The 72,089-nt window shown below is 36.4% G+C and overlaps 5 protein-coding genes and 2 pseudogenes across 5 annotated transcripts; 1 reads left to right on the top strand and 6 right to left on the bottom strand.

Moving 5' to 3' along the window:
* The first annotated feature begins 8,887 nt into the window (after nt 1–8,887).
* On the top strand, nt 8,888–9,830 carry LOC118990482 (olfactory receptor 5AS1-like; annotated as a pseudogene).
* A 9,976-nt stretch (nt 9,831–19,806) lies between these two features.
* Nucleotides 19,807–20,766, bottom strand: LOC118990483 (olfactory receptor 5L1-like). The gene has a single exon (XM_037051091.1). It carries the CDS (start codon nt 20,764–20,766, stop codon nt 19,807–19,809), a length of 960 nt encoding a protein of 319 aa, XP_036906986.1.
* Nucleotides 20,767–31,767: 11,001 nt separating this feature from the next.
* On the bottom strand, nt 31,768–32,712 carry LOC118990487 (olfactory receptor 5L1-like). The gene has a single exon (XM_037051095.1). The coding sequence runs from the start codon at nt 32,710–32,712 to the stop codon at nt 31,768–31,770; it is 945 nt and encodes a 314-aa protein (XP_036906990.1).
* A 7,911-nt stretch (nt 32,713–40,623) lies between these two features.
* On the bottom strand, nt 40,624–43,862 carry LOC118990484 (olfactory receptor 5L1-like; annotated as a pseudogene).
* A 1,526-nt stretch (nt 43,863–45,388) lies between these two features.
* Nucleotides 45,389–46,330, bottom strand: OR5D18 (olfactory receptor family 5 subfamily D member 18). Its single transcript, XM_037051092.1, has 2 exons — nt 46,203–46,330; nt 45,389–46,103 (listed from the first exon to the last, which is right to left on the bottom strand). Exons 1-2 carry the CDS (start codon nt 46,328–46,330, stop codon nt 45,389–45,391), a joined length of 843 nt encoding a protein of 280 aa, XP_036906987.1.
* Nucleotides 46,331–54,795: 8,465 nt separating this feature from the next.
* On the bottom strand, nt 54,796–55,734 carry LOC118990488 (olfactory receptor 5D14). The gene has a single exon (XM_037051096.1). The coding sequence runs from the start codon at nt 55,732–55,734 to the stop codon at nt 54,796–54,798; it is 939 nt and encodes a 312-aa protein (XP_036906991.1).
* Nucleotides 55,735–63,405: 7,671 nt separating this feature from the next.
* Nucleotides 63,406–64,602, bottom strand: LOC118990489 (olfactory receptor 1009-like). Its single transcript, XM_037051097.1, has one exon. It carries the CDS (start codon nt 64,535–64,537, stop codon nt 63,596–63,598), a length of 942 nt encoding a protein of 313 aa, XP_036906992.1. The 5' UTR covers nt 64,538–64,602; the 3' UTR covers nt 63,406–63,595.
* Nucleotides 64,603–72,089: the final 7,487 nt, after the last annotated feature.

The raw sequence follows: 72,089 nt of genomic DNA on the forward strand, positions 1-72,089 counted from the left end.
TTAACTAACTTTCTGCTCTGTTCATGCAGGTGTCCCAGAGAGATCATGGGAAGAACTACCTTTCCTCCAGTTCATTCAATTTACTGTTTTTAAAGTTCCAGTTTTAAAAAATAAAATAAAAGGTTTAAGAAACTCACTCAGACAGAAGGTAGTGTTAGTGGCTTAAATTAGATTTGTTTTTATATTTCCTATGCACTAGTATATTCCTATAAATGTTCCACCATAACACTTAGAAGTATGTCAGTAGTAATTAATAATAAATAAGGCAAGAAGGGGCTGGAAAGAAGTATTCCAAGTCATGAAATCCAAAGACCTACAGCCAAGATTGCTTTATCCAGCAAAACTTTCATTTAGAATGGAAGGACAGATAAAGTGCTTCTCAGATAAGGTCAAGTTCAAGGAGTTCATCATCACCAAGCCCTTATTATATGAAATGCTAAAGGGACTTATATAAGAAAAAGAAGATGAAAAATATTAACAGTGAAAGGATAGCAAACACACCGTTATTAACAACCACACCTAAAACAAAAGCAAACCAAGAGGACGGCTAGATCAGGAGTGGAACCATAGAAATGAAGAACACATGGAGGGTTAGAAACAGGGGGGTGGGAGGGGGAGAAGGGGGGAGAAGGCACAGAAAATAGCATAGATGGTAGGTAGAAAATAGATAGGGGGAGGGTGAGAATAGTGGGGGAAATATAGACTCTAAAGAGCTTGAGACACGTGGGTATAAACTAAGGGGGGAGCATGGTGGGGGAGGGAGGGTGCGGGTGGAGGGGAATGAAGGGGGGAATAGAACAACTGTAATGGTATAATCAATAAAATATATTTTAAAAAAAACAAAACAACAACAACAACAATAAAAGAATAATTGAAAGTCCCCTGCCCTGACTCAAAGTTCCATAAATGTAAGGTCATTTGTTCACAACTATTTTACTTTGTTACTTACCATAATTTGCTACAAGATGCCCAAGACAAATATTTTTTGAATAAATAAATAGAGTTTTCCTGAAAAATTCAATCATCATTATTCTTTCCTTTCATAGTCTTTCCTCATCACATCCTTCTCACACATTCAACAATGACCAATGAAAAGTATCATTGTCCAAATACAATATGACCAATGGTGGTGTATGATCAGTTAATGTTATAATCAAGTGTTGTATCCTGACTTCTTCCTTCATCCTGCTACCGAAATCCTTAAACTTAATTATGACACAACAAGAGTAGATTAGGGTATATGTGAATCACAGCAAACAGACACATAACGGCCACTGGCTGTGTTACTACATTTGTCTGAAATAGAGCAGTAATAATGTTTCATAACCCAGTAAGTAAGATATCCTGTGTTAAATCCATAGGTGGAAACTTTTGACTTTCTTGAACATCTCTTTCTAGAAACATGCTATAAACCAGGTGACACTGTCACTTTAAACCGTTAGAGTATTTAACAAGTCATATTTCTTTCCTATACTCATGTTATAGGGACTTTTCCTAAATTATCTCTAGGGTCCTCTAGCTAATACATTATGTCACAATGAAATGTGATTCTATTTCTGTGTAAACTCATTTCCTGTATAGTATTAGAAAGGTTTGAAAATTTTACATATATCAAAATATATGTAAATATTAAATATATGTAAATATATGTGATATTAAATATATGTAAATATTAAAATATATTATTTTGTATATATAACATATATTGTACTATATAATATACATAATATATGCATATATAATATTTTATGCATATATTATATGTCTGTATTTATATATTTATATATGATTATTTGTATATTCACTGTATATTTCTTGTATATATCTCATTTATATATTCACTATGTATTCACTATACATATAATTTTATTACATTATATGTAATATCATTACACCTTCATATAAAAAGAAAATATATTACACATCTATGCTGTTTAACCTGAGATATTGGTGACAATAAGTCTATATAGATAGTGTGAGTTTCAGAAAGCCAGATGCCTGTAAATATAACCTTTTTGAGTGACCTGCTATTCAAATTCAGAATTTCATAGCCACTGCATAGAAGTGACTATCTAATTTTATTGGCATTTAGGGAAATACAAATAATTGCTTAAATATAGTATTACAACTCAACTACAGATTGGTTAAAATGAAAACCATTAAAAGAGCAAATATTGGTGAGTTGTTCACAGAACACCTGTGACTTTTATCTCATAGTCAACAGGCAAAAACTAGAAGTGTCTCTCTTAAGATTAGGAAAAAGACAGGGATGTTTGCTTTCATCACTCTTAATACTGATACAGGCTCGGACCACTGGTGTCTGCAGTGTTGTGGATGTGACAAGTTCACAGGGACTGCAGAAGTCCTGTGGAGAAAAAGGGATGGCATGGCCACTCTCTGAGTGAGAGAGCACCCCTACCCTTGCCTGGACAGGCTTTTATTGCTTTTCTGGGAGCACTACCTCAAGGAAGGTCTTCATTCATCATTGTCGGACAACAATGATCAAATAATAGATAATATTCAAAGAACTATGAGGGCTTATTCTGAGTCATGGCCAGTTAGCTAAAGGGCCATAAAACTTTGGGAAACAAACTCATTTTATGCTTGGACACTTATCAGAAAATTTAGGACATTCAGGGGAAATAGGGGAGGGATTTAGAGGAATAAATATAAAGGATACAAGGACAACAACTAAGAAGGGTGGAAAGGGGAGGAAGGGGAGCACAGGGGGATGGGATGGAATGGGAGTAATGGACAGAAAACTGTACTTGAAAAATAATTAAATATTTTTTTTAAAAAAAGAAAAAAATTAGGACATTCTTAGCAAAGCAGGTTTCACAGGATTTTATGCATTCTTTCTTAGGCCTAATGGCCCCAGGGAACTGCCCATTCCTGCCCAGTCCTGCATCACCCTCTGGCATTGTTTCAGGCTTAAGTCAGGTAGGGGAAGTAAGGCAGCCAAGAGATTAGGAGACTTCTTGCAGACACAATGAGGAATCAGAGTATGTCAAAGCCAAGGGGCAAAGGCCCACCACCCCATTTTTCTATAGCCTCCCAAGTTCTTCTCTGGGGCCTCTACAAGACCATGCCTGTCTTAGGTCATCCCTCCCTTGAAGAATCTTACTGTCATTGGCTAACCAATTATCCACTCAGGGCCAAGCGGGGTGAAGTAAAAAGGGGCAAAGGCATCACCCCCACCAGGAAGATAAGTTTTGTCTCCTTAGTGGCTTATGGTCCCAAGGTCTCTTTACTCAGCCTTACCCATGGGGTGTTACAGCTTCTGAAACCAGGCAGGGTGGTTCCCAACAAATACGATACTGAAAACTAGTTACAGCAATCAGACAAGATGAAGAAATTAAAAGAATCCAATAGAAAGGAGGAAGTAAAATTGTCATTATTTGCAGATGACATGACATTACATATAGAAAACCCCAAGGACTCCATAAAAAACTACTAGATCTAACCAATGAACTTGACAAAGTAGCAGAATACAAAATTAATATTCATAAATATGTGATATTTCCCCACACTAAAAATAAAGTACTAGAAAGAAAAATTAAGAAAATAGTCTCATTACTATTGCAACAAAAAAATTTAAGGAACCTAGGAATATATTTAACCAAAAAAGTAAAAGATTTGTACTCAGAACATTATAAGATATTGAAGAAGGAAATTGGGAAAGGTTTAAATAAATGGAAGAATTAACATCATTAAAATGTCCATACTACCCAAAATAATCTACAGATTCAACACAATTTCTATTAAAATACCAGTGGCATATCTCACAGATATAAAACAAGTATTTCAAAAATTATGTGTAACCAAAAAAGACCCCAAATAACCTCAGCAATCCTGAGAAAGAAAAACAAAGTAAGAGATATTACACTACCTGATATCAAAACGACATGGTACTGGCACAAGAATAGGCATATAGATCAGTGGAACAGAATAGCAGGAACAGGAATAACCCCACACTTTTACAGTCAGTCACTATTTAACAAAGAAGGCAATAACACACTATGGGATAAAGACAGTCTCTTCAGCCCTGGCTGGCATAGCTCAGTGGATTGAGTGTGGGCCTGTGAACCACATGATCGTGGTTCAATTCCCAGTCAGGGCACATGCCTGGGTTGCAGGACAGTTCCCAGCAGGGTACTCATGACAGGCAACCATATATTGATATTTCTCTCCTTCTCTCCTTTCCTTCCCCTCTAAAGATAAATAAATAAAATATTTTTAAAAAAGAGACAGTCTCTTCAATAAATGGTGTTGAAAAAATTGGATACATGCAAAAAAAAAACTAGACCACCAACTTACACCAGGCACAAGAATAAACTCAAAATGAAATAAAAACTTATATGTAACTAATGAAACCATACAAATTCTTAAGATAACAAGGACAGAAAAATCTCAGAAATTTCTCATAATAATATTTTTGCCAATATATCTCCTAGGGCAAGGGAAACAAGGGAATATAAACAAATAGGACTACATCAAATTTAAAATCTTTTCCCCAGCTAAATAAACCATCAACAAAATGAAGAGACAGCCCACTGAATAGAACATATTTTCCAATGACATATCTGATATTGGGTTAATTTCCAAAATATATAAAGAACTTATAAAACTCAACACCAAGAAGACAAACAACTCAATTAAAAAATGGGCAAAACACCTGAATAGACATTTCTCTAAAGAGGACACAGAATTGGCCAATAGACATATGAAAAGATGCTCAATGTCACTAATTATTAGATATATACCTCTTAAAACTACAATGAGATATTGCCTTTTGCCTGTCAGACTGGTTATCATCAATAAATCAACAAACAACAAGCGCAGTCAAAGATGTAGAGAAAAGGGGACCCTAGAGCATTTCATTGTTGGTGAGAATGCAGGTTGGTACTGCCACTGTACAAAATAGTATGAAGTTTTCTCAAAAAAAATAAAAATGAATTGCTTTTTGACACAACATTCCCACTTCTAGAAATAAATCTTAGGAAATCTAATTTAAAAGAATATATGTACCTCTTTGTTCATTGCAGCAATATTTCCAATAGCCAAGACCAGGAAACAACCCAACTGCTGATCACTAGATTAGTGGATAAAACCACCGTGATACATTTATAAAACTGGATAATATGCAACAGTTAAAAAGAAGGAAATCTTAAAATTGTGACAGTGTGGGTGGACCTAGGGATTATTAAGTAAATGAAATAAACCAGCCAGAGAAAGACAAATACCATACTTTCTCATTTATATGCAGAATCTAATGCACAAAATAATTTAACAAACAAAATATAAATAGAAGCATAGATATATAGAGCAGACTGACAGCTGTCAGAGGGGAGAGGGCTTGAGACTGGATGAAAAAAGGTGAAGGCACTAAGCAAATAAAGTATGTATGTGTGTGTGTTATATGTTATTTTATATATATATATATATATATATATATATATAAAACACAGACACAGACAACAGCATAGTGATAGCCAGAGGAGAAGGGGGAAGAGATAGGTAAATATGGGCAAAATGGGGATAAAAGGTAACTGAAAGAGAATTTACTTTGGACAATGAGAACATGATGCAATGATCTTTTGATGTGATGATGTGATGATCTTTTATGAGATGTATACTTGAAACCTCTCTGGTTTTATGAACCAAAACCATCACAATAAATTCAATGATAAATAAATAAACTTTTGCACATTTGAAAACAAAGAAAAAAGAATAGAGTAGCGTTCATATTAGTATTCAATTTGCAATGATTTATATTCACTGTCTTATCGCCAGATACAGGGAATTTAGAGTTGAGAAAGATGTATAAACAAAACTTGTACTTTTTCACTATCCCAACCCCAAATTCCTTTGTCTTGCCAATTCCTTACACATTTATTGTTTCCTTGCTTAAATTGTGTATAAACTGACTCCTTTGGTCATTTCTTTGAGTCTTGTATTTGGTATAGGGCTCCTGTACACACAAATTTAAATTTGTTTTTCTCCTTTATCAGTTTAATTATTGGGCCAGAGAAAACAGAAGAGGAAAGGGAGAAAGTTTCCCACCCCTACCCAGTCAAAAAATCATTGCAAGGAGGGTGGATGACACATATTTGCAAGAAAGGAATACAGACAATGACCAATAAAAAAGCAATATGTGAGATTACCATATTTCTAAATGAGAAGTGGAAGAGATGTTACAAAATTGGAAGAAACAAGGTAAAATGAGGGAAAAGGGATAAAAATTGTTAAGTAGAGGGTCCATTTGGATTTCATCACACATCTGGTTTTACTGGAGGACAGTGTAGATTCATGGTAGCCATGAAACATAGCATTAAAATAAATTCTGGTAAGTTTCTGACACTGATCAATTTTATAAAAACAGTGAAGAATCAAAGTTCAGCCTTTGCTAAAGTTGTTGAAGCATTCACCGAGGAAACACAGAACCAGAATCTAACTAATCATTTTATCATAATGCAGAAAAGTGGAGGCAAAGTCTTTAGACATTTAAGTCCCAACAGTCAGTAGGTAGAAATAAAATGCAGTCTGCCTACTGTTGATGTAGCAGAGATAAGGACAGAAAGACTTGCACATTTCAGGTAGGTTTCTAAATGGCTTAATTGAAAGAATGTAGAAGGAAAAAAAACTTACTTTTGGAAAAATGAACAATCGAGAATTGAGAATGTTATTAATAAAGCATTGTACAGCTGCTTTCTCAGTTAAACGAACTTTTCAATCCAATGGTAAAACAATGCTATTTCTTTTTAGACCTGTGTGAATTTGTCTTACCTCATTTGTTATAAGAATGAGGAAATTAAACATTTCTTTATATTTTGATCAAAGTTGATAATTATTATTTTATAACTGTACAAGAAATATTATTATACATGTAAATTTAAGGTTTGCTCTTGTCCTTTTCAAATAAGAATAGAGATAGCACATTAAATAATATCAATAAATGTTAATCCATACCATAGCTTTTGACTCCAGAAAAATTAAAAATTAGACCACTGTCTGCATTCAAATTTTCATGTATGAGCAAACGAATATGAAAACAATTCACAGACCTAGAAACAATACAGAACCCTATGTATCCCAGGAACATTTATTTCTTCTGTCTGTATTCATTTAAATGGAAAGACAGCTTAAAATAAAGGTAAATTTACACCTAATATTTTGCTTTCACTTCTTTTTATCGCATCTCTTTGACCTGAAAAGGGATTTGTCCTTTGGCAAAGGTTAATCCTACAAATGGGTTGCAAACGCTGCCACTAACCAGTGAAATGAGTGATATGATCATTTTGTAAAGTGTGTTTCAGGTTTCAGTAAACACTAAAAGAGCACCATAACATTTTTCACTAACTGCCCTGGCTGGTGTAGCTCAGTGGATTGAGTACAGGCCTGCAAACCAGAGGATTTCGGTTTGATTCCCAGTCAGGACACCTGCCTGGATTGCAGGCCAGTTCCCAGCAGGGGATGCACGAGAAGCAACCATACATTGATATTTCTCTCCCTCTCTCCTTCCCTTCCCTTCTAAAGATAAATAAATAAATAATTTAAATTTTTTTTCACTAACGGACTTACATGCAGTAGTATTGTCAGTGATAAAATCAAATTATGTTTTTAAGTGAAAACATATAAAACTATCATAATGGACATATACTAGTATTGAAGTTCAAAGATAGCCTCTGAAATGATTCTGTTCTTTTTGCTGTTGCTGTTCAGGCAGGGTTTAGGGCAAAGATGCTTACATACTGAAAATTCACTTGTTGTTTTTTAAAAATGTTAAAAAAGAAGTGCATGGCTTCAAAAGATATATATAACTTCAAAATATCTTATGGAAAAGAGAGTTATTTACTCTCGGATTGTAGGCAACTGCATGACTTTATTATTAATTGTTAAATCTTTAGAAGTTTATTTTATATAATATATATTCAAGATGTGGTTGTGAAACTAGTGGAGCATACAGCATCCATAGAATATTTAGTTAAATGGCAATCCTTTATTCTGTCAAAATACTGCCTTGCTTGCAGAACAGGTACCTTTAGCAATCCCAGTCTTTTCATTTCACGTTACATGAAACAGGGAGCCTTAACTAAACCTGGTTTCCCTTGATAGCATTGTCATGTCCTTACATGACCATGGCCCATGTCTCCAAATCAGACAACCGTTTTCTGGAAGAAAAAGTTTATAAGAAAACAATTGTTCATCAGTATTATAATTAGGGGCACCAGTGATATCAGGAAGTCATGTAGATACAGATATTTTGTGTTTATTTAATTAAAATAAATATACATAAATAGGAAGAAATATAATAAAGTGGAATAATAGATTGGGGAGGTAGTAGAAACTGTTTTAAAATTATTGAAAATAATTTAAATAATTTAATTTTAAAATATTTTAAAATTATATCCTGCACTTTTGTGTATTTTATAAAATATATTCATTTTTACATGGAAAACATTTTTGATGGTGCATGTAGAAGAGTTTAAGTCAAGGGTTTGGGATCCTGCACATCAATCAATAGATCATTATTTATATATTGTCTTCTTGTCTTTCATGTGCCCTCAACTCCACTTTCTTTATATTCCTACAGAACCAAGGTGGTCACACATGATATCATATACAACACAATTGATTTGGTACAATATAGCAGTGGGACATAGAGTTTCATTTGCCTTCCAAAGACCACCATCATTTCATCAATTTATACTAAGTTGGATATATTTCAAGGAGAGTCTTTTTACCTAAAGCAGATTTAGATACACTTATCTCTTTTTCTAGTTACTGAAAAATTGAGAGAATCCGCTGTTAATGTTAAAATACTATCATGATGTCAAGCCCATACCCATTTTCTTCCTCCACAATCAGAAATCTCCAGACATGATTCATGGCCATTGAGAACTGCATCGTGTTTACAGACTTCATACTTTTAGGATTCTCTGAAAGGTGGGATGTGCATTCAGTTGTTGAAGCATTGTGCTCTTCCTGCTGGTTTATGGCATCACTGTGATGGTGAACCTAGGGATATCCTGCTGATCAAAATGGACCCCCGGCTCCAAACACCCATGTATTATTTCCTGAGCAATCAGTCTTTCTGTGAGATCTGTTACTCCTCTACTATCTTTCCAAAGATGCTGGCTGATTTCTTATCTGAGCTAAAAAGGATTCCATATAGTTTATGTGCCATCCAGTTGTATTATTTTGGTGCCTTTGCTGATTTTGAATGTCTCATGCTGTCTGTAATGGCATATGACCATTACATAGCTATTTGTAATCTATTTCTCTATACAACAGCCATGTCCAAGAGAATCTGTACCCAGTTCATGGCTATTGCCTACATCGCAGGCTTGGTGGAGTCAGCAATCCATACCTGCTGTACACTTCAATTGTCATTCTGCACTTCCAATATTATTAATCACTTTTTCTGTGACACCCCACCCTTTCTTGCCCTCTCCACCTCAGACATAACCATCAATGAGATAGCGATGTTCACTTTCATCGGCTGTGTTGTGGAGTCGAACATCATCACTGTCCTTCTCTCCTACAGCTAATTCATGACTACCATTCTTCGAATGAAGTCAGCCAAGGGCAGATGCAAAGCCTTCCCTACCTGTGCCTCTCATTTAGCCACTGTGGCTATATTTTATGGGGCACTCCTGTTCATGTATTTCTGACCCAACTCAAGTTACTCCATGGACATAGACAAAACAGCCTCTGTTTTCTACACAGTTGTCATCCCCATGTTTAACCCACTGATCTCCAGCTTAAGGAATAAGAATGTGAAAGGTGCCCTGAAAAAGGCAACTGGCACTAAATTATGTTCTGGGTGAAAGCATGCCCAACCAAAAATGTTTATTGAAAGATTTCTGAGCGCTAAAGTTCAAGCTCTGTGATATAAATTCTTATAGTCTCACCAGTAGAAATTTATGGACATTTCCCCTTTCCTACCTTTGGGCTTAAATTGAGTGTAAGGAGCACTATTGATCTTAGGGGTTTTTTTTCCTGACTAAGATAAAGTAATAATAGGCCCATTTTGCTATTTTTCAAAGACGAACCTTTCATACCTTCTTTCTCTGTTCATGAGGGTGTCCCACTGAGATATCATGCAAATAGCAACCACACCCCTCATGTGAATTTAACAGACCCTCCTTAAGATTTCTTTTAAATATGGAGTAAACAAACTTGCTCAGTAAGAAGGGAGGTTAGTGGATTGAATTAGGTTTGTTTTTCTCTTTCTTATATAGTAGCATCACCCTATAAATATTCTTGACTAACACATAAAAGGATATAAGTAGTAAATACATAAATAAAAATAAATAGGAATATCCTGCCCCATACTGAGAATTTCATGAAGCCACAACCCTTGCTTACCTTATTTCCCATTGTTTCTCCTTTGCTATTAACAATATTCAGCTCTAGGACAGCATTCAAAATATTTGTTGAATACATTAATGAATGTGGGCTGAAATAAGATGCAAAGGGGAATTCTTTTGTTTAATTCTACTCTGGTATCTTTAACTTGAGTGAAACCTATCTGCGCTGCTTGTCTTTTGGTGTTGGCTCTGGTAAGAATAAGGGGAAAGAATTATGTGTTGTAAAAATCTTCTTGGATTCTCTATATCTCTAGACTTATTTTACACCTTACAATCTTCCCATCAGCCTGCGGATTTTCCCTCTCACCCTCACTCTGGATAACAGACCTCACACTATTGACAGCTGTAAAGCAGCCACATAAATGGGAGTTGGGGGATGAAGGACCTGGGCCTCTTCCAAAAGCCACTGGAAAAGAAGACTTCATTTTCCTTTCTGTGTTCATAACAGCATACTAGTTAAAATAAACTTAAAAAGCTAAAATGTCCAGTTCAGACACTTTAAATTAAACATTTATTAACTTAGAGTTTTAATAGAGTAAAAATAAATAACAAGATAATATTTCTATTAGTATTCCATTTGTAATTATTTATATTTACTCACTGTGTATCTGTGAAATAAACTGGAACTGTATTTTTTATTGTTGTTCAAAAACAGTTGTCTCCACTTCCCCCCACCACCTTCCCCTGTCCCACCCACCCCCACCTCCCAACCTCAATCCTACATAACTTCGGCTTTGTCCATGGGTCCTTTATACATGTTCCTTGATAAACCTTCCCCTTCTTTCCTCATTTATCCCCAGCTCCTTTCTAGTTACCATCAGCGTGGTCTTTATTTCAATGTCTCTGGTATTGTTTTGCTTGCTTATTTGTTTTGTTGATTAGGTACCACCTATAGATGAGATCATATGGTATCTGTCCTTCACCACCTGGCTTATTTTACTTCACATAATACCACAGATACATGAAAGAAAGCCCCTTAGACATAATAACAATATAAAGCAGTGGGCTACAGATTGCTTTGTGTATCAATCACAAGTTGTGGCAGTAAACAGGAAAGATTCTGTTTCAACCAGAGAGCAAGGAAAAATATAACTGTGCAGCACAGTCATTGTAAAAAAAATGGTCTTCTTATTGGACACCAAGTCCACAAGTAATTTGGAGGCAATGAAAGACAGTAGCACACATTTATGAAGTAAAACATGCAGAGGAGAAAGTACATAGGGGTGTACAAGTGGGAACTTGTCTCAATAAACAAAATCATCCTAAAGTTTCCCATCAGAATAACAGAGTAGATGGATAAAGCACCAAAAAGAACATTCTGGCATTTGGAATAGTCACTAAATCCCTAGAGAAAAAAAACTCAGTCATCACCATACCATTCTCTAACTCCATTCTCTGCAGAGCTTTGGACTTCAGAGGCTGTGACAGAATAATGATAGTGATATTAATAATAACCTCAACATTATTAAAAAATAAATAAGAAAATGGTCAAAATCAATAGATGGGTCATTCTAAATCTACTTGGGCATGCCGATTAATTCTAGGCATATCTACAGTTAGTATAGTATGACGCACAGACTTTTAATGTTTTAAAGTGATAGAGTATTACTTCTATTCTTTTCATTACATTTATTGGTGTGCCATTGGTTAATAAAATTAAAGCTACTATTTTCCACATTAAATGGCACCACCATCAAACCAGTTGTTGAACTCTAAACCCAAGCTTCACTCTTTACTTTTTTGACTCTTTCATCTTTCACCAATAATAGTAACTAACCATTACTACTTAGCAAATTCTGAATAGATAGCTTATACTCCTATTTGTATTCTCTTATTTCCACAGCAGGTAAAGCATTGTTGTTCAAGGAGAAACTTTGTGTAGGTAGAGGAAAAGTAGTTCTGTATTTCTCACCTTGAGATCTGGCTTCACCTCTGAGGAACAAAGGAACTCCTTAGAGTTGTTGGAAACCCACTGGTAAATTAGAAGATTCTGAGTTAGTTATAGAACTTCTGCCAAGATGGAGGCATAGGTGGAAATACTGTGCCTCCTCTCACAACCAAGTTTAAAGTCAACAAAGTTTCAGTAACAAAAATGCAGCCAAAACACAGAAAATTGAACTATACGGAAGTCTGACAACAAGGAACCATTCAGCCAGACAGGTAAGAGGGGCAGAGCCAGCAGCAGATCAGGGTCAGGCGGGAAAGATCTCCCGACTCAGGTGCACAGGCAGCTGTGGGCAGATTCCTGGTGTGGGGTAGCAACAGGCAGACCCAGTGAGGGTGCAAGATGGCAGGCTGAGCGTGGTCACACATTCGGGCATACAGATAAACCAGCAAAGGAGCTAGCAGTGAGACAGACCTTGCAGGCCCCAGCATCGAGAAGCAGCAGAGGGGACCACCATTACCCCTCATGGACCCCACCCCCACATACAGCGTCACAACACAGCGACTGAGTTGCTCTGCCCTGGTGAACACCTAGGGCTCCACTCCTCACATGTAACAGGTACAAACAGACCAAAACATGGTTCAACTCAAAGCCCCAGAGCTGATAATTCTAAGCAACCAAGAAATAGCCAACTTATAAGATGCACAGTTCAAAATACTGGTGATCAGGATGCTCACAGAACTGGTTGATTTTAGTCACAAATTAGAGGAACAAATGAAGGCTAACCTAATTGACATGAAGGGAAATGCACAGGAAACCAATAGTGATGAAATGGAAACTGGGACTCAGATCAAGGGAGTGGACCAGAAGGAAGAAAAAAATAACCAAACAGAAAAATATGAAGAAACAAGAATTCAAAAAAGTGAGGAGAGGCTTAGGAACCTCCAGGACACCTTTAAACATTCCAACATCCGAATTATAGGGGTACCAGAAGGGGAAGAGGAACAGCCACGAGTGGAAAACTTATTTGAACAAATAATAAAGGATAACTTCCCCAGTCTGGCAAAGGAAATAGACCTCCAGGAAATCCAGGAAGCTCAGAGAGTCCCAAAGAAATTGGACCCAAGAAGGAACACACCAAGGCACATCATAATTACATTAGCCAAGATTAAAATGAAAGATAGAATCCTAGAAGCAGCAAGAGATAAGGGGACAGTCACCTACAAAGGAGTTCCCATCAGACTGTCAGCTTATTTCTCAAAAGAGACCTCACAGGCAAGAAGGGGCTGGAAAGAAGTATTCCAAGTCATGAAACCCAAAGACTTATATCCAAGATTTCTCTATCCAGCAAAGCTTTCATTTAAAATGGAAGGACAGATAAAGTGCTTCTCAGATAAGGTCAGATTCAAGGAGTTCATCATCACCAAGCCCATTATATGATGTTAAAGGAACTTTGTTAAAGGGACTTATCTAAGAAAAAGAAAATAAAAAACATGTATAGTAAAATGACAGAAAACTCACAATTATTAACAACCACACCTAAAAAAAAGAAAAACAAACTAAGGAAACAACTAGAACAGGAACATAACCACAGAAATGGAGATCACATGGAGGGTTAGCAACAGGGGAGTGGGAGGAGGAGAAGGTACAGAAAATAAATAGCATAGACAGTAGGTAGAAAATAGACAGGGGGGAGGGCAAGAATAGTAGGGGAAGTATAGAATCTAAAGAACTTGAGACGAGTGGACATAAACTAAAGAAAGAGGTGGGGAATGGTGAGGGAGGGGTGTGCAGGCTGAAGGGGAATGAAAGGTGGGAATTAGAACAACTGTAATGGCATAATCAATAAAAAATATTTTTTAAAAAAGAAGATTCTAAGTTAGTTATAAAAGTGACTGATTCCTAACTCAGTCACTTAGTGGTTGTGAGACCTTGGGCAGGTCAATTAACCACTAATGAGTTTTAGTTTCATCAACTACATTAAAAGAACAGTTGTACCTTTCTCAAAAAATTATGTTAATTTTTTCCAGCCTCCATAACCTCAGCATATTGTGACTTCTCTGCTCTAAAGACATCACCTCACACCTGTCAGAATGAACATCATTAATAAATGAACAAACAGGCTCAGGAGAGGTTGTGGAGAAAAGGGAACCCTAGTGCACTGTTGGCGGGAATGCAGACTGGTGCAGTCACTGTGGAAAACACTATGGAATTTCCTCAAAAACTTGTAAATTGAACATCCTTTTGATCCAGTAATTCTACTTCTGTGAAAGTATCCTAAGAATACTGAAAAACCAATTCAAAAGGATGTATGTCCCCCTATATTCATAGCAGCATTATCTACAATAGCCAGGTACTGGAAACAACCTAAGTGTCCATCAGTTAATGAGTGGATTAAAAAGTTGTGGCATATTTACAAAATGGAATTACTACAGGGGAGTTAAAAAAGTAGGGATTCTTACCTTTTACAACAGCATAGATGGAACTGGAGACTTTCAACACTAAGTAAATCAGCCACTCAGAGAAAGACAAATACTATGACTTCCCTTATATGTGGAGTCTAATGAACAAAATAAACTAATGAGCAAAGTAAAATCAGAGGCATAGAAACATGGAAAGACAGACAGCTGTAAGAGGGGAGGAGGAAGGTGGGTACTAGATCAAAGAAGATGAAGGGATTAACCGAAGAACATATATACATGACCTGTGGACATGGATGATGGTGTGGGTATTGCCTGAAGGAGTGGGGCGGGTGTGTGTGGAAGGAGACAAAGGAGGAAAAATTCAGACAAGTGTAATAGATTAAACAGTAAAACTAAGTAGCAAAAATAATAATGAAAAATAAACTTGGCAGCATAGCAATTCTGAGTCAATCCAGATACTTATTTTATCTGGAATCCAAGCTATGGGATACAGCTAGAGAAATCCCATGCTTACCAATCTATAAGATTCAATCCAGACAATATGATAATGATATCCAGAAATGTGTCCGTGCCCCCTGAAGTGAAAAATTGAAAAAGGTGTTGAAAAATCTCTCCTATCTACCTCTCAGAGTCATCTCTGCCTTTCCTGTTTTTGCTCTAATTTACAGATCTATAAACTGTAGATAACTGATAACAATTCAGGTGATACTTGACTATAAACACATACATTTTGTCCAGTGTAGACAACTGATTTCCCTCTCCCCCTGTGGAAAAAAAGACAATTTGTATCTATTTGTATATTGATATATGAATTCCTGACCTACAATTCTTTGAATTACCTTTTATACCAATAACAGCTTAATTAATGAATCAATTAAGTATAAAATCTGTGATACATGTTTATTTTCCACTTGCATAAAATTCACAATATTAAGATACATATATGTCTATATTATTTATGTTATATATTTTTATATATTGTTCTTTAACATTTCATATTATATACAGCTATTTCCCTCATTTAATAGCTATTGCAAACCCTAACATTTATTTTTAGGTCTCATTTTACTACTTTCTGCTCATTGCCAGAAAATAATTTCTAATCTGTGCAGAAAAATATAGAACAGCAGATACAAACACCCTCTACTTTCTCATCTTGTCATTGTGTAAGCATTTGAATTCATCAGTGATTCCCTCTCTCCCTCCTTTCCTTTCTGAAGAAAATGTGCCCCTCCTCTCTGAAGTTAATATCTTCAACTGTGCACCAGTGAATTCTATTTGCATCAATTAAGATGTTATTATTGCTATCCATCTTTGCTCTTACTATTGTTAATCATCTTTCTTTCATAAACTGTCAGTACATATCAACATTCAAGTGAATTTCATCCTCAAAAACGTCCCCCTGTGCCTACTTTCATTTATTTTCCTTCATTTTATTGGAAGTTTCCTTATAGGCACCAGTACTGTTTTCCAGCTTCTCGCTTCAGTTTACTGAGAGAAATAGGATTTTTGTCCTGACAGTGTCAAATTCTTTTTTTCTCCACATCCCAAACTACATCCTAGATGTTCAATCTATGATTTTTTCTATGTGTAATGAACTTTATTTCTCCATTTCATTTGATAGTTTGATGTAGATTTCTCCATTTCTCTTAAGATCTCCTTCAATAATGCTGAGGATTGTTTTAAGATTATCACATGCTAAACATATAATTTTTTTTGTTCTTCTGGGTTTTTTATTGTTGTTGTTGTTGTAAATACCTTAAGCATTTAAAACTTGTGTTATTCTAAGCATTTTTCCTCAAAACATCTGTTTCTTATGCATGAAATAAGTGACTATAAGAAGATAAGCACTTAAAATCCTATCAAACTCTAATGAACTGGGATTAAGGTAAGGGCCTTTACCAGATCATTATCTTTTTCACTCACCTTACTACACTGTTGTATCAGTTCACTTTTTACTGAAAAAAAAATGATTTTGAGACTTAAAGATTAAAACATTGACCATTGCCAAATGTTTATAATCTACTTGGGTAGGCCTATGGCTGTAGAAGAAAGCTGTACCTTCCTTAGGAAGTCTGTGGTTCACTAGCACATTGCAAGTCCTCTTATATTTTGTTGTGGGGCCTTGAGATTAGTTTGCGGATCTTACATCATATCTCAGGAACACAGACTCTGATATCCAAAACCCATGGGAAAATGTATGTGAGCAAATGGGTTTGACCTGTGCCCCACATGCTACATGCAGCCCAGAATGGCTGTGAATGTGGCCCAACACAAAAATATAAATCTACTTAAAGCCTTTTCTATGTTCATCAGTTTTCATTAGTGTTTGTGTATTTATTGTGTGGTCCAAGACAAGTCTTCTTCTTCCTGTGAGGCCTAGAGACAACAAAAAGTTGGATACCCTTATCTACTGAGTTGATTAAACAAAAATGAAATGATCCAATGTGTTTTTATACATCTTAAGAATGTCTCTCGCTCTCTCTTGTGCTCTCTCTCTATATATATATACACACACACACACACACACATATATAGGCTCTCAAATAGTAAATTATTATATCAAAATTTGGATTGCAATAATCACCATCTAATTTCATTTAGCAAGTATAAAGCAATTTATGAAACAACAGACTATATGATAGGTTGGTAAAATAAATGGGAAAGAAGCAAAAATATATCTATCAGGTTGTTGAGATTTATAGATCTTGGAAGTCAACCTATAGATTGAAAACCAATTATAAACAAAGTCAATGACTCTGATATGTGTTATATGTGCTGAAATGGAATTCTGGCCATCCAAGGGCCATATCCGAGATTGTACTTAAACAACAATAACAAAAGATAAATAAATACATATATACATATGCACATTTACTCTGTGAATATGTTGTGCCAACGTATTCTACAGAGAAAAGGAGGATAATTTCAACCAAACATTAGAATTTTGACAAGTACCCAATAGTGAGAAAAAGGCATTAGAAGCAACATAAGCAATTACATGGAGATTGAAAAATTCATTTTAGACTGGAGAGTTGAAAATGAAATTTAGAGAGAATGTGTTGCCTAATGAAGGGAGACAAAAGAAAACTAGGGAGAAAATAGAAAAATATATACATATTATATATGGAAAGGGATATGAGCAGTTTTGAGCTTCTATCTATCCAGAAGATTAATCTCAGCAGAAACAAACTCTTTTTCCTCCAATAATTCCACCAAAATCCCTAGTTCACTAGTCACCACTAGCTCACTAGTCACCACTCAGACACCCATCACTGGATCTTTGGTGACTGGGCATGAACATTTCATTAAATCCCACTGGTGCAAAAACAAAAACTCACCAAGGACAGGAGAGGCTGAGTGCCTACCAAGAATTTTTTTAATATAATTTTTTAATTTAATTGTTGTTCAAGTACAGTTTTCTGTTTTTTCCTCCCACCCCAGCCCACCCCTGAGTGCTCCCCACCTCCCTCCCATTTCCACCCCCCTTAGTTGTTGTTCATGTATCCTTTATACTAGTTCCAGTAAATCCTCCCTTTTTTATCCCTAAAATTTTCTTCCTTCTTCCCTCTGGTCACTGTCCCCTTTTTCTGCATTTCAGTGTCTTTGGTCATATTTTACTCACTTGTTTGTTCTGTTTTTTAGCTTCCTGTTAAAGGTGAGATCATATGGTATTTGTCTTTCAACGCCTGGCTTATTTTACCCAGCATAATGTTTTCCATTTCCATCCATGCTGTTGCAAAGGGTAGGAGCTCCTTCTTTCTTTTGCATAGAATTCTGTTGCATAGAATTCCACTGTGTATATGTACCATAATTTTTTGACAGAGTAAATAAAAAATTAACAAGGAAATCAAAACTTAGAAAAAGGGTATGGTATCAGATGCATAACCTACTTGTTTAATCCAGAATCAAAGTAAAATAGAGAACACAAAGTAAAGTAAACCTAACCACAGTAGATGATTTATTAATTACTTATACAATATATCATGCTAAGAACTTAAGATACAGATTTAATTTTTATGATATTTTTATTATAAAATTAGAGTATTATTATATATTTTACAGAAGAGGTATTTTTAACTTCATTTTCATTGTTGACACTATTACAGATGTACCCATTTCCCCCAGACCCCTTTGCCCACTCTCACTCAACCCCTCCCTCTGGTCATCAGCACACTGTCCTCTGTGTCTCTGTGTCAGGTGTGCATGTTCTTTGACTAACCCCTTCACCTTCTTTAATTCAGTCAACCCTTTCCCCACTCCCTCTCCCCTCTGACAGCTGTCAGTCTGGGAAGTTATAAAATTACAACCTTGCAATAGAAAGGGTAGTAAAAAGGAGAACAACTACTAATGACTAAAAAGTATTTTCCCCAATACACAGAAACATGTAGGAAATTCACTCCAAATTTTGTGAAAAAAAAACACACCAAAGAATATGAGACAAATGTACACTCAGGCCATGTGAAAACATGAAGTCAGTTTCATAGAAATAGTTGCATTCATTAAAAATAATGAAGGCTTCTGTCTATGTGCATGCTTTGTTACAAATATATTGGTAATATCTCAGAACAAAAATTGAGTCTAAAAATAACACTCCAAAAACCCAGTCACAGCAGTTAGGTGTTGGAGAACAACAGCAAAGGTAGCAGATGCCTCTGAACAAGTCAATAAAAAGGATAAGATATGGCTTTACACTAAAAGCAACAAATGAACAAACAAGAAAAACAAATGAAAATTCATCAACACAGACCACAGTATGGCAGTAACCAAAGGAGATGGGGATAAGAGTGGTAGTAAAGGGAGGAGGGGGTCAAATATATGGTGACAGGAGAAGGTAGTTTTGGGGTGACTTGCACAAACGCATATGATGTATCATAGAATTGTACATTAAAACATATAATCCTGTTAACTAATGTCACTCCAAAATATATAAGTAAACAGATATAGATAAATAAATAAATAAAGGCACAATTTTTTTTAAATGATGTGGCTTAAATAAAGACAGAAACATGAAGGGGGGAAGCATGCGTAGACTTCCAGCATGTAAATCCTTCCTTATTTTACTTTTTTTAACATTACCTCCAACAAGCCTCTTTCCAGATTTCCCATAAAACCCTAAATCTGGTTAACAAAATAGCTTCTCAAAAAGTAATTTGGATCCCAACAGTTTCTTGAGAGCTTCCTTCACATCCTTGTTCCTCAAGCTGTAGATCAGGGGGTTCAGCATGGGAATCACTACAGTGTAAAACACCGAGGCCACCTTGTCGGCATCCACACTGTTGCCAGAACTGGGCCGGCAATAAGTGAAAAGGATTGTTCCCTGTAAGATGGCAATGGCTGTGAGGTGGGAGGCACAGGTGGAAAAGGCTTTGCGCCTTCCCTCTGCAGAGCGCATCCTCAGGATGGTGATGAGAATGAACAAGTAGGAGGTGAGGATGATCACAGTGGTAATAATCTCATTGAAAGTGGGTACAATATATGCCAACAGTTCATTGACACTGACATCAGAGCAAGCAAGAGATAAGAGAGGGGGCAGATCACAAAAGAAGTGGTTAATCACATTTGATCTATAGGATGGGATCTCAAGAGCAAAACACAAGTGGATCAGAGAACACACAGTCCCACAGAGGTAGCAGCTAGAAACCAGCACCATTTGGATTTTCTTGGACATGGTGACCATGTACAGCAGTGGGCTACAGATGGCCACAAAGCGGTCATAGGCCATCACAGCCAGCAGGAAGACATCAGTAATAACAAATGTGCAAAATAAGTAGAATTGAATCATGCATCTCAAAAAGGAGATGGTTTTATCTTTGTTTAAGATATTCGCAAGCATTTTTGGCACAATGGTTGTGGAGTAGCAAAAATCCACAAAGGACAGGTGACTGAGGAAAAAGTACATGGGAGTGTGAAGTTGAGAGCTGACCTGAATCAGTGCAATCATACCCAGGTTGGCCAAAAATGTGACTCCATAGATCAGGAGGAACACCAAGAAAAGAAAGACCCTCAGCTCAGGGGCATCTGATAATCCAAGGAGAATGAACTCCATTACAGTGGTGCAGTTCCCCTCCCCAGTTTCCACCATATCTGTGGTTTAGAAAGCCAAAGGATAAGTTTTGTGTGTCTTCTGAAATGGGAATAAGAGAAAACACATCTGTATTAACAAAAAATATTACACTGATTATCAAACACAATGTTTTTGAAATACAATTGTCAAATAATTCTAAATTTTCAGTGTGGCAGCAGACCCCACTGAACGAATTTAAAGTATCATCAGAAATGTGTATAATTCTCAACTGTTACCTACCACAATACATTGAGTTGATGAATTAAATGAGATGTTTTGATGAAATTTCAAAGAGATCCAATGATAGTGTTTAAAGCCACAAGAGATCAACTCTTGCTTCCTGAAAAAATGTAACAAATTTTGTTCAAGTCACACAACAACTGTGATACTATATTCATTAATTTTTTAGGTCTGTCTATCATTAACATAAACTTTCAGCAGGTGAGGTCCTCTTCAGTTCTCTTGTTGGGGAGTGTGACAAATCTCTGAGAATGGTGGCTCTGAGTTCTCTACAAATTTAGAATTATTTAGAATAAAAAATAAAAAGATTTAAAATATATACTGAAATCTATCATCATTTTTACTTGTCAAGTTAACAAAGTGACTTAGTTATAGTAATAGTGATCAACATCAATAGTGATTCAGAAAGGCATAACTCTGGTATAAATTTTTCTGCAAAGCTATTAGAAAAAATACATTCAAAGTCTTAACCCTGACAACAATAAAAACTACCTGATATGTTTATGAGAGATTTTATATTTGTAAGTGATAATAAGATAAGAGATGCTTAATTACATTTACAAATTGTGAAAAAGTATATTCAAAGCTATATTACATTATTAGTTATAATATTCACAATGAGAAAAATTAATTGTCATAAATAGAGCAATGTTAAACTATGGTATATCTTATCTAAAACAGAAAGTTCTCATGTTATTTCAATAACTTTGAAGTTATCATTGAAATATGATAACTTCATATTCAATTACACAGAGATGGTTATTTTTTAAAAATACCTAGTACAGTTGCAATATACATGTAGATTTAAATAAAATGTTTATGTTGAAATATGAATATATGTGGTAAAAATATCATGTGTTGTCACTTTGATTTGGCTACCACCCTAGAAGATCAGTCCATTCCCCACACTGAGAAAGAGGTAAGTGAGAACTTTACCAAGTTCCCTCTAGTAGTGGGTTGGAGGAAGTGCTCACACTGAATATCCTATAAGTCTGATGTACAATGACACTCAGACCTGTCCTTGAACAAAAGTCATATGGAGGGTGACACAGTTTATTCTCTGCTTCCTAGAGGGATGATCCCCTGGTGCTATTCACATATTATATAATGAAAAATGAGTAAAGAGATACTGGACTGAAAACAGAACTTGGTATTTTCTCTATAACATGAACTAATTTTAAAGTGAAAACAAATCTCCATGCTAACATCCTGGTTTTCTCATTACTTTACCACCAAAAAGTACAAATGTTTTACCCACCTCAAAGTTAAATAGAAAAATCAAGTTGGACACACTCCTTCCTAATGTTCTAGGCTGATAATAAGAAACTAGTTTATGGTAAACCCAAAACAAATCTAAAAGGACTCACCTCTTCCACAGAGCAGAGATAGTCTATACATGCTAACTCCCCATGACCAACTCAGGGACCTAGGAATTCAACCCTCAGAATTAGGGTGACAATTAGGGTGCTCCTTAATGGGCACAAAATCCAGGTTGCATGACAGAAGTTGATGTGGAGAACACATCAACGTTTGGTGTTCAAGAGGAAACTGTTCTAATTTCACCATTAACCGTCTCTCAGTAGAAAAAGACAAAAACATTTAAAACAGTAAGTGCACAGGGATATGGTCTGTTAAATCATTCTCTAATTAGAATCCAGATGAGTTAGCTATATCTCTAAAATAATTGTTTTTCTGAGAAATATACCCACTTTATTTTTCAAGTAACCAGAGTCTACCGTTTGCTAACTAACCTGAGTGACAGGCATTGCCTCCTGGGTGCTGAAGACACTAGGCTGCAGTTAGACTTATACTGTAATCTTAACCCCCTGGGGAAAAGGGTCCCTTAAGTTCCTAATCAATTGTTAATCTTTAATGCTGTAGCAACAACTTAAATTTCAACTAACACTACATGAGGCATAGGGCACATAATTAATCTCTATGGAATAGCATCAAGAATTGTTTAAATGCCCTAATGTTTGAAACGATTGTCTAAAATCAACATGTCTTCATCCAGATTTCATGATGCTAAATGAAATTCCACCCTAGTGTCATACACGTGGGCCACAGATCACATTGTCATGATAAAACAACATGAATGTTTCTTATTATTTTCCCCTTTCTTATACATTACAGAATCCCCTAAATCCTAGCAAGAACAGTGAAGAAGCCTCACCAGAATCCCGTCAAATACTAGGAAGGAGAAAAACTACTGGTCAGGAAACTATAATTAGCTCACACTTCTTGGGCCTTTGTTATGTATTAGAACCTATTTTAAATACAACACTGACTCCTATTTCAAGGTCTGTATTACAAGGGAGATGATGGTGTCACAAACACTGAGTTGTAACTTGTACAAAGCCAAAATCAATAGCAGGAAAAGGCCACCTGATGCTCTGTGGTTTTTCTCACCCTTGTGACTGCATGGGGCAGAGAACAGACAGGCCCAGTACTGAGGCCGAATTTTCCTTAAACATGCCCAGTGACAGAAGGCATTGAGTGGGGCCCCTTCAGTGATCTGTTCCGCATGTGCTCTTCTTCTGGCTAATGTCAGTGTAGGCCACAGTGTTCAATTAACCTATGTGTATCACTGAGTATACACATAAACTTCACAAGGTATATATGATCATTAATAAATAATTTCAAGTAAATCAATTTTTATACTCTAAAATACCACATAGTGTATGGTCATACCACCCTGAACATGCCCAATCTTGTCTGATAAAATATCATATAATATATTCTTAAACTAGATGTGTCAGAGACAGCACCCAAGACTGAGGAAACGTTCTCCACTCCCACATCATCTTTCACAACTAAAAAAAAGAAAACAAATTTCACCAGCCCATATTTTATGTGTTACCTCCATGAGTAGAAACCTGTGGGCCAACATAGGAATATCTTGAAATATTGGTGTTTTGAAGGTTGTCTTTAATTTTTATGTTTGTTCACAATTGAAGCATGTTAAAATCATTCTTCACTGGTAAAATGTTTATGCAAAGATTTTGCCTGCTTGACTTCCTATGCTCTAATTTAACTTTTTTAATACTAAGGGTATCAACCTTTCATCAGATATACAACTTGTGCCTGTGGCTCTTAAATTTTTGTCTATGATTCACCTTGAGTCAATGTTCATATATGGTGTGAGGTGTAGATTTCAGTTCGTGTTTTTGCATGTGAACAATCAATTATTCTTCACCATTTATTGAAAAGATTGTCCTTTCTGAATGAGTAGTCTTGGTAGCTTTGTCAAAAATCAATCTGTTAATTTTTTTAATTATCAGTGTTATTACATTGATATAAAGTGTCTGCCTTACACCAGAACAAACATCATGTTTTATAATTTTGGTATCAACTACTGTTCTACTGCTGTTAAATTTATCTCTAAGTGTTTTTAGCTTTATTATAAATCATATTGTTTTCTTAATTTCACATTCAGGTATTATTTTGCTACTATATAATAATAAAATTGTTTTTCTGTTTTGATTTTGTATCTTGTGACTGTGATGAACTCAACTATTACTTCCAGTGGTTTATGTGAGTGTGGAGTGATTAGGATTTTCTACTTAAAAGATTATGTAGTTGGTGAATAAAATTAATTTTATTAGGAATCCAGATGACAAACTCACTTATTAATCTATCATCTATCTACCTATCTATTTATTTATCTATCATTTATAATCAGTACTGAGAATAGACATCCTGCATTGTTCTGTGATTTGGGAGAAAGCCCCTCATTCTGTAATCATTGTGTGTGATGCCAGGATCAGGTTTGGTAGGTTGAAGTCATTTTCTCTCTTTCCCTTTGTTGCAAATTTTTATCTTGAATGGGATTTGGATTGAGTCAGATATATTTTTTGTATCTATTGAGGTAGCCATTTGCTTTTTGTTTTCTATTCTATATGTGATGTGTTACATTAACTGCTTTTTATCTGTTAAAACATCCTTATTTTCCTGGGATACCTCTTATTGATTTATTATTGTTTTATATGTATCATTGAATTTATTTTGCTAATATTTTGGTGATAGTTTTTTTTATCTACAATCTGCCCCCTGTGAGGGATTTTATGTTGTATTGTCTTTCCTTCTAGTACTGAAAGATAGTAGTAGGTATTGTCTTCCTTCTAGCACTTTCCTAGTACTGAAAGACAGTACTAGGTATTGTCTTTCCTTCTTTTTCTTATTGACTTTTCCTATTGACTTTGGTATCAGGGTTAGTACTTGCTAAATAAAATGAGTGGAAAGTGGTCCCCTCCTCTATTTTTGACATGAGTTAATCAATAATTTATACTATTTCTTATATTAGATGTAGTGAAAATAACCAGTGAAGCTATCTGCATCTGGATGTTGATAGAAGAGGGAAATACTTTAGTTACAAACCAAATTTATTTCCTTTTTATATGTCTATTACGATTTTGTATTTCTTTGTCAGTGGTATGTGATTTTCTCTTTTTAAGAATTTGTTCTTATCATCTAAGTTGACTAATTTCTTGACACAAGTTTTCATAATATTTAGTATAGTCATTTGAACTCTTGCAAGGTCATTTTTCCTCCTGATGATATTAATTTATATCTTGTCTTATTTTCTCTTTCTAATTCTAGATAATTTTTGTCAACTTTATTAATCGTTTCCAAATTAAATTCTTTGATTTTCTTCTTTTTATTGTTGTTCATTTAAGTCATCCCATCTTCTTGCCAATTGCTCTCTCCTGCTGCAATCCCCCCAACACTTCCACAGTAAATACCTCCACATTGTCCACGCCCATGAGTCCTCCATATGTGTCTGTTGGCTTGCCACTTCCCCTTCTTTCCCCTTTTATTTCTCTCCACCTGCCCCTCTGGTCACTAGCAGTTTGTACTTTATTTCCAAGTCTCTGGTTTTATTTTGTTCATTTGTTTGCTTTGACGATTAAGTTCCACTTATAAGTTTTCTATATTGTTTTTCACCTTTGTAGTTTGGAGTTATACTCTAGTTTTTATTATGTGTTTCCATTTACTTGGGGTTTTGTTTGTTTGCTTGTTTTAGTTCATCTTTTTTTCCTAGTCTTTAAATATGAAATCTAAGGTACTAGTGTTTTGTTGGTTTCTTTTTTTTTTAATTTTTACATTTTTATTGATCGAAAGTTACTTTAATTTTCAGAGCAAAACATAAATGAGTATGATTTTCTTATTTTGTTCTTTAGTTCCTCTTATAGGTGAGATCATTGGTATTTGTCTTTCACTGCCTGGCTTATTTCACTTAGCATAGAAGTCTCCAGTTCCATCCATGCTGTCTCAAAAGTTAAGAGTTCTTTCTTTCTTTTTTTCAATATTCCATTGTGGAAATGTACCACAGTTTTCTGATCCACTCATTTACTGATGGGCACTTAGGCTACTGTAAATGGCACTGCTATGAACATAGGGGTACATAAGTTGTTTTGAATTTGGGATTCAGGATTCTTAGGGTATATTACCAACAGTGGAATCACTGGAACAAAAGACAGTTCTATTTTAAATTTTTTAATTACACACTGTTTTCCACAGTGGATGCACCAATCTGCATTCCCACCAACAGTGTCCTAGGGTTCCCTTTCCCCTGCCTCCTCACAAGTGCTTATTATTTGTTGGTTTATTACAGATGGCCAATCTGACAGGTGCCAGGTGGTATCTCATTGTGGTTTTAATATACATCTCTCATATAGCTAGTGATGTTGAGTATTTTTTCATATGCCTATAGGACATCTGTATGTCTTCTTTGGAGAAGTGTCTGTTCAGATCCTTTGCCGCCTTTTTAACTGGATTGTTTGTCTTCCTGATGTTGAGATGTATTAGTGTTTATATATTTTTGAGATAGAACCCTTTTCCAATATCTCATTGGCAAATATGTTCTCCCATACAGTTGGTTCCTTTGTCATTTTATTGATGTTTTATTTAGTCATGCAGAAGCTTTTCAGTTTGATAGGATCCCATTTATTTTTTTTTTTTACTTTACTTCCCTTGCCCTGGGATATATATTGGCAAAAATACCGCTACGTGAAATATCTGAAACTTTCCTGCCTATGTTATTCCCTAGGAAATGTAGCTTTTTGGTGTCATGTCTTATATTTAAGTCCTTTATCCATTTATAGTTTATTATGGTGTGTGGTGTGTAAGTTGGTGGTCTAGTTTCATTTTTTGCATGTACCAGTCCAGATCTGCCAACACCATTTATTGAAATGGTGACAGAAATAAACAAGGTTAGGGCAGACTTAAATGACATAGAGACTGAAAGAGCTATCCAAACGATCAGCAAATCCAGGAGCTTTTCTTTGAAAAGAAAAACAAAATTGACAAACCTTTAACCAGACTCATCAAGAAAAAAAAAGAGCAAGAGCCTAAATAAGTAAAACCAGAAATGAAAGAAGAGATTACAACCATACCACAGAAATACAAAGGATTGTAAAAAATAACTATGAACATTTATATGCCAAGAAATTTGACAACCTGGGAAAAAGGTTCAAATTTCTAGAAACATATAGTCTTCTAAAACTGAATCAAGAATAAGCAGAAACAACAATAAGCAGACCAATAACAACAAGTAAGATTGAAGCAGTGATCAGAAAAACTGGCACACAAAAGCCCTGGACCTGACAGCTTCACAAGTGAATTTTACCAAACATTTCAAGAAGAAATAAATCCTATCCTTCTCAAACTATTCCAAAAAAATTCAAGAAGAGGAAAGGCTCTCAAACTTTTTTTATGAGGTTAATATCATCCTAATTTCAAAACCCAGTAAAGACACAACAAACATAGAAAACTACAAGCCAAGATCTCTGATGAACACAGATGCTAAAATCCTCAACAAAATAGTGACAAGGCAGTTATAGAAACACATTGAAAAGATCATACACCATAATTAACTGGGATTCATCCCAGGGATGCAGGGGAGATATAATATTTGAAAATGAGTAAAGGTAATACACCACATAAACAAAATGAAGAAAAAAATCACATGAACATTTCAATGGATGCTGAAAAAGCATTTTAAAAATTCCAGGGTTCATTCATGATACAAACACTTGGCCAAGTGGGAAAAGAGGGAGCATACCTCAACATAATAAAAGCCAAATGGAAGAAACCTACAGACAACCTTATAGTCAGCAGGCAAAAACTGAAAGCTTTCTCCTTAAGATCAGGAACAAGATAGGGTGTCTGCTCTCTAAGGGACAAGTTTTAAAAAAATTCTTTCTTTTTAAAGCTCTAAATCTCCCTCTTATAAAATGTTGTAGGTTGTGTTTTGATTTGCACTCAGTTCAAAATATTTTATAATGTCTCTTGTGCTTTTTAAAATGTTCTAATTGTCACATGAAGACTTTTAAAAATTATTATTGATTTTTAGAGAAAAAGGGGGGGTGAAAGAGAAAGAGACAGAACATCAATGTGAGAAACATCAATCTGTTGTCTGCCATACAGGTCCCAAACTTCAAATTCATCTATAGTCATCTTATTCTATGGTGGGACTTGGTTTGCCAGAGATCTCAATATCTAATCCATCCTAAGCTTTAGAACATCTCTTTTCATATAACCACTCTGCAGATTCTATCCCCTTCCCCAGCAATGGAATTCCATTACTTGGAGCTCTATGCTGGTGTCATTTGGTTACCCAGTGGATTCTGCTGTCTGATGGGTTCCAGAAAATTTTTGAGTTTGCAGAGATTCTAACTTTTTCTGTTGTAATATCAGAAGCAATCTCTCTCCAGTTAACCATCTCCTACACTTTAGTCAAAAGTCTGATTACAGTGGTTTAAACAAGACTCTACTAAGTGTCATTGAAGTATGTTTTGTAAGTTGTCACTTAATGAGTAATACCCAGACTTTTTAAGCCTTCTCTGAAGCTGAGACAGTAAATTACTCTAGGGACAGCATAAGAATTTCATTTTAAAATAAATAAGTTCTCAGATGTGTCTTTAACAAAAAATAAAAGAAATATATTTATTAAATTGCTAAAATGAACATTGATGAACAGGACTCATGAAAATTTGCAATTTACTGTGCCTATAAAGTAGTCTAGCACCAAACATATCTTCAAATATAGTAGTATGACAATAGGGGTGCAATAAATACTAGTCACACTCTGTTGTAACTCAAGCTATGTAAGAAAGAAGAGCTTTCAGTTAAAATTATTTCTATATGTTTCTACAGCCAGATCATTCTACCACTGTCCTATACCTATGATAAAAATAAGAAATATACCTCTGGAAAGCCTATGATTAACATTTTCTCCATGATGTAAACACAAAGAATTTTCTCTGGGATCAGCAACAGAACAAGGTATGACTCAAGAGCAAAAGAAATAATAGTAATCTTATGATTCATTAATTTCAAAATAATTATGATAGACATAATAGCTGTGGTATGCACTGAAAATAATATTCAAATTAAATTTATGATGAATTATATTAGTAGTCAATTAAAATTCTATCAAATGTATACATTTAAAAAGCTAATTCATTCCAGAGTCATATGAGTTAAAAAATATGTAACACTAATATAAATCATATTCTTCATAGCAGATGTAAGAGGTGCCAAAGACAATTTGATATTTAAAGGGATAGAATGGAATAACATGAAATGCTACATCAGTATTTATTGAAAAGTATAGTACTTCTGTGGTCAAAATCTAAATTTATTACCTTTATTTTATCACTTACTAATTTTAATACACTGGTCAGAGCACTTAAACAACATATTTTCATTTCCACAAAATAAAATTAAGATTTATATCACTAGATTCACAAAATGTAATCATTCTATACCAAGACAGAGAGAAAACATAAAGACTTACATTTTAAACACAAACTGTTCATTGATTCCAATCAAAGGCAATGTAACATTTTTGCAAATTTTCTACTTGTTCCAGGTAAGTTAAAAATTAAGTTAGTAGCAACATACAAGGAAAGGTAGCTTATTTGTACATGCACAAAACATTTGGTTACATTACAGATGCAAATACTTGGAAATTTTATTTTAATTTAAAGTTGTAAGCTTAAAATCACATAACCATACTAAATTATTCCATGAACCAGTACAAGATTGTGCAGTTTTCATTTTCTTTTTTTAATGTTTTTATTTAACTCTTGTTCAAGTAGTTTTCTGTCTTATATCCCCAGCCCTGTGCCCCCCCCCCCCAGTGCTTCCCACTTCCCACCATTTTCACCCACCACCTTAGTTACATCCATGTGTCCTTTTTACTTGATTATGCTAATCCTTCCCATTTTCCCCTGTGATTCTCTCCACTCTCCCCTCAGGTCCCTGTCATCCTGTTCTGTATTTCAGTGCCTCTGGTCATATTTTGCTTGCTTGTTTGTTTTGTTGTTTAGGTTCCGGTTAAAGGTGAGATCATATCGTATTTTGATCTGGCTTATTTCACTCAGCATAATGCTTTCCAGTTCCATCCATGTTGTTGCAAAGGGTAGGAGCTCCTTCTTTCTTTCTGCTGCATGAAATTCCATTGTGTAAATGTACCATAGTTTTTGGATCCATTCATTTACTGATGGACACCTAGGTTGCTTCCAACTCTTGGCTATTGTAAATTGTGCTGCTATGAACATCGGGGTGCATAAGTTCTTTTGGATTGGTGTTTCAGGGTTCTTAGGATATACTACTAACAGTGGAATTGCTGGGTCAAAAGGCATGTTAATTTTTAGTTTTCTTAGAAATCTCCACACTGTTTTCCATAGTGGTTGTACCAGTCTGCAATCCCACCAACAGTGAACTGGGGTCCTCTTTTCCCCATAACCTCTCCAGCACTTGTTGTTTGTTGCTTTGTTTATAATGGCCATTCTGACTGGTGTAAAGTGGTATCTCACTGTGGTTTTAATTTGCATCTCTTTGATAGCTAGCGATATTGAGCATCTTTCATTATGTCTCTGGATCTTCTGTATGTCCTCCTTGGAGAGGTGTCTGTTAAAGTCCTTTGCCCATTTTTTTAATTGGGTTGTTGTCTTCTTTGAATGGAAATAAAGGAAAGAATAAACAAATGGCATCTCATCAAAATTAAAAGCTTATGCATGGCCTAGGAAAACAGTATCAAGATAAAAAGAGAAGCAACTGGTTGGGAAAACATATTTGCCAATGAAACCTAAGACAAAGGTTTAATCTCCAAAATATACAAAGAACTCATATGACTCCACTCAAAGAAGACAGTTTTCATTTCACTTTTAAAAAAAATACAATCTTTCTACTCAGTAAGTGAACAATTCGGAACTTTGTCCTAATACTAGGAGCACAGGACACAAGAATATAAGTATTCAAAAAACATTAATGAGAGAATTTTTAAAATATAAATATAAAATTACAAATATTTAAAATTAGATAATTATATCTATGAGGACATCTTTTAATAAATATAACACCTATTAGAGAAAAATAAACTCTCCTTAATATACACAATCTAAATTTGTTACTTCTAATCTAAATTTGTTACTTCTTTATTTAAATTTTCATTAATATTGGCAGTTAATTTAAAACAACACTCTAGCCATAAAACACAATTAGCCCTCAATAGTTTATATAACAAAACTACTCAATTATTTTATAAGGACTGCCGAGAGAATCCTGAAGAAAAGAATTGAGATATGCTTTTGGTCAAGCTGCCATACAAATTAATAATATATTTATGCTGATGGGTAGGTAATCAAAAGTAAGTATAAAGATCATTGAATCAGACAACTCACTCATGATCTACTCCGTGGCTATTCTTTCTACTCCAACACTGCAGCCCACCAATTCAACCCTCCATGAGCCACCACTTTGAAATATTCTTTAGGAAAATATTTTGGAGCTCACCACTCCTTTCAGAGCTTCTTTCACATCTTTGTTCCTTAGACTGTAGATCAGAGGGTTCAGCATAGGAATCACTACAGTGTAGAACACTGTGGCCACCTTGTTGGTATCCTCATTGTTGCCAGAACTGGGCTGGCAATAGGTGAAAAGGATTGTCCCATGGAAGACAACAATGGCTGTGAGGTGGGAGGCACAGGTGGAAAAGGCTTTGCGCCTTCCCTCTGCAGAGCGCATCCTCAGGATGGTGATGAGAATAAACAAGTAGGAGGTGAGGATGATCACAATGGTGATGATCTCAGTGAAAGAGACCACAACGTACACCAACAGTTCATTCATAGTGACATCAGAGCAAGCAAGAGATAAGAGAGGGGGCAGATCACAAAAGAAGTGGTTAATCACATTTGATCTATAGGATGGGATCTCAAGAGCTAAACACAAGTGGATCAGAGAACACAAGGTCCCACAGAGGTAGCAGCTAGAAACCAGCACCATTCGGAGTCTCTGGGACATGGTGACCATGTACAGCAGTGGGCTACAGATGGCCACAAAGCGGTCATAGGCCATCACAGCCAGCAGGAAGAACTCAGTGATTCCATAGGCACAAAATAAATAAAACTGCACCATGCATCCCAGGAAGGAGATGGCTTTGTCTCCATTTATAATATTAACTAGCATCTTTGGCACAATGATTGTAGAGTAGCAATAATCCACAAAGGATAGGTGGCAGAGAAAAAAGTACATGGGAGTGTGAAGTCGAGAGCTGACCTGAATCAGTGCAATCATGCCCAGGTTACCCAAAACTGTGACTCCGTATATCAGGAGAAACAGCAGGGAGAGAAGCACTCTTAGTTCAGGATCATCTGATAATCCGAGGAGAATGAACTCCGTCACGGTGGTGCAGTTCCCCTCCCCAGTTTCCACCATATGTCTGGTTTGGAAAGCCAAAGGATAAGTTTTGTGTGTCTTCTGAAATGGGAATAAGAGAGAGAATACACAATTATACTAACTTTTAAAAATCACACTGATGTCGAACACAATGTTTTTGAAATACAATTGTTAAGTTATTCTAAATTCCCAGGGTGGCAGCCAATCCCCCTGACCAAATTCTAAGTATCAGCAGAAATGTGTATAATTCTCAACTGTTACCTACCACAATACATTGAGCTGATGAATTAAATTAGGTGTTTTGATGGTTTCAAAGAGATCCAATGATAATTTTTTAAAGCCACAAGAGATCAACTCCTGCTCCATGAAAAATGTAACAAATTTATTCAAGTCAGAAAATAACAACCATGATCCTATGTACATTAATTTTTTAGGTCTGTCTATCATTAGCATAAACTTTCAGCAGGTGAGGTCCTCTTCACTTCTCTTGTTGGGGAGTGTGACCAATCTCTGAGCACAGTGGGTCTGAGTTCTCTATAAATTTAGAATTATTCAGAATAAAAAATAAAAAGATTTAAAATATATACTGAAATTCATTATTGTTTTTACCTGCCAGATTAACAAAGTCAATTTTAATAATAGTGATCAATATCAATAGTGACTCAAAAAGGTATAACTCTTGTGTAAATTTTTCTGCAAAACTTTTGGGCAACATATATTCAAAGTCTTAACCCTAACAACATTAAAAGTTACCTGATATACTTATGAGAGATTTTATTTTTGTAAGGTGTTATAAGAGATGCTTAATTACATTTACAAATTGTGAAAAAGTATATTCAAAGCTACATTGCATCATTATTTTAATATTCACAATGGGATAAATAATTGTCATAAGTAGAGAAATTATTAAACTATGGTACAACTTATCTAAAACAGAATGTTACCATATTATTTCAAATGATATTAGAGAAATGTTTTCTTAAAAAATGTACCTAGTGGAGGTTCTATATATATATGTAGATTTAGATAAAGTGTATATGTTGACATATGAATACAAGTGGTAAAAATGATATATGTTATCACTTTGATTTGGCTACAACCCTAGAAGATCAGTCCATCCCCACATTGAGAAAGAGGTAAGTGAAAACTTTCCCAAGTTCCCTCTAGTGATAGGTTGGAGGAAGTGGTTACACTGAATATCCTGTAAGTCTGATGTACAGTAACATTCAGACTTGTCTTTAAAGAACAGTCAAATGGAAGGTGACAAATTTTTATTCCCTGCCATTCTTCCTAGAGGGATGAACCCATGGTGCTATTCACATATTATTAAATGAAAAATGAGTGGAGATTCTGGACTGAAAACAGAACTTGATATTTTTCTCTATAACATGAACTAATTTTAAAGCGAAAACAAATCTCCAAGTTAACGCCATGGTTTTCTAATTACTTCACTGCCCCCCAAAATACAAATTATGTATTGCCCACCTCAAAGTGAAAACTAAAAATAAAACTCGTGTTGGAAACACTCCTCCTGAATGTTCTAGGCTGATAAATAAGAAACTAGTTTATGGTAAACCCAAAACAAATCTAAAAGGATTCACTTCATTCACAGAACAGAGATAGTCTGTCTACACCTGCTGACTCCCAATGACTAACTCAGGGGCCCATGAATTCAACCCTCGGGATTAGAGTGACATTTAGGTAGCTCCTTTATGGGTATAAAAATCTAGATTCCCTGACAGAAGTTGATGTGGAGAAACGTAGAAAGTAAATGAGAGGGGTGAGGAAGGAGAGAGAGAAGAGAGCAAGACAACCATTTGTTTACTCTGCATTCTTTTTTTAAAGGTTGTATTGATACATTTTTTAAGTTTTCTTTTTTTATTGTTGTTCAAGTACAGTTGTCTGCATTCTTTCATACATATCAACACTTGGTGTTCCACAAGAAATTGTCTAATTTCACTACAAAAAGACAAAAACACTTGAAACAGCAAGTGCACAGGAATATGGTCTGTTAAATGATTTTCTAATTAGAAGACAGATGAGTTACCTATGTCTTTACATTCTGGGAAATACACCCACTTTAATTTTTGAGTAACCAGAGCCTAGTTTTAGCTAACAAACCTGAGCGACAGACATTTCCTCCGTTGTGCTGAAGATGTGAAGATGAGTATGGTACACAGTTGGGGACTTAAACTGTAATTGTAAGCCCTGGGGAAGGGGTCCCTTAAGTTCCTAATCATTGTTAATCTTCAAGTCTACAAAAACAAGTTAAAACTAAACCAATACTATATGTGGAGTAGGATACACAACTAATCTCTATGGAATAACATCAGGAATATTTCAATGCCTTACTTCGTGAAATAATTGTTGAAAGCAAATATGTCTACATCCACATTTCATGGCACCACATGACATTACATCCTGGTGCCATATATGGAAACCACAGATCATGGTACCATAATGAAATTACGTGAATATTTCTTATTAATTCCCATTTTCTTATAATACTACAAAATTCCCAAATTCCAGCAAGTACAGTGGCTAAATTCACAACAGACTCCATTCAAAAATTGGGAAGGAGATAAATTACTGGTCAGAAGACTAATAAATAGTTAACACTTCTTGGGCACTTGTTATATGTTAAAACATATTCTAAATAATATACCATAATAACTCATTTAATCATCATGATAACCAATGAAAAGAACAATCTTTTTTTCAACATCTGTCTTACCAAGGGGATTGTGGAGGCACACACACTGAATTTGAACTTGGATAAAGTCAAAATACATGACAAAAAAAGGCCCCATGCTGCTCTGGGCTTTTTCTCACACTTGTGACTGTGTGAGGAAGAAAGTAGTCAGCTAGTACTGAGGCTGCATTTTTCTCGTGGCTGCTCAGGCCAGAAGCTATGAAATGGGGCCTCTTCAATGATATGTTCTAGGAGTGTGCTTCTTCTGACTATCTAATGTCAATGTAGGTGACAGCTTCCACTAGTCTATGTGCATCACTCAGTTTACATATAAACTTTACAAGGTATATATGGTCAAAAATAATTTCAGATAGCCCTGGCTGGTGTAGCTCAGTGGATTGAGCACAGGCCTGCAAAGCAAAGGGTCACGAGTTTGATTCCCAGTCAGGGCACATGCCTGGGTTGCAGGCCAGGTCCCCAGTAGGGGACACATGAGAGGCAACCACACATTGATGTTTCTCTCCCACTCTTCCTTCTTCCCTTCCCTTCTCTCTAAAAATAAATAAATAAATAAAATATTAAAAAAGAACTTTAGAAAATAAAATAATTTCAAATAAATCAATTTTATACTTTAAAATACTATATACTAGACCCAAGAAGCAGAGAAGTAAATGCAAACTATAAGAACCTCCACCTGTGGCCAGTCTGCAATTAGAGCTAAATTGTAGAGAAACCATCCTGAATAACCAACTGAACACTAGCTGGAGAAAAGACTTATAACCATAGACAGACACAAGAAAGTAATTCATCACAACATGACTGGTAGGGAGGGCAGAGTGGAGCAAGAGGCCTAGCTGAGCTCCCACGAGTGGCAGCTGAAGTTCTGGAGCTATATTTCAGCAGTGGGGGTTCCTCCTCAGAAGTGTGGTGCCTACACCTCAAATGGGCATCCCAGACGACAGTACCAGAGCCAGGAAAGAAATACAGATAACACCCAGCTGTGAAAAGCAGCAGGGTTTCTGTCAGGGTGAGATGGTTGGAGACACAAAGAGCCACTTAAAGGGCCAATGCACAAAATTCCATTTGCAGCCACATACTGTGGGCTCTGGTAGAGGAAGAGCAGAGTGGAATGGACTAAAGACATGTGAGGAGTGTACACAGCTGGTGGCTCTGGGTAGAGAACTGAAAGAATAGCCACCAGGGTTCCTGTGCTGAGTCATGTCCCATCCTGTGCTGAGTCATTTCTCATACTGTAGGTGCCATCTTTCTTAGGCAGAGTGTTCCCCTCCAAATGGCATAAGCCTGAAGGGAAGCAACAGTTTTTCCTGCAGAAATTACTCTGCCCCTGCTGTGGAGCTTGAGCCAGCCTTCTCAGTATAGCTTAAGGCTATATTACTGATTAAGTTTAACAACTAGGGCAGATCTCTGGGAGTTCTGACACTTTAGCTGACCCTCCCTGGGTCCAGTGCTAGGACAAGCTGACCTTGGTACATAGCCTGTTTCTTACTGCACACAGACAGACTAAGCCAAAGGAGCCGCAATCTATACATCACTGATAGCTCCAAACAGGTTGCTCAGGGCCAGTTACAAACTATATCAGAAAAGGTCTGCACTAGTGTTTGCAGATCTACTGAATACATAGTAACAAACACAAAGGGGACTGCCAAAGGGGCTTTGTCTTTGGGAACACAAAGAAACAGGCTCCAAGTGAAAGAACAAGAGAATTCTCCACAAGAAGAAGAAGATGAAATGAAAACAAGCAATTTATCAGATAGAGAGCTTAGAGTAAGGATTAGAAGGACACTCAACAGCATGCAAAAAGACAAAAACAATAAAAAGGATCAATCACAAATATAGAATACAATATCTGAAATAAATAATACCCTAGAAGAAATAAATAGTAGGTTAGATGAAGCAGAGTATTGAATCAGTGATTTAGAAGACAAGGTAGGGAAAAAACACCCAAGCAGAGCAGCAAAATAAAAAGGAATTTTAAAAATATATAAAGAGAATCTAACAAACATTTAGGACAACATGATGCACAACAAAGGCCACATCATGGGAATAGCAAAAGGAGAAGAGAGTGAGCAAGGGATTGAGAACCTATCTAAAGAAATGATGACAAAAAAAAAAAAAAAAAAACTTTCCTAATCTGGTGAAGGAAAAAGACACAAATCCAGGAAGCTCAAAGAGTCCCAAAGAGTTGGACAGGAAGAGGCCTACACAGAGTCACATCACAACTAAAATGGCAAGGCTTAAAGACAAGGAGAGAATCATAAAAGCCACAAAAGAAAAGCAGGTGGTTACATACAAGGGAGCTCTAACTAGATTGTCATCTGATTTCTCAAAAGAAATATTTCAGGCCTGAAAGGAGTGGTGTGAAATATTCAAGCTGATGAAAAGCAAGGACTTACAACCAAGGCTAATTTACCCAGCAAGGCTATTCTTTCAAATCAAAGGAGAAATAAAGAGCTTTCCAGACAAGAAAAGGCTAAAAAACTTTGTTAACGCCAAACTAGTACTGCAACAAATGTTAAAAGATATGTTTTAAGAAGACGGGGAAAAAAAGGAAAGAAATAAAACACTGGAAAATAGTCTAACAATAAAATGGCACTAAATATGTGTCTATTAATAATCACATATGATCTGACTGGTATGGCTCAGTAGTTTGAGTGCTGGCCTGAGAATCAACTGGGAATTGTTTCAATTCCCAATCAGGGAACATGCCTGGGTTACAGGTCAGGTTCCCAGTAGGAGGTGTGAGAGAGGCAACCACATGTTGATGTTTCTCTCCCTCTCTTTTTTTTCTCCCTCCACTCTGTCTAAAAATAAATAAATTAAATCTAAAAAAACCCTTCTTAAATGTAAATGGTTTAAAAACTCTAACCAAAAGACATAGGGTAACTAAATGGATAAGAAAACAAGACCCATATATGTTGTCTCCAAGAGACCCAAATCAAATAAAAAAATACATACAAACTAAAAGTCAAGGTATCAAAAAGAATATTTCATGCAAATGGAAAGGGAAAAAGAAGCAGAGTAGAAATATTATATCTGACAAAATATACTTTAAATCTGAGGCTATATAGTAAGAGACAAAGAAGAACACTATATAATGATAAATGGAACAATCCAACAAGAGTATATAACCCCATACACATGCAACATAGGAGCAACTAAATATGTAATGCAAATCTTGAGGGACATAGAGGGAGAGAGAGAGACAGAAATACAGGAATAGTCAGAAATTTTAACAGCCCATATAATTCGATGGATACATCTTCCACAAAGAAAATCAATAGGGAGAAAATGGCCTTAAACCACACACTATATCAAACGGGTTTAATTGATATCTTCAGAGCATTTCACCCAAAAGCAGCAAAATATGCACACTTTCCAAATGCACATGGAACATTTTCTAGGATAGACCACATGTTATGACGCAAAACAAGTCTCAATTAATCTAAGAAGATGGAAATCATGTCAAGCATCTTCTCTGACCACGATGCTAAGTGCTATGAAATTAGAAACCAGTCTCAAAAACAACACTGAAAAACATGCAAAGACATGAGAGCTAAATAACATGGTACTAAACAATGAATGGGTGAACAGTGAGGTCAAGGAAGAGATCAGAAGATACCTTGAAATTAATGGAAATGAGAACAAACAACCCAAAATGTGTCAGACACAAGGAAAGCAATACTAAGAGGGAAATTCATAGCAATACAGGCCTACCTCAATAAAAAAAAAGAAAGAAAGAAAAATAAAAGGCTCAAATAAACAATCTCACGATACACTTAAAGAAACTTGAAAAAGAACAAATAAAGCCTAAAGTTAATACAATGAAGGAAATCATAACGATCAGAGCAGAAATAAATGAAATCATGTCTTTGAAAATGATACAAACAGGACTTCTGCTAAAATGGAGGAGTAAAGTGGAAACACTGTGCCTTCTCCCACAACCAAATTTAAAGACAACAAAGTTTTAGTAAACAAAAACATAGGCAGAACACAGAAAATTGAACTATACAGAAGTCCGACAACAATGAGCCATTCAACCGGATCGGTAAGAGGGGCAGAGCCAGCAGCGGAGCGGGGTAGAGCAGAAAAGATCCCCCGACCCAGGTGTACACAGCTGTGGAAGGATCCCAGGTGTGGGGTTGCAACAGGTGGACCCAGTGAGGGCACAAGGCGGCAGGCTAACCGAGGTCACACATTTGCGCGCAGATAAACCGGGGAAGGAGCGAGCAGTGAGGTAGACCTCTCAGGCCACAGTAGCCAGAAGCAGCAGAGGGGGCCGCCATTGCCCCTCTTGGACCCTGACCCCACATACAGTATCACAACCCAGCGACTGAGTTGCCCTGCCCTGCTGGAAAGAAAAACACATTAAAACTTACATTTTAAACACAAATTGTTCATTAATTCCAATCAAGATCAATATAACAGTTTTATTAATTTTCCACAATTGTTCCAATAAGTTAAAAATTAAATTAGTGGGAATATACAAAGGAAGGTAGCTTATTTGTAAATATATAAAACATTTTGCTTATCATTACATATGCAAATATTTCAGGGCTTTATTTTAATGTATCATTCCAAGTTTAAAATAATAAACCAAACCATAAATTACTCCATGAGACAGTACAGGATTTTGTCCAGTTTCCACTTTACCCTCATAAAACCTACTAGAACCTCCAACCAATAAGTTTCTCAGTAACTTGTAATTTTATACAGATACAAAGCGTACAGGACAAAAGGAGATATAAGTAATCCAAGGAAAATTAATGACAGAATTTGTCAAACATAAATATAATGTTACAGAAAGTTAAAAATTAGATAATTGTGTCTATGAGGGCATCTTTTAACAAATATTACTATTATTACAAATAATGAATCCTTCCTAATATATACAGTAATATAGATTTGTTATTTTTGTTTAGATTATCATTAATATTGACAGTTGATTTAAAACAACATACCACCCAAAAAAATGCAATTAGCTCTCAATACTTACAACAAATCTACTCAATTATTTTAAGAATACTGCCTACAGTATCCTGAGGAAAAGAATTGAGATATGCTCTTGCTGCCATACAAACTAATAACGTGTGTAGGCTGATGGGTAGGTAATCAAAAGTAAGTGTAAAGATCACTGAATCAGACAACTCACTCGTGATCTACTCCATGGCTGTTCTTCCTACTCCAACACTGCAGCCCACCAATTCATCCCTCCATGAGCCTCCACTTTGAAATATTCTTTAGGAAAATATTTTGGAGCTCACCACTCCTTTCAGAGCTTCTTTCACATCCTTGTTCCTTAGACTGTAGATCAGGGGGTTCAGCATGGGAATCACTACAGTATAGAACACTGTGGCCACCTTGTCACCATCTTCATTGTTGCCAGAACTGGGCTGGCAATAGGTGAAAAGGATTGTCCCATGGAAGACAACAATGGCTGTGAGGTGGGAGGCACAGGTGGAAAAGGCTTTGCACCTTCCCTCTGCAGAGCGCATCCTCAAGATGGTGATGAGAATAAACAAGTAGGAGGTGAGCATGGTCACAATGGTGATGATCTCATTGAAGGAGGCTGTAATATACACCAACAGTTCATTCACAGTGACATCAGAGCAAACAAGAGATAAGAGGGGGCAGGTCACAAAAGAAATGGTTAATCACATTTGATCTATAGGATGGGATCTTAAGAGTTTAACACAAGTGAATCAGAGAACACACAGTCCCACAGAGGTAACAGCAAGACACTAGCTCCACACAGAGATTCCAGGACAGGGTGACCATGTACAAAAATGGGCTACAGATGGCCCACTTCTGGTACCACACACATGCAAAACAAGTAGAATTGCATAGCACATCCTAGGAAGGAGATGGCTTTATCTTTGTTTAAGATATTAGATAACATCTTTGGCACAATGATTGTGGAGTAACAGAAATCCACCAAGGACAGGTGGCTGAGGAAAAAGTACATGGGAGTGTGAAGTCGAGAGCTGACCTAAATCAGTGCAATTATGCCCAGGTTGCCCCAAACCGTGACTCCATAGATCAGGTGAAGCCCCATGAACAGAAATAACCTCAGCTCAGGGACACCTGATAACCCAAAGAGAATGAACTCTGTCACAGTGATAAAGTTTTCTTTGTTCACATTCACACTTCATTGAGTTCGGAGAAAAATATTGAAAGGTAGTCTCCATTGCATAATCCCCAATTTGTCTTGACTGCCTCCTAAAAAGACATGAAAATAAGTAGGATAGATAATTTTTTCAGCAAATACAACATTGCTCTTGTCATGTTTAGAACACGTCCAAATATTGCAGCATATGAATGCATAGAGCTTACAGTTTAATTCACAGGTCACCGAAAAACACTCACATTCATAAGAGTCAATGTGATTCCTTAAACTAGTCCTATACAGTTTACGGCCTGGAAGTGAATCATTAGAAAGACATTAAATATTATTTAATTAGCAATATCATTTTACGCAATTCAAATCTCTTTTTCTTGCTGACTTTTTAGTCGGTACTGGAAAGATTGGAGTCTCAGGAAATAATTTTTTTAATTATACTGTTTTCTATGGAAATGATAAGAAGTACGTTTTTTAAGGCTGCTAACCCACAAGGGTTTTTTATTAATGTGTTTTAGATGTCAAAAGTAGCTTTTCTGCATTTTTCTATGAAGTCAGTATTGTTACTTTATTAATTAGGTATTTTATGTCAGCCACTATTTAGTGAATTGGTACTCTTGGATTTAAACTTGCTGTGACTTGACTCTGAAGCTTTCTAATGACCTATTTGACAAATCAATTTACTGCTTTAAAGCTTTTTTTTAAAAGTATTTTTATTTATTTATCTTTAGAGGGGAAGGGAAGGAGAGAGGGAGAGAAATATCAATGTATGGTTGCCTCTGCCGAGGATACACAATGTATTGTGTGTCCCCTGCTGGGAACTGGCCTGCAACCCAGGTATGTTGCCCTGACTGGGAATCGAACCACGATCCTCTGGTTCGCAGGCCTGTGCTCAATCCACTGAGCTACACCAGCCAGGTTTGCTTTAAAGCTTTTTGAAGAAGTAATCAAAGATGTGAATATGAAATTATTAACAGAAATATTTGCTGCCACACTGCAGCATTATGACATTAAAAAGTAACAATAAAATGTCGAGCAGCAAGAAAATGGTGGGACTATAGTATATACATATTATGGAAAACTACATAGCTAGGAAAATTGTATTTTTGCATAACTTTTGCGGCTTGAAATGGCAAGTTAAAAAATGGGAAGCCAGGTTGACTAGATCACATACTATATATACACATAATATGAATTTATCTTTAATCTTCACAACACACATAAAAGATAAATATTTTATTCCAACCACTTTTTAAAACAAGCAATATAGATACTTACTTGAACTTTTACAAAATGTAAGCCTTAAGGTGTTGAAGGGTCAGATTTTTTAAATAGGACATGGATCCATTCAAGGCCTTTGACAGATAGACAATGTCAGCAGAGGGTGAGAACATCGTCATTTATTCTTTCCCTCCTGGCCTTTGGGAGATATATACGACTTTATAAAGTCATATATATGACTTTAGAGGCACCAACTAATAATTCCTGGAGGAAAGAAAATCTGAACTAAAACCCAGCACAGCCATGTNGTGGCTTGAAATGGCAAGTTAAAAAATGAGAAGCCAGGCTGCCTAAATAACATACTATATATACACATAATATGAATTTACATTTAATCTTCACAACACACATAAAAGATAAATATTTCATTCCAACCACTTTTTAAAACAAGCAATAGAGATACTTGCTTGAACTTTTACAAAATGTAAGTGTCAAGGTGTTGAAGGGTCAGATTTTTTAAATAGGACATGGATCCATTCAAGGCCTTTGACAGATAGACAATGTCAGCAGAGGGTGAGAACATCGTCATTTATTCTTTCCCTCCTGGCCTTTGGGAGATATATACGACTTTATAAAGTCATATATATGACTTTAGAGGCACCAACTAATAATTCCTGGAGGAAAGAAAATCTGAACTAAAACCCAGCACAGCCATGTATTGTTCTCATTCTTCAGATGATTTCAAAGAGGGGACGAAAATGGGTGCTAAGCAATCCCAATTTAACAACAAATTTTTATTCTAATGGTATGATTTTCTCTCTGCAGCAGCCAGTAAAAGTGAGTTATCTTTTTCTGAGTTCAAAATAGTATACAATTTTGAAAAACCTTTTCCTGTTTTCAAATCTAAAGACATAAAGTTGGGCTGTGATTATTTACAAAGCAGTGGTTCTTAACCAGGAGTGATTTGTATTCCTGTGGACATTTGTCCGTGTCTTGAGACATATAGGTTGTCACAATATGAATGGGTATGGCTGGCAGCCAGCAGGGAGAGACTAGGGATGCAGCCAAACACTCCGTGATGAAAATGCCAGCCTCCTCCCTGCACACATACACATACCAGGAACATGTACATGAAGACATCAACGTATTATCTGGCCCAAAATGTCAAAAATATCGAGGCGGAAAAAACTGCTATGGAGAAACAAGCACATGGTCAAAATAACTGCTCCCCTTTCTTCTTTGGACATGCTCCAAAAGCCTATGTCCCTCCACGAACAGTCTGAGGGGCCCCTACAGCCAATCTGCCTCTGAGTGACCAGCAGTGGACCTCCCTGCAACCTTCCTCAATGGAACTGGTGGGAAAGAGTGGCAAAGGGAAGGAGCATGAAATGGAGCAATCTTCCCGACTCGTTTACACTCTTCCTTTTCACACTCAAAGCTGTTTACGAGGCCTTTGGTTCCACAAATTGATTGTTCCCATTTCTCACTGGATTGTTTCTCAATACACAAAAAGGAAATATTTTCACAAAGGAGGGTTCAGTACATGACATCTCTTAAGCAACTCTCTAATTAAGAGAAGACAAAATACATATTTTTAAATATGTCTAATACTGCTGCCCTCCTTTACGATTCTTTCTTCTTTTACACATGGCTATAATAAATTACCCCAAGGAGAAAATAGAACAATACATATTTTTCTGTGAGTTCTCCTCATTGCTCTCCACAATAAGAATATTGTGCATTTCCACTCTGCCCCGCAAAAATAATGTTGTCCAACCAAACAACCTGAGGGATAAACATTGCCTCCCCTGTTTCTGGAGATATTATGATGAAAAATACTATAGGGTTATGGCTTTCTGTGTGTGTGTGTGTGTGTGTGTGTGGGTATCCCTGGGGCCCCTGTTTTTTAATCTTCTTTGAACAATCATTGATCTCTGTGGGACACCAACAAGATATCAAGAAAACACCATCATCTTGGGACTCAAATATTTAATGACTTCCATGGGACATAAAGATGGGGCATGAGAAAACATTTTCCAACTTGGCACATATGATTATAGTGCAACACAATTCCTTCAGAGTTCGTGATGAATTGCAGAGCACTGTATGCTTTGTGTAAGCATTTCTCTGAGAACCAGAGGTCACACTGACATATGAAATCTGTATACAGGTCTTATAAACTTTGCTTGTCTTGTATTCGAAAGCTCCTTGCTCAATGACATAGCTCTAAAATCACACCAGAGTTCTGCCAAATATCAGAAAGGGTTGGGATATAATATTTTAATGCTTTTCCATGAGAAAGGCATGTGTTTTTTGAAAGCCTAGTCTGCCCCAGGTATGTTATAAGAAAAGGGGATTAAAACTAATGTTTATTGAGGTAATATAAGGCATCCCACATGATATCTATAATTATCTTTTAATCTCTACAATCAGATTAGGAGCCAGCTCATGTTGTCTCAAATTTGTAAGTCAAAAATTGAAGTGAGAAAAATTGCTGTTTTTTCTTCAGAAGAGACAGAGTCAAGTTTAGAGTCTTCAAATCAAAATCTATGTCCATTCCATTGTACACCACTAGGTCTTCAATAACTTAAAAATATCTTCAAAATGAACTTGTGGAGATACACTTCATTTGCATGTAATAGAGAGATTCTACTAAAATAATATGTTCAACCAGAAAAGATTTTAGTGTCCATTAGCTTGCTGACTGTATCCTTGACATCTTTATTCCTCAGACTGTAGATCAGGGGGTTCAACATGGGGATCACCACTGTGTAAAACACAGACACCACTTTGACTGTGTGCCTGGAGTTCTCGTAGTTGGGCACACAGTAGAGGAACAGGATGGTGCCATGGAAGATGGTGATGGCCGTCAGGTGTGAGGCACAAGTAGAGAAGGCTTTGTGGCGACCACTGGCTGAATGCATCTTGAGGACAGTGACAAGGATAAATGCATAGGATGTGAGAATAATGAGTAGTGTGCTGACCTCATTAAAGGTGGCAAAAACAAAAAGCAACAACTGGTTGACATGAGTATCAGAGCAAGAGAGGGAGAGTAATGAGGAGAACTCACAGAAAAAGTGGTTGATGGTGTTGAAACCCTGAAATGATAGCTTGATAGCAGAACATGAGAGTATCAAAGAACACACTACCCCCCATGCATATGATCCGACCACAAGCATGGCACAGAGTATCTGGGACATGGCAACTGTGTAAAGCAGAGGGTTGCAGATGGCCACGAAGCGGTCGTAGGCCATCACCGCCAGTAAAAAGGATTCAGTTACCACAAAGGTACAAAAGAAAAAGAACTGTACTACACATTCCTGAAAAGAAATGGTTCTGTCTTCTACAACTAGGTTCACAAGGGCCTTGGGAGCAACAATGGAGGAATAGCAGAAATCCACAAATGAAAGGTGGCTGAGGAAGAAGTACATGGGGGTGTGCAGTTTGGGGTTAACTCTGATGATAACAATCATCCCAATGTTCCCTACAACAGTGACACTGTAGATGGCCAGAAAAATCAGGAAGAGGGGGAGCTGCAGTTCTGGGTAATCTGAGAAGCCCAAGAGAGTGAACCTGGTTCCAGTTTTATTTTTCTCTGACAGTGTCATGGTTTCTGTTTGTGAGAATCTGAATGAGTCCTGAGAAGAAAAATATTAAGGCAAGCAAGGGTAGGAAAAGCCAGGTTAGTATTTCTGACCAAATTGGTTGATGAAGCAAAATATCTTTCAGAATTTCTCTATGGGTTTATTATGCAAGATATACTGAATGTACAATATTTTTAAACATGATAATCGTTTTTAAATAGTAACAGAAGCTTAATACATGAAACACTAACAGCTGCCAGAAAGGAGGTGAGGGGACAGAAAGAAAGACAGTGAAGATATTAACCAAAGGACATTTATGCACAATCCATGGACATGGACAACAATATGGGGAATAGCTTGAGGAGGACACAGGGTAAGGCTGGATGGAGGTGGGGAAAGGAAGAAAAATCAGGAACAACTATAACAACATAAACAATAAAATAAAATTTAAAAAATAAATAAATTTTTAAGTAAAAAAATACAATTACTGAATAAATTTTTTAAGCTCTCAATGGTAATGTTTGATTCCTAAAAATAATATGAAATCAAGGGACTCATGGTATTTTTAAAGCAAATCTACTCATTACACTTTCATTTCTCCTTGAACATTATGATTTCATAAAAGATAAGCCAAACATAATACAATGACAGATTTTGTCAGACCTACAATCAGTGATTCACACTAAAATTAATTTTTGCATCACACATTCACACTGTGACATTAAGAATGAACACCCCTCACACTTTAAATTTGTGCTTGTATTGTTAATTGCACATAACACTTTAATCTTTTTCCTTATAATCCAGTAAACCTGATAAATTAAATCTTAATTTGTTTTTTCAGAGGATATTCTCCTCAATTCAGGGAACCCTAATTGTCAATACTTCCTCATTGCTTGAGAAATAACAGAATTAGGAGAGATGATAAAGATAATCTAGTCCACTTCCTTGTTCTAGAGGTGACAAAGCAGATGTTGGAGGAGCCTTGACTTTCCCAATGACATGCAAATAGGGACCAATCTATAGGTTTGCACCTGAAGCTCTAATTCCCAGACTCCCTGTAATGTGTCCATTTTTAAATGAAAGACTGATCCATGTTCAACGTCTAAATACTAAGGCACTTCCTTTGTTGATAGCTGTACCTTTATGAAAAACTGGAGATTCTCAATGTATGAGCAATAGCCCAAGAACACTGTGCATATGACAGAGCTATACTATAAGGCCTCACCAGCATGCACTGAGAACAGGATTTAGAGAGATGTTTTCCTCCCAGGAATAACTAACTCACTGTAATAAAGATGATTCTGACTTAACAGACTTCTCTTTCCCATGTTTCTCTCTCTCTTTCTCTCTCTTTCTCTGTGTCTCTCTATCTCTCCTCCCTTCAAAAACTATAAAATATTTGTTCATCCTGTCCCTGTATCACCTGTAAAGAGAGGGGCTTAGAAACTTAGTACAGGATTGCACTGGGACGACATTTCATGAGAAAATAGGAATACAAAAGAATTATACAAGGAGGGGGGAAGGTTTACAGTTGTTTGCATGGAAAATAATATAATAATTAATAAATAATAATACAAAAATAAACTTTGTGTTTCATGTACTCACAATCTTCAGCCTACTTTGTCCTGACCCCGTATATCTCTAATTGCTGCCTCTATCCTCTAAGATACTTCAGTACCAGGAAGCCCCCTCTCAATTTTTTCTGAGAAGGTTGTCTCTGGTCCCAAAGTTAGGAAACAGCTTCAAATGGCCCATCAATAAAGATTTCAGATCATATGTGAGACTGAGACATTAATGCTATCTGCTCCTATCCTCATAAAGTTGAGTACTAAAGACAACCTCAAAAGACAGTTCATCACAAAGCCAGACATTCTAATTAATTATCACATTGTATTTTTCTTAATACAATGTTTAATTTAGCTAGGGCATTTAAGAATTAATGTTATAATTAATGTAATGGTTCTTGTCTCAAATGCTATTATTAAGCTGCTGCTAAAAATTTCTATATATTTGAGTCCAGGAAATATTGTAAGATTTGAAATCTTCTTTAGTTTTCCCCATTTTGTTACAACTTTTTGCTCTCAGGGTCCAATTAAAGCTGGTCTCTTTTAATTTTTTTTCACTAGAGAGTCTATTTATTCTCTGTTTATTTCACTTTGTTTACAAACTTGTATATCTACCTTGAATTTATAGAAGCAAGTCTTCTCCAAGAATTTATAGAAACAAGACGGGGCACATTCCCAAAATTCTCTAAGATCTGATTTCCCCCACTCCAGGCTCCTGCTGTCCTTGGGGCTGCACTTGAGGAGCTCAGCTAAGCCAGGCCCTCTAATGCAAAGCTGTGTAGGACAATGGCGATCCTCTTCCTGGTACATTTAGATACAGGGCTTTGCAGTGACTAAATATTCCTCAGGGGCTGCATAGACCTAAAAGGTAAGGTTGTCCCCTCCACATTGGTTTCTAGATATCATCCAGTGAAGTTAATATCAATCTGTCTTTAGAATCTTAAAACAAACCTGCTGTTGGCAAAGGTAGGACCTCTCCTGATTAGGAGTGATGCATACATTCTTATATCTGTAATCACAACTTTGGGGATCTGGACCCTAGAGACTCTCTATTGCCTCATGCTCTTGAGGTCATGAAATAAACAATTAAAATTAATCACCTTTCTCTGATGCCTATCGGAAACCTGAAGCAGCATGAGGGTCATTTCATATGGAAATTTATCTCTTAAAGTCACTTACCCTAGCCCGCTGTTCATTCCAATACCTTCCTACAATTATCAAAATCACATAATTGTAAAAGTCCCTCATTATCAAGTTACTACTATATACCAGGAATTACCCTCTTCCTCCACACCACCCACTCTAACCACCAGGGAGAAATGTGAGATCCATCAGTCAGGTTATCATGACTTATGGAGAGTTAAAACAGAAACACTTAGAAAGTTAAACTCAATTAGGAAAGTGATCCTGCTCCTTTCAAATCTCTTCTATTATTCTTTCCCTCTTCTGTATTCTTCAGGTAGTCAGATCTCCTTGATGCTTCTTTAAAAAGACTTTTTTAAGCACACATTCCTTCTGGCCCTTTTCACTTGTGTTTCCTCTACTTTGGAATACGTTCCCTGAAGTTTTTCTTCAAATGTCTCTTTCTGGTGAAACCTTCAATGACCATGTTATTATACTTCTGGGCTACCCTACTCCCCAATTTAGTGTTTAAAGTACTTATTGTGGTACAAATATATTTTAATGCTTATTTATTACATTTATGATATATTGCCTATTTCCCTCTGCTAGAATAAAAGTTTCATGAAAATGGAAAAATTTTTATTGTTCTATTCACTGATGTATTTCAAGCTCCTATGTCAGTGACTATCACCAAGTACAATGAATCATTACTGAATGAAAACTGTGACCTTCTATGGAACTGTGCATAAAGGCACATGTACTATGAGGAATTTGAATGTGGAGAAGAGATAGTTCATAAAGAATGATAAGGGTGTTTTAGAAGGGATGAATAAAACTGGGCTGTCAAAATAAAAACAAAATAAAATAAAACAAATGACCACTGTGCTGAATTTTCTATCTTTTGTCAGGTTTATTACCATTGAAATCTTAAATTTCAAACTCAAGTTCACCTTGGGGAGATTGCCTACAAAAGGAAAAGTGTATCTCAAATTTCTCCTTTAGAAAATCTTAAAAGTAACTTTACCAACATTTCATCACGTCCTTTCATTCAGCAAATATTTTTGTCTATCCATTACATGCAAAGCTATGCTGTTGGTATATGAATAATACACATATGAATCACTTTAAAACTTTTCTCTCAAAAGATATATAACCCCTCTGTGGTAACAAGTAATACCATTGAACACAGTCTGCTTGAAGGATATGCATTCACTGATCAGAATGAACACAGTGACTATTTTGTGAACCTAGCTTTCTGGCGCAGGAAATAGGGAAAGGAGGATGAGCATATAATAAGGATACATAATGACTCATTCATTCATTCTTTTATTCATTCATTAAACAAATGTTTACTACAGGCTTATCCTGAACCAGGTATTATCTTAGATATTGTGGGGAGAAAGAGAAAGAATGCACCTTTACCAACAAATTTATATTTAATGGAGAATACAAAAAAATAAATATGTAGTCATTTTCTGGTAATAAATGCTAAAATATATCATTGAAGGAGCCATTTTAGATAGGGAGTTAAACAAAACCAGTGAGTTTCTATTTGATCATAGACCATTATAAAGTTATACAAATAACTGGAGGAAAAGTGTTGAGTTTGGGGCAAAGGGAGCAACAAATGAAATTGAGTGTCAAATAAACAGCTCTTTATGCATTTCAATAATTCTGCAGTTTGTGGTGATGTTCTGCACTTTCTACATTCCTTTATCAAAAATATAATATGGATATTCCCAGGTGACATTTTTTGTGGCAGAAAGAAAAGGAAGGAAGCCCACTCAGTGTATCCATAAATGTCCTCTAAAGATGTATTTATGCAATTATGTTGGTATTCCTTAGAATGATAACAAAATATGGGATAATATTCATAGAGTACTATTGTAGTGTACTTTCATTAAGAAATTACTATTGAATAATTTCAGATCTGCAGAAATAATCTGGAATCATACAAACAAAAGTTTTATTAATGTAACATTAACCCTTTGAGACTTTTGAAGAATGTCAGGGAAACTAAAAGTATTTCAGCCAATGCCATAAGCCTCAAAACAAACAACTACAGGAACTGCTTGCCACACTGACTTTTTTCCTGTCCCAAATATTTTTTTGACAAGGCATTCCTGTGTACAGCTTGGGACAGGGGCCTATGGGAAGTGAGGACATTTTACAGACAATGAGTCCTTGACTTCCAGTCCTGTAAACTGGAATTATTTAAAGCATAATTATACTTGTAGGACATTATATTTATCAACCCACTTGCAAAAAGAACTAAGTCATTAAAAGGGCTTTATAAAAAGTGTAACCACCATGGAGACAGCCATTTTATTACACACCCATGCCAAAGTAGCACCTAACAGAAATAATACTAGAATTTTAGTGTCATGTCATACTAAATCCATGTTTAAATTTCCCCAATTATCTCAAAGCTATATTTTTACACATAGTGTGAATCAAGAGTCAAGTAAATTTGGTTACTATAACTTAGTCCCTGTTAGTATGTGGTTGTTCCTTCTGTGTGTGTTCATATCCAGGGCTGCATAGTCTTTCTCTGGTTCATTGCTTCATCTATCTGGTCTCATTTAAGCTGCTGTTTCACCACTTCTTTTAAAATGATACATGGAGAGACTTGAGTTGGGGTGGTGAACTTGCACCATGGTATACGGGTAATGTATTGTAGAATTGTACCCCTGAAACATATAGTTGCATTAACCAATGTCACTACAATAAATTCAGTAGAAAATGAATGAATGAATGAATGAATGAATGAATAAACAATCTTCATTAGTTCAGGTTCACTTTCAGTATTTTTTGAGGCAAAAATGTATAGGTGGTTCTGACTATTGCCAGTTGTGTGAAATTAACTGGTTATCTGACTTCCAGTGATGCTCAGTCTGATTCAGGTAGTGTCAGCGTGATTACTTCACTTAACAATTTCCCACCTTGATATCTGAAATTCTTCTGTGAGACTATCTGACTATATGTGGAAATGACAACCAAATCTAAGATATGCGCATGTTAAAAGCAGAAAATTACTTTTAGAAATAATAAAATAAGAATAAATGAACAAATAAAACTTCCCCAACTTTTTGCTTAATGAATAATTTTAATACCTATTGAATCAAAATCTTGACCCACAATTTGAGCTCTAAAATTGTGATTTTCCAATTTCATCTTTTTATCTGCTTTTATTTCTTTTGAACTTCCTCTCATTAACTGTTAGGTATCCCTGACATACAATTCATAAAGGAACAACAGAATAAATATGTATCTCTTTTATCAACTTTCAGAGTAATTACCTGATACCCACAGCATCCTTTAATGGTAGTCAATGATTTGTTTTTCTTTTATAATACCTAGATTTAAATGTTTAAAATTAAATGTTTGATATCTTTAAATTAATTTCAGTACATATTCATTTTTTATGTTAATCCCAAACCATTGGAAGCCATTTTAAATGGTCTCCTATGTCTCTTTGAAATGAACCTACTAGATACTAACAGCATTCCCATCATACTTTCTACCTCAGACTTCAAATCACTTATTTTTCCAAGAAACTCTGCTTCTATTTAAAGGGCAAGGATTTCCCTTCAGAGAGAATTTTTGGGGATAAGGATGTTCATTGCTATTAGGTTGTCATTAAGTGGTATGTGTTGTAAGAGAAAAAATGTCAAACTAAATTTTTAATTCAAATTAAGATGAGTTCTCTATTTGCCTCTCTTACTTTAGAGTTGTAATTCCTCTCTTATGCCAATAACCTCAGTTAAAATGATTATTTATTTACTTTACACTAAAAAAGTGTTGCATAATGGGGAAGTACACTCAAAATGCTATGTTTAAAGCTCTTTATAGAAAATGCTTTACCTTGTGTGACTATGTTTCCATTATAAACACACACATTTGTTTTTACCTTCTTGTAATTTTTAGAGATTTTTGTACACAGTTTGACATAAAGGGTGTCTTTTAAGCTAACTTAAATTCTATATTTCCCTCAAATCTAAGCTATATTTTAAGATACATTCCTCAAAATTTTTGGCTTATCTCCTTATCTTTACCACTTTTATATTACCTTTCTCTGTTTTTTCACACAACTTACCATACTATAAAAACTTTTCTACTTTTTGTCTTTTTATTCATTTAATAACAAACTCTGGAGAGTATCACATAGCAATATACAGAAACTTTCCATCTCCACAATTGTATATTTCTTTATTGTGACCAATAGCTTTTTCAACCACTTTGATATTGGATTTTATTCAGTCTACTGTCATTATAAATAATGCTTGTGAATATGTGATTTATGCTTTTGATACTATATCTTTGAGGCAGATTCCTGTGAATGCTTTGAAAGAGGATAAATTTATATGGGATGTTGCTAGTACTTCATATCACACATAATGTGTTACCTACCTTCCCCAATGTGTAAAAAAATGTTTTCCTGTAGGTTAACTTACAGGATTTGTCATTGAACTTTTGGATTTGCTCCATTTCCATAGGTGAGAAATGATAGCTCATGGCAGTTTTCATTTGTATGTTGATTATTCTGAGTCATGTGGAATAACTCTTCATATGTTTAAAGGTTGCTCATATTCCTTTTTTATAAGCTAATTATATCTTATGTCTATTTCTCTATAAAATTGTCATTTTCTCTTCTATGTGCAATATAAGCAGTGCTTTTTATTGGTCACTTTAATTTTTTTGTTGTTTTTGTCAAAAAGTTTTGTATATTCAGATAATCTAAATTTTAAACTTGTTTTAGAATTCTCCCAAGGCATGTGACATAAGAAGTTTATTTTCTCACATGATCATGCATTTGTTCCAACATGGCATCGTTTTAATAATAATGTCTCTAATTCATTTTAAATTCTATAGGGATAGACTTCGTACTAAAATTTGCTTTGATTTTTAAGGTGTTTGTTACTAGATATTTATGCTTATTAGTCATTCATAAAAACATTAGAACAAAAATTTTGAAATGACTCCTTAATATTCCCAGGTAAAATGTATATTACCTTCATCTTGATCCTAACATGTATGAACTAGACTGAATAATGCTTATAGAAATTTCCAGACCTGGTAAGACTTGGAATGCAGCCTTTTGAGACAGAATATCCACACATAATTCAAGGATATTAAAGTGACTCCAGTGATTGTAATTTCCAAGTGACAAAATTAATTTGTATCACCTCTCAGACTAATAACCTCAGAGGTATTCTTGTGAAAGGGGCACTAGATTTGAAGTCAAGGGTAAGTTCCTGTCTTAAGTCAATTATTTCTCAACCCAAGCTGACCATTCATTCATGGAATTTACATACTCCCAGGAAGGAAAGTGTCAGCAAAGACTTATGCCTGCTTTTGTCACATAGCATATCCCCCTGCATCTCCCAACAATGACACAATGTTTCATTGACACACAACACAAATGCATTTAAAGGCAAGCCACCCATGGCCACGTGCAGTAACAAAGCAGAAAGGCCTTTTCTAAGGCGAGTGAAGATCATCCTCTCAACAACTTTGTTCTCCGTATGAACCACCTGTTGTGCTTCATAGTATTTTTTTGTGTTTTTTTTTTTTACCTAATTTGAAGAAATAAATGCTTTATAAGCCAAAATCCTTTGGAATGTATATTAGAATTTACTTCTTTGCCATCATCAAGGGATTTGAGCTAACCAAGTCACGATATGCTAACATCTCAGCCATCCATAAAAACCTCATGCAAATATTTACTATCCATTTTAGAAGTGTTTCAGGTTCTGTTGATGCTCCTCTTTGGGACTGAAAATATCCTTTGATGTTGGTTCAGTGAGATGGGACTTTTGCACCTATGAATTTCCAGAAGGCATCCTTCACATCTTTATTCCTCAGGCTGTAGATCAGAGGGTTCAGCATGGGGTTGACCACTGTGTAAAAGACAGAGGCCACTTTGACAGTTTGCCGAGAGTTTTTGGAGTTGGGCACACAGTAGAGGGAAAGTATGGTCCCATGGAAGATGGTGATGGCTGTCAGGTGGGAGGCACAGGTGGAGAAGCCTTTGCGACGCCCACTGGCAGAACGAATGTTTAGTACAGTCACAAAAATAAAAGCATATGAAGCAAGGATGATCAGTAGTGTACTTACCTCATTGAAGGTGGCGAAACCAAAGAGCAGCAGCTGGGGGATGTATATATCAGAGCTCGAGACAGCGATGAGAGCAGTATATTCACAGAAGAAGTGGTTAATTACATTATACCCAAAAAAGTTTAGTTGGAGAGCATAGCAAAGGAGTACCAAGGGGCCAAACATACCCCAGAGATATGATCCAGCCACCAGCAGGGCACAGAGCCTCGGTGACATGGCCACTGTGTAGAGCAGAGGATTGCAGATGGCCACAAAACGGTCATAGGCCATCACTGCCAGCAAGAAGGACTCAGTCACCACTGCAGTGCAGGACAGGAAGTACTGCAACATGCAGCTAGCATAGAAGATGCTTTTATCGGCCATGACCAAGTTCTCCAGAAGTTTGGGAGTAACGATAGAAGAATAACAAAAATCAACGAAAGAAAGGTGACTAAGGAAAAAGTACATGGGGGTGTGAAACCTGGGGTTAATCTTGATGATTACTATCATTCCGAGATTGCCCGCCACAGTGACAATGTACATGAGCAGAAACACGAGGAAAAGAGGGATCTGAAGCTCCGGGTAATCTGTGAAACCCAAGAGGACAAAGACTGTCTCCACACTCATATTTCTTGTCGCCATCACCCTAATATATTTGAAGGGAGAGTGGGGAAAAGAATTGTTTCTGTCAAAGAAATTTATGGCGATAAGTGACAAACGTGTCATGAATTTCTGTGGTAGACCAAAGAAAAGGAGAAGAGTTTGAGTCCTAGTTTCTTCCATACAGGACGTGTCTCATTCGGATAACTGCTATGATGTAACAAACCAGGCTGAGTCTCTAAAACATCTTTGCATCTCCATTGCAATTTGTGTTTGCATAAGAAATACTTATCATATTATAGTGTGTACATTCATACTAGCTAGTAGCATAACATGCACATAACTGATATGTTTGTACATGCTTGCATAGTGAGTCTGTGAAGATGTGTAAATTGTTTGCCCCAAAGAAGAGCAAACATTACTACGGTATGTAGCCTATACATACAAATCAATTAAAATCTTCAAGAGACTATGTTTCTTTTCTACAGATAAAGTAAAATATTAGAGAGATCTTGAGATTCTTGATGGTCTCAAGATTTGTCATGTTCTGTTCTCTCAGAACTAAGTAATATGCTTGCTTGTGAAAGTTTATAAACCAATATAAGGTGCATATAAAGAGGACTGAATGAATTATTGATTGTCAGGCAGAAAGTTTATTCTGTTCTTTGTGAAATGATTGTCAATGGACTTGATGTCAAGCACCTCTGTGAGGGTTAACTTTTTTCTTTAATATAATTGGACTCAGAGTTGGATAACATTTACTAATATCAAAAGAAAAAATTTAAAAGCCCTAGTTATCACATTTAGAAAACATGTTCACTGTTTCTAAAAACCTAAGTAAACTTACCTGCTCCAGAGAAACAAGTCGCCACACCTGTTTCTTCTAAGCTGAGTGTGATGGGGAAAACAGGGCTCTTACATCGAACTCTGTAGCCCTGGGGACTGACACTCTGGAGAATCACTAGCAACTCATTTCTCACAAATATCCAAATGGATAATTAAGAGAAGTGAAGGTCTCTTGTGCCATTTTTAATGACTCAAATTTCTTTGAAATTACATAGAAAAATTGCAGCATGAAATGGACTACCAACTTTTATTTGCACACAACCAAAGTGGGCCCTGTAATGAACAAAACCAAGATAAAACCTTATTTCTCAAATCTTGCCTCCTCTACACCAAAATTCAGTAAGCCCCTTTTGATTTGATGGCCAGCACATACCAATTTTAGGCAAAGTATTCCAAACCATTTGCAAGGTTACTCAAAATATTGTCCATTTTGGGGTGGTCCCAAAACAAGAGAAAATTCCAAGTCTAGTCTGCAATGCCAGCTGCTGTGTTATTTGGGACTAGCGACCCTGCATATATGATTGTCCTTGAAGTGTATACAGAGATGAGGATGTTCAGACCTTTGGAGGAACTCCTCTAGAGAATTACAGGTTAGACCACCAGGATTTTAAAACAAGGCAGTAACTTTCTCTGCAAGGAAGTCTTCAACTTTTGAGAAACACCTTCTGACTTTTTAAGGACCCTGAAAGAGACTAAATGAGTGACCATAGACTACCATGTTACTGTGCAACCTCCACCTCTTGAGCTGGATGTGGTCTCTCCACTAACCCATAACATTAAACATGCACAGTGGTTGACAGCACTCCTGTTCCTGAAGATACAAGTAAAGTGCATGACTAAGTGATTCAGGTGGCCTTGGTTCACGTTCTTGCTATATGGCTTTGTCCTTCAAAGCTTGAACTTGCAGCCATATATGGTATTTTTATGACAACTTGAATATGGAAGAAAAGATCAAGGCCTTATTTTCAGATGACTCAACATGATATGCTGGCACCACACATAAGTGGACAGCTGTCACACTGCAGCCCTGCCCTGGGGTGACCCTTGAAAGACCATAGTGAAGAAAAGACATTTAGTGTTCAAAAATTCAGTGTGCCTGAAACATTGGAACTGCATTTCAGACCTCAGCAATGGGACAAGCTCTGTTGGCAATACTTCAGAGGGATGGGGCAATGGCCTCCAGGTTGTGTTATATGTTCTAAATCTGAAACCAATACATATTGCTATTTTTCCAGTAACTTATGGAACCCAGAATTTATGGGTGCAGGGTGGAAATGGGAGTCGCTCTTCAACCTATTTACCCTTAATGATCCACCAACTAAATCTCTGCTTAACATAAGTGGAACCATGAGCTGTAGTAGTATAGATGAGTGATGCTTCCATTAGAGAACACAGGGATGGATCCAGCCAGCTGGAACTCTGACATGTTTAATCATGAAAACTTGTTATGATGTTAAATAGAATCTGGAGTAGAGGTACCAAGATGCCTTTCAACTCCTACTCCCAGTCACTTCACACACTGTTCAGAGATTATTCCATTAGGCAGCCAGTGTAACCTACTAACAGATGACAGACTCCATGGGAGAACACCAAGGCACCCCAGCCAACAGCCAGCACCCAGTCACCTAACTAAACAGTGACATCATTTTGGAAGTTTAGCCTCAGCAGAGCTCCCAAAAGATTGTAGCCACCTGATGAGGCCAAGCCAGACTTGCAGAAAGATCATGCACTGAGCCCATAGACTGGCAAGAAATAACCAATTGCTTTGAGCCACCAAATTCTGGGATGTATTTTTCTCAGCAAAGGCAAAAGGAATCATGCTTCAAGATACTCTTTCAACTTTAAAGCACTGAGAGACTGACTTGGAAAAAAGTTTTTGCTTGTTTGTTTTTTTAGAGTGATATATTACAATTGGATTAAAGACCCTTTTTAAACATTCTGCCACCTCATTCCCCTACCCCTCCTCACTGAGACCCTTCATCTTTAACTTGGTGATTTTCACTCCCATGATATTTTTTTACCTTGTATCAATGTGAATATGTGCACTCCATATATATTATTCATTCTGCCTCTGAGTTATATGTTTTCAATAATATTTCTAAGATTTATAACTAAAAGGTACATTTATCGAATGCAATCATTTTCATTTATATAGTATCCAATTGTATATAACCATTATTGTTATATAGGCTATTTCCATTTTTGTCATTACAAGCAACATGCAACTGAGGATTTTTGCACCTCTCTTTTTGTGCATGCATTGAGTTTCTGTGGAGCAGTGATCTGCCATACTTTTTCATGGTATACACAGAAAATAATATTTGGAGGATGCACAAGGATAAACTGAATGTGATTTCTTTCATGTATTTTTCTAGTTTTGTCACCATTTTACTTATTGTCTTTTCTTAATTAAATTGTCATAAATATTTCTGTATTCTAAATATTGATATTTAGTCAAGTAAATATGCTGCAAACATTTCTCTTATTCTGAGGCTTCTCTTTTAAATGTTTCCATGTATTTCAATAGAAAGTGTTTTAATTTTACAACAGTAATATTTATTTTGATAAATGAATGTTTGCCTACTCTAAAATTATAAATTCTCCTTTACTGATCTAAGAGAGGAAAACATTTATAAGAACTCTTAATAGAAACATTAATATAGCAAGTAGCTGTCCATGGCTAATGCAGATATATCCACATATTTTTACAATGTATTTACATATTATGGACAATTTTTCTCATGAATTGTGAATAATTATTCCTGAAATCTAAATATTTTAGATGCCATATTTCAGGAATACTAGTAGTGATATATTAATCCAATATCTCTAATAAAAAATAAATTATCCTTTGGCCAGTGCCCCAAAGAAATGGAGCCAGGAACATGCTGAATGATCTACAAATATTCTGAAACTTATTCCAACCTACATAAACAACTTTATCCCATCATGGTGAACCAGGATCATTCTAATCCATAATGTTATTTACCACTTATATCCAGAACACCGCAAGTTTGAACTTCTAAAACTAGGTAATCCAAATGAACTAAAATTGCCTAAAATATTAACAACAATACTGAATAAACTCTTCAGTCTTTCTAAAATATAAATTAATATGCTCATGGGAAATATCTCTAAATTGAGCCTGACCAGTTTTTTTTAAATTAATCTCAAGTCTAATTATGAGAGATACTGTTGATGATGGAAATATCATTTCTGTGGTCTGACACCTGTGCTATAGTTGGAATGTTACTGAGCATCCAGCTGAAACTAAATACCTACGATTAGACATAGAAATGTTCTCCATAGTGGAATACCAGCAGCAGAATAATTCATATAAATAAATAAATAAATAAATAAATAATTCACCTTTGAGAATCTTATTCCTGTTCTTTTGACTTTATAGATCTCAAGTGGGAGCTGCATTCTTTGAGAAGACATCACCCAAAAATCATACTGACCCAGGCAAATGAAACATAATTCAAAAAGGCATTAATTCAGTCTAAAACTTTTATTTTCTTCCTTCTTTTATGCATCCAGTAAGTATTCATGGAAGGTCCAATGTGTTTTTGAGGCTCTTGTCTAGGCATTAGAGCTACAAGATACAAAAATAATATAAGAGATTTCTGGCCAAAGTGGAGGTGTAGGTAGACACACTGTGCCTCCTTGCATAACCAAAATAGGACAACAATGATTTACAAACAAACTAACAACCAGAACTGACAGAAAATTGAACTGTATGGAAGTCAAACAACCAAGGAGATAAAATAGATATATTTATTCAGACCAGTAGGTGGGGTGGAGTTGGGCAGCTGGGCGGAGAGGGGTCGTGGCACAAAAAGGGATGACACCAGGTGTGAAAGGCACCCCCAGGCACACAGGTCACCAGTGGTCAGACCCTGGGGTACAGGCGGTGGCTGGCAGACCTCGGGCATAGAGTGGCAACAGGAAGACCCAGCAAGACGGCGATTGTGAAGTGAGGCACTTCACTCAAGGCTGCTGGCTATGTGGTCCCACATTCTCTCACAGATAAAACAGGCAAAAAATGAGGAGCAAGACAGACCACACAACCAAGGGTCCCAGGGCTGGGAAATAAAGCCTCAAAACACTGATTGAAAATACTTGTGGGGGTTGAGGCACAGGGAGAGACTTCCAGCCTCACAGGAGAGTTTGTTGGAGAGACCCACAAGGTCCTAGAACATACACAAACTCACTCACCTACCTGGGAATCAGCACCAGAAGAATCCAATTTGCTTGTGGGAAGTGGCAGGAAGGACTAAAATCTGACCGAGAGTGGAACAAGTGCGATTGTTCCCTCTCAGACCCCTGCCCCAGAAACAGTGTCACAACCCAGTGACTGGGCCACCAGCCCAGGTGAACACCTAAGGCTCTGCCCCTCACTACATAATAGGTGCACCAAGACAAAAAAAAAATGGCCCAAATGTAAGAACAGATCAAAGCTCCAGAAAAAATACAACTAAGCGATGAAGAGATACCCAGCCTATAAGATGTACAGTTCAAAACACTGGTAATAAGGATGCTCAGAGAATTGGTTGAATTTGGTCACAAATTAGATGAAAAAAATGAAGGCTATGCTAAGTGAAATAAAGAAAAATGTACAGGGAACCAATAGTGATGGAAACAAAACTGGGACTCAAATCAATGGAGTGGACCAGAGGAAGAAAGAAATAATCAAACAGAAAAGAATGAAGAAACAAGAATTCAAAAAAAAAAATGAGGAGAGGCTTAGGAACCTCCAGGACATCTTTAAACGTTCCAACATCTGAATTATAGGGGTACCAATGGGGGAAAAGGAACAGCAACAAGTGGAAAACTTATTTGAACAAATGATAAGGAAGAACTTCCCATATCTGGCAAGGGAAATAGACTTCTAGGAAGTCCCGGAAGCTCAGAGTCCCAAAGAAGTTGGATCCAAGGAGGAATACACCACAGCACATCATAATTACATTACCCAAGATTAAAATGAAGGAGAGAATCCTAGAAGCAGCAAGAGATAAGGGAACAATGACCTACAAAGGAGTTCCCATCAGACTGTCAGCTGATTTCTCAAAAGAGACCTTACAGGCAAGAAGGAGCTGGAAAGAAGTATTCCAAATCATGAAAGGCAAGATTGCTCTATCCAGCAAAGCTTTCATTTACAATGGAAGGGCAGATAAAGTGCTTCTCAGAGAAGGTCAGGTTAAAGGAGTTCATCATAACCAAGTCCTTATTTTATGAAATGTTAAAGGGACTTATCTAAGAAAAAGAAGATAAAAACATATATATAGTAAAATGACAGAAAACTCACAATTATTAACAACAATACCTAAAACAAAAACAAAAACAAACTAAGGAAACAACTAGAACAGCAAATAACCACAGAAATGGAGATCACATGGAGGGTTAGCAACAGGGGAGTGGGAGCAGGAGAGAGGTGGAAAAGATATAGAGAATAAGTAGCATAGACAGTAGGTAGAAAATAGATGGGGGGAGAGCAAAAATAGTATGAAAATGTAGAAGATAAAGAACTTATGATGCATGGACATGAACTAAAGGGGGGGAATGTGGGTGGGAGAGTGTGTGCAAGGTGGAGAAGAATGAAGGGGGAAATGGGACAACTGTAATAGCATAATCAATAATATATATTTTAAAATAATAAGAATTTTTTAAAAGAATAGTATAAGAAATTTTTGCCATTTTAGAATTTACATTTCACTGGAAATAACAAATAACAGACAAATAAATTGTTGCACCTGTTAAAAATATATCACTTATATAAAAAAACATAAATCATGTTAACAGGGTAGGGAGTGACTATTACATTTATAGCTTTTCAAGGCAGGGAAGTGACCTTAACACAATTTATGCTTTCTGAAAAAGTGACAGGTATTTTTCTTTTTCTTTCTTTCTTTTTTTTTGGCATTCATTGGTGGATTATTTTGAGATTTAATTTTTATTCATTTATTTTAATATATTTTATTAAGTATGCTATTGCAATTGTCCTAATTTACCCCTCTTTGCTCCTCTTCTCCACGTAACTCTGTTCCCCCCCAGCTATCTTTCCTCCTTAGTTGATGTCCAAGGGTCGTGCATATAACTCCTTTGGCTTCTCCATTTTATATACTATTCTTGGCATTCCCCTGTCTACTTTTTACCTACCAATTATGTTTTTTAATATCTGTACCTTTTCCCCCATTCTCTACCTTCCCCCTCCCTAGTGATAACCCTCCCAGGTGATCTCCACTTTTGCGATTCTCTTCTTTTTGCAGTTGTATCTGTCATTTGTTTTGTGTTTTTTAGATTCAGTTGTTGACAGTTGAGAGCTAGTTTTTATTTACTGTTCATAGTTTTGATCTTCTTCTTTTTCTTAAATAAATCTTTTAACATTTCAAATACTGAGGGCTTGGTGATGATTAACTCCTTAGTTGTGGCACTTGTAAAATGCATTAAAATGAGCACAGGTCTCTTTATCTCTATAAACAGACCCTGTAGACCACCCTGTCTTTCAGAGTTGAACATAGCTCATCTACATTCCCTGAGAAGTGTGTAGTGCTTTGTGTTAAGTACACCCCAAAAATCAATGTTTATGGCCAAGGATTTCTTTCCATTGTTGAACTTAAACATGAGATCACACATCACTTTCATTTTATACATCCTTATTAGTGGGAGTTAGATGTGAGTGCAAAAACTACAGTACTGTGTTTAAAAATTCTAATCCCAAGGGGTAAGCAGGAAGAGAAAACATATTAGCAGAATGATAGAAAATTAATGACAGAAATAAAAGAAAGTTTTGTGAAAATAATGGAACTGTGACATATCTAGGAGAAGCAAAATTAAATGAACTGTGGGTTCCAATTACAATATTGGTATATTGCAGAGACAAGTCACTTACAGGGCTTAATAAATCTACACTAATTGACTAAATGAACAAACAACTAGATACATGAATGGATAAAGGGGTGTCATCTAGACTCCAAACACTTGCAAGTAGACTTAGGAATCACACAATCAGTCTTTCCATTGAGATCTCTCCACCAATTTCTTTCCAGAAAAGAATTCAGGCCCAACAAGTCATCCTCCTAGAAAAAGTTCTGTGGATAGCATCTTTGACCTCCTTGCTCCTCAAACTGTAGATAAGTGGGTTCAACATGGGGATGACTGCTGTATAAAACACAGACACCGCTTTATTGAGATCCAGGGAGAAACTGGCACTCGGTCGTACGTAAATAAAGAACAGGGTACCAAACATGATGGAGACGGCTGTCAGGTGGGAGGAGCAGGTAGAAAAGGCTTTGCGCCTCCCATCAGCTGAGCGGATCCTCAGGATGGCAGTGAGGATGTACATGTAGGAGACCATGATGGTCAGACCACTGAAGACACCCACGGCTCCAGCCACGATGAAAACCACCAACTTAACGAGTCCTGCGTCAGCACATACAAGGGAAAACAGGGGGAACACATCACAGAAGAAATGATTGATGACATTGGGGCCACAAAAAGGAAGGCGAAATGTGTTTGTTGTATGAGTCATGGTGTTCATGAAGCCAATGACATAGGGACCAACCACAAGCTGGATACAGAGACTCTGGGACATGGCAGCTGAGTACAGTAATGGGTTGCAGATGGCTACATAGCGGTCATAGGCCATGGACACCAAAAGAAGACACTCTGCTGCCACAAAGAACCCAAGGAACCACTGCTGCAAAGCACAACCCAGGAAAGAGATGACTTTCCTCTGCAGAAAGAAGTCAGTGAGCATCTTGGGGCTCACAGATGAGGACAAGCACATGTCCACAAAGGACAAATGGCTGAGGAAAAAATACATAGGTGTGTGAAGGCGAGAACTGATACATATCAGAATAATCACCCCCAAGTTTCCTGTTAGGTTGATAATGTAGAAACTCAGAAAGAGCAGGAAGAGTAAAACCTGCAACTGAGGGTTGTAATTCAAACCTGTGAAAATGAACTCGGTGACCCTCGTGTAGTTTTCATTGGCCATTGGCTGGTTGTGATTTCAGTAGAAGAGCAGAGGTGTCACAGCAAATTTGGTGAACATATCTTCAAGTTGGGACATGGTAGAAATGAACCAGAAACTGAACTAATAAGGAATGATATGAGTTAGGTACAAACTGCATTTGGGAATACTAAATGAAATACAGACCACTGCAAAAGATCACAACCATAGCTATAATATGCATAACTCTGTAGAATTTAACAACACACAGATGAAAAAGTGGAAGCCTAGAAAAGAGGAGCAGCATGCTCAAGGTCCTCTCAGTTGACTCACTGAGCATATGGGGTTCCACAATAGACATCTGTTAACTCCCACCTTAGTGAACTTTACCTGAGTTCACCAAATGGCCACATCCCTGGTGAAATTATGCAGGAGAGTAGAAGTGAGGAAAGCTGAAAAAGAAATGAGTAGTCACTCATTTTTCAGAAGACTTTCTTTGCATTTCATGATTATGACATAAAACTCAATGCATGTTATTCAACTGCTCTGGCATCCATCTTATCTCTTCCCAGTAAAGTTACTTTTCTTCCTCTGTGAAGCAGAAACACTAATAATAATACCAACCTTCTAAATTGTTGTGAGGGTTAAATGTGATAATACACCAGAAGAATCTAGCAGCGTCATGTTGAGCACCTAAGCACGGGCACAATAATTGTTAGTATTTATGCATTGCATACTATTTTGAATGATCCTTCAAGTTAATATCACCTTATTTTACAAAAGACAGAACTGAAGCTCAATCCAAATTCCTAATGCTACTGACTGACAGAGGTGGACTTTGAAATGCCTATGAAAATGGTCTGTGCTTTTCCCTCTCTCACACTGGGAAATATTGATGTATTCACTATTCCTTTCATTTCAAAAAATCATTCCTACATGAGTATAGGGTAACATAATTCTCCTTTCTTGTTTCTGGTGTGGAATTTATAGCCAGTGGCCATTAGTGGGAAGCCCATTAGACAAAAAGCACTGTTTAGTTTAAGTACAGAAAAACAGTTTAGAGAAGAAAACATTGCAGTAAAAAAATTTGAGCAATTCTTCCATTTGTATCTTCTATAGATTCTCATGTCACCCACTTAAGGGTGACCTTAGTTAAGTCAGAGAATCTCTCTGAACTTTACTTAAATCCTTTATGTATTCAATTTAGCAAAATTTAATTATTGTCTTTGATCTCTGAGAATTCTCACCCACTTAGAATAAGAGGATCAACTAAAAAGTTCAGTAAGCTACTTACCAATTACTTTTAAAAAGCTTATGAACCCAAGAATATCAGACTCCAACATATGGCTTACATGATAGACAATTTTCCTTTAGTTTTCTAATTTGAAATTCATTACTTGACTTTAGCAAGACCTCTTGTGAAGCAAAAAATAGACTTTACATTATATCCTTGGCCTTGGCAGAATTAAAGAGACAGCTGAAATAACCAGTCAAACTGTCTACCCATCACACTCACCTCTTGCTTAAACCTCTTAACAAGTCTACTAACTCCCACTGCATCAGCCACACACTGTATCTCAGTCTTAACGTTGACAATTGCCTGATGTTTCTCAACTCTTTTCTATCAATCATAGTTTCTACACCTGCTCAAGACTTCTACCCCTCTATGAAGATTTTAGTTTCTCAGTTTCTGGGGTTTTTTCCCTATTTGCTGTTCAGACTACTACACAGAGTGGTAGACACAATTGACTCTCATGTTCATAATATTTGGATAATACCAAGACCATCTGTGCTGGTCTTCCTTTAGCAAGGAAACATCCATTTGATGTAGACAGAGATGGAGTTTAAGTCAGGATTATTTTCCCCCTCACCCTGCTGCTGAAATATCCCTATCTAATTTTATATTGGTTTGATCCAGCTGCAACATTTATATTTATCTCTGCATAAACGATCTCTTCTTAGACCTTGCTCAACATCCAACAAAGATGAAGATCATGGTGATTCTGGCTGTGAATCAAATATATTACTCATTTTAAGTTTACTTAAAATAATTTATCTTCTCCTCAACTTGTTAAAATCAAGTAGAATAAACAAAAGAAGATATTTAGAAGATCTCAACTTACATTCTAACAGGCTCTGTCCTCTTTCAAGATGACAAGAAGAAGTAGAGTACAAATGAGTCAAGTTTGTCAGGTTTCATCTCTTCCTGACAAAGGAAGAATGAAGACACATTAACATGGTACCTTCACACACAGAATGGGGCAGAAATTGCAATAGTCATTTGATTGTATCCTTTATCTTCTTCCAAAAAGAAAATGTGGAAGACTCCACTAAAAATATATTTAGTCTCTTTCAGTTAGGTGCAAGTCTCCTGAAAACTTGCATCATTTCTTTCTTTGTTATTACTTTTGAAAATGCTCTGTCCCCAAAAGAATACCATATCATGGGACTGAACCACAAAGGGAAAATGTAACTAAAGTTTTGCTTCATATCCTACATAAGTTCAGTGACATCTCTTTACTGATAATTTCAAGTTTATTTCTAACTGGATATAGTCTCTCTCACCTCTAGTTGCAGGCTAAGCAAGGAAACTCTATGAAGTTCTCATAAATTGAAGTAACATAGAGAGGGTGGTACCCATCTCTCTTCTGCGTTACTGTCTTGGGAGTAAGGGCTAAGAATGCATAAAAAACAGACTTTCCTCAGACATAACAATTACCACATGTCGGCAAAGAAATAATTTTCCCAGGTCTTTGTCCAAAATATGTGAAGAGTTTAACTATTGTAAGCTAGGACTGGAAAAGAAAAACTTTTTTTTCATTTTTTAAATTATATTCTGATAATGTATTAACTAGCTCTTAAAATTTAGCTAATTACATCCAAACAGTTAGCATATGGCAGGAGAAAATACTTTCTTACTGGCAAGAAATAAAAACAAATCAAAGAAAATGTTTAGAATGTTCTTTTATCTCTATGACAAACAGCATCAGCCTGACAATACAGAGTCAATATAGAAACCTGAATTTTGGTTCTAGCCTAGGTAAGAAAAAAAAAGTCCTTCAGTGTATAAGACAACTTCCTTCTCCAGAAAGATTTGTGGGTTTTTCCCCTTTTTAATTTTATAGCATGCCACTGTATTTTTTTAATTAATGAGGTAAAGACTGTTACTTAATAAGACCATATAAATTTCAAGTGCAACATTCTATGTTCATGATCTATATCTTGCATTTTGTGTCTACCACCCAAAGTCAAATCTTCTTCAGTCTCCATATATTTTATCTTTTTTACCCTCTACTACTCCCCCATCCCTTCCCTCTGGTAACTTCCAGACTTGTCTGTGACTACAAGTTTTTCTTCGTTTGTTTTTCTCATTTGTCCATTTCTTGTTTTCAGTTTTGTAACCCACATATGAATGAAATAATATGGTTCTTGGTTTTTTATGTCTGATTCATTTCATTTAGCATGATATTCTCAAAATCCATCTATGTTGTCACAAGTGGCAGTACTTCATCTTTTCTTATGGCTGAGGAGAATTCCATTGTATGTGTGCACCATATCTTCTTTATACAAACATCTAATAAAGGACAATTTGGTTGTTTCCATAGCTTGGCCATTGACAGTCCAGCAGTGAACCTACATGCACGTATATGGGCAAGTAATTTTTGACAAAGGACCAAAAACATACAATGGAGAAAAGATATACTCTTCAATAAATGGTGCTGGGGAAATTGAAAAGCACGTGCAAAAGAACGAAACTACAGTACTCTTTGCCATGAACCAAAAACCAAAATAGAAGACCTGAAACAATAAATTATATGAAAGAAAACATAGGTACTAAATTTATAAACCTTGGTCTTAGAGAGGTTTTTATTAAATTTGACCCCAAAGGCAAGGGGGATAAAGGCAAAAATAAATAAATAGAACTATATCAAACAGAAAAGCTTCTACACTGCAAAAGAAATCACCAGAAATACAAAAACGTCAACAACCAAATTGAAGAAGATATCACCAAAAAAGTGGTTAATTTTCAAAATATGTAAAGAACCTATACAACTGTATATTATTTATTTAAAACCTCCCCTGTGGCTTAGTTCTGATATTACATTGTAGTTTTCTTAAACTTTCTTAATACCTAACATCCTTCTCATTACGTCATATTTAATGTTATCTCTTCTTCACATACTGGTTTAATTAAAAATTACTATTTGAATTCCTCCTATTTAGCTTAACACACAATTATTTTTTATTTCTATATGTAACTCGTTTTGAGTTTTTCTTTAAGGCATATATTTCTAAGATTTCTTTTGTTATATTTTATTGATTATGTTTTCCCAATTGTCCTGATTTATCTCCCTTTTTCTCCAAACACCCATCAATCCCTGCTCCCAAAGGCAATCCCCCAACTATTTTTCGTGTCCATTGTCATGCATGGAAGTTCTTTGGCTTCTCCATTTCCTATACTGTACTTTACATTCCCATGACTATTCTGTAATTAATTATCTGTACTTCTTAATCCCGTCACCTCTTCACCAATTCTCCCACCAAACCCTCCCATCTCAGTATCCATGATTCTGTCTCTGTTCTGCTTGTATGCTCTCTTTTTGGATTTCATGATTGAAAGGCATGCATTTTTTGCCATTTTATTGTTCATACTTTTGATCTTCTACATTTCTTAAAATATTTTATTTATTTATTTATTTATTTATTTATTTATTTATTTATTTATTTTTAGAGAGAGGGGAAGGGACAGAGAAAAAGAGGGAGAGAAACATCAATGTGTGGTTGCCTCTTGTGTGGCCCCTATTGTGCACCTAGCCAACAACACAGGCATGTGCCCTGGACTGGGAATCAAACTGGTAACCCTTTCCTTCATAGCTCAGCACTAAATCCACTGAGCCATGGCTGATCTTCTACTTTTTTCTTAATAAGTCTGTTTAACATTTCATATAATAATGGTTTTGTGAAACAAACAAGCAAAATATTACCAGAGACACTGAAATAAGAACAAAGTGACAGTAACCAGGGGAAGGCAGATGGGAGCAGGAAGGGAAAAATTGTGGGGAAAAGAGAGAGAGGTTTTCAGGAACATCTATAAAGGACACATGGACAAAACCAAAGGGGGTAGGATCAAGAGTAGGAAGACGGGGTAGCTGGCATGGAGGGAGTGGTGAAGAGAAAATGGAGATAACTGTACCTGAACAACAATGAAAAGAAAGTTTAAGGAAGATGGCAGCAAGGTAGGTGGGGGCCCACATCCCTCTGCATACAGGTGGAACACCTAGCCAACCTTCTAAGGAACAGAGTGAACAGACAATGGTATCCCAGCATATATGAAGGTTCAAGGACAAAATTATAGAAGACCATTGGAAAATGGATGGTAAAGAGATTACTTTGAGACAGTAAGGCCCCTGGGAGTAAGGTGGGGACCGGAGCTTCTGTAGCCTACAACCTGGTGTACGCTGGTGGCTGCTCCAGGATCCTTGGAAGAGAAGAAAATCAACAGCTCCCTTCCCTGCCAAACATAGAGAATAGAGTGGCACCAGAATGGACCTGGATATTTGAAATTACTAGAGGGGAATGAATATGAAGTGCGAGACAAACCAAGGCAGTGTTCTCCCACTGAGACTGTGGATATTTTCTGGGTCATTATCAGAGATATTGGGGAGCTGGGTGATTCCTTGTGAAGAGAGAAGACTTGGGCCATGATGGACCCTGACCCAGACAATCTCTGGTCTGGGTAAAAAGTTGGGCTGTGTAAGAATTCAGCCACTTATTAGGAGTAGGAGTCTTGAACAGGAGTATTTTGATCAAAAAAAGACCCTTGGTGGCTGTTTAGGGAACTCTCCAGCAGCCGGCACCCCTACTGCCCCAGCTGCAACCCCACACCTGCACCAGCCACTTCTGCCTCAGCCATGCCCCTGCTTCCACCCTACTCTCACCGCCACCACAGCCTTGGATGCACACACCCCTCACCACCGTGGCCATGGCAGCAGCCCAACCCCACACAGCCTGTCTGGCTTACTAAAAAGATGGAGGAGGCACCTTCCTCAGAGAGAGCAGTAGGGCTAAGTGAGTCAGCAGTCCCCAGAAAAACTTAACTCACTGAGGGAGCCAAACTACCCTGAACAGACTCTGAGAGTCACTAGAGCCTAGGGTAGCAAAGAGCAAGAAGATAATGTGTGACTTTGGCCTAATTGGCGCACCTCAAGGACAGCACAACTGGTGAACTGGCAACAGCAAGATGCAGACTGGAACTGGAGGCCCAGCAGCAAATGGAGCAACTGGGCTGGAGGCAGGGCCACCATAAAGATTTCAGCCCAGATCTTGCCCCCAACCTCACAAAACCATAGGAAGGGAGAAAAGCAAAGCCCAACCCCCACTCAGTGTGTGGCAGCCAGGAAGGGCAGCAGAATTCACTTAGCCAGGTTAATTCAGCCAGAGACTTTTTTTGTTTGTTTGTCCCCAAGTAGACAATAAAACCTGTAGCTGTAAAAGGACCAAAGTCAGACCCAAACAGGGATCACAATGCTCATCTCAACAACTGAGAAACTGAGACAAATTTCACTTTCGTATTCCAGAGAACTTGCATGTAATTGTTGATTTCTATTATAATATTTTCATTATTTTACTTATTTTCTTTTATTAGTATTTTTATTTCTCTTCTTTCTGTTCAGTTTTCATTTTATTTGTTTATTTAACTGCATTGTTTGACTGGCTTTCCTTCTTCTCTTTTTCATGGTGTATTTAATTTTCCTTCTTTCTCTTTACCTGTGTTCCAATAGCACACTACTCTAGGTCATGTACTTCCCATTCTTGTTATTCTCACCCTATAGTTTCTATCATATTATTGCTGTTCCACACAATTGCAATACTACACACCATCCCCCTGGTACTCAGGCCATTTCACTGTCTTCTAGAACTTTATTACTGTTGTGGTTAACTCTATTCTCTCACACACTACACCTATTTTCTACACTTTACTCTCACTCTATCTCATAGTCTGACTTCCCACAAACTCTCTGTTTCCTGGATTCAACTCACAACCCTTCCCCCACTCTAACTAGAATCTTATCTCTTTTCCACCCTTTCTAAAATGTGGCTATTTGGGTGAAATATCATGGTTAACACTATAATCACCCGAAGGATTTCCTATCTCTTCTCTATGGGTTGGTACTTTAAATACCACAGAATACACTCCTGCTGTCTTCATCTATTTTGCCTTCCCCCTACAAGAGCTCACATAAAAGAGTAGGTAGGAGCTGTGAACAACAATATACCTGTTGGAAGAGAGAACTCAGCACAAAGGAACCAACAACATAAAATGAAGGAAGATGACAGAAGAGTGAGTGAAAGCCACACTAACCTCCACCCAGGATCAATTTGGAATTACAGCTAAATGATGGAGAAATTACCCAGAACAAAACAAACAAACAAACAAACAAACAAACAAACAAACAAAAAAATTGGAACAAGAGCAAGAGAGAAGCCTCATAACCTCGGACAGACAGAAGAACCAGCTTTGACACAATCTGTCCACACTTGCACAACAGCATACAAGATGTGGTGGGCAGAGTGACCCTCAGTCAACAAGCTGGGG

This window comes from Sturnira hondurensis, unplaced genomic scaffold (assembly GCF_014824575.4).
Source record: "Sturnira hondurensis isolate 20B ecotype Veracruz unplaced genomic scaffold, ASM1482457v3 Scaffold0007077, whole genome shotgun sequence".
NCBI lineage: Eukaryota > Metazoa > Chordata > Mammalia > Chiroptera > Phyllostomidae > Sturnira > Sturnira hondurensis.

Bases quoted from the DNA above. Each gene is read 5' to 3' on its own strand.
- LOC118990483 (XM_037051091.1), bottom strand. From the start codon at position 20,766: ATGGTGGAAACTGGGGAGGGGAACTGCACCACTGTAATGGAGTTCATT.
- LOC118990487 (XM_037051095.1), bottom strand. From the start codon at position 32,712: ATGGTGGAAACTGGGGAGGGGAACTGCACCACCGTGACGGAGTTCATT.
- OR5D18 (XM_037051092.1), bottom strand. From the start codon at position 46,330: ATGACACTGTCAGAGAAAAATAAAACTGGAACCAGGTTCACTCTCTTG. The intron at 46,104-46,202 runs CATTGGGATGAT...CTGCTATTCCTC, and splicing joins AGTGTCACTGTTGTAGGGAA to CATTGTTGCTCCCAAGGCCC.
- LOC118990488 (XM_037051096.1), bottom strand. From the start codon at position 55,734: ATGGCGACAAGAAATATGAGTGTGGAGACAGTCTTTGTCCTCTTGGGT.
- LOC118990489 (XM_037051097.1), bottom strand. From the start codon at position 64,537: ATGGCCAATGAAAACTACACGAGGGTCACCGAGTTCATTTTCACAGGT.